The following is a 72,089-nucleotide window of genomic DNA, read 5'->3' on the forward strand; positions in this document are numbered from 1 at the left end:
TGTATGGGTTCTGGGTAGTCCTCGTTTATTGAGTCCTAGTAAGCTTTTCCTGTGCTTGGCTTTCCGTTACACTAAAGCCTTTTTACACCTCAGTGAAAACATATACCCATTTTAGCTCTTATTTACACTGCCAGAGCACTCTAAAGAGGCCTTAGAATAAACGAGACCCTTAATCTTTCAGGTTATTTCTGAAAAATTCTCCTTTTCTATTTTCACTTTCTTGTAAGGGACTAAAGCAGTGTTTCTCAAAGTGGACACAGGCCTGCTTTGGGAAAACTGCTAGCAGTCCTGCACCGCTTTGTTTATGGAAAGAATCTGTAGCCACAAATCTTACCTTCTCCCATGGGGTCTGATTCAGCGATTCTAGCCAAGGGGAGCCACGGGAAGCAGCATGGCCTGGGCCGCCACTTCTAGTGGCTCTCCTTGGCTGGAAATGGTAGATAAGAGCCAATGGGAACTGTTAGGTAAACAAAATGGCATGGGCCCACTAGTAGTTTTCCCAAAGAAGGCCTGTGGCCCACTTTGAGAAACACTGGACTAAGGTAAGAAAAGGAGAGACGAGGAGGTTGGGGTGAGGGGGAGTGGAATCTGACAACCATAAACTTATTTATCTTCAGAAACAAACATTTCATTTTAAACTGAAAGGAAACTTTTTGCTTTGAATTTTGTCAGTTTTTCATGGGAGATTTTGTATGCAGTTATCATTGTGAATGATGGCACGGGTTCATTAAGGCATTTACACATGTATTTCAATCCATCTCCATTCAGTAAAATCCCACTAAAAACAGTTGGACTTAAACATGCTCCTAACATTAAGAACATGTTCCAGTGCATTGATGAATAGGGATAGTGTGTTGAATTATGGTCAAAGACGAGTTTTGTGTAAAGCTTGGCTGAGCTGAATTTGGCCATTTTCTCCTTCCTTGTGACTCCTTCTTTTCCCCAAGAGGCCTTAGACTAACTGTACCTTTAAGGCAGACTTGTGGGCAGGGAGTAGGCCTTCAGCAACCTCTCTTTCTGAAGCTTTCTGAATCTAATACTTCCCCCCATGCTAAGTTCTTCAAGCAGCTGTCAGATGACCTTTCTCAGAGCAGATGCATTTATGTGCTTTGTAGGAAATAGATGGAAAGTGCTTGGAGCAAAAATAGAGAGATTTGAAAAGCTGCATGCCAGCCAGTCAGCTATGGCCACCAGCCAAACAGCTTTGATAGGGATGCATTCCAGATTCTAACATTAGGAACAAAGAGATGCCAACTGACCATTCTGAAAACTCTGGGGAACTAAAAGAAGCTTTACTTATGTCAGTTAAATGGAGTTGTATTATATGTGTAGTGTTGGCATCTTTTTGCAATTAGAACTACTTACTTTGCAAACTAACTTAAACTAAGTGACCACTGAACTCAAACCACTATCAAAATGGGGTGGTCCAGGTCCTGTTCTCTTTCATGTAGTGAATAAGAAACCAAAATGAGAGAGAATGCCAACTAAAACTGTACACTCAAAATCTTTGAAAAGCTACATTAACAGAGCACATTAATACAGGTGGGCAAATATGTATGGGTAAAATAGCTATTGTCATGTTCATTTGAGTGCTTAGTACACAGACCAAATATATTCCTTGTTGTTCTTATATGTTGATTCAGTAAAGCACTTAAGCACATACATAACTCCAGGCTTGTGAGCAGTCCTGCTGAAGTGAGTAAAAGTTTATATGATCCAGATAGTAAAAAGCAAAATATTGAAAAAAAGAAAAAAAAATTACTGTTCTCCCTTTTCATCCTAAGTTTTGAGTCAATATTCAGGGCTTCATTTGTGGCTGGTTTCTATTAGAATGAGAGACCTATAAATCTTCCTTTGTCACAGATCTGTTTATTTACAAACTCCTGTTTCAAGAAACACAGTGGGAATCAAACAGGAAGCCATCTTTTCTTATTGTTCCAAACCTCTTCCCAGACAGCACTCTGCCCCAAAACTATCTCTTCACTTTCTCAAAGGGCCACATACCCAATGCTTCTCTTTTTGTTTTTCCAGTTTGGTGACTCATGGACACAGTTCCACCCACCAACATTCAATCTGTGTGTTTGCAAGCAGTACCCAGGAAAAATGCCTCATAGATGAGCACCTACTTCTGCCTTACCATGCTGGTCTGTGATTTCAGAGGTGTCTTCTATTGTTTCAGCTGTCCCTAAACAACAGGGCATTTAACTGCTCCCTCAGGGTATGTCTACACTACAAAGTTAGTTCGAACTAACGGACATTAGTTCAAACTAACTTTAATAGGGCTACACTAGCGCTCCGTTAGTTCGAATTTAATTCGAACTAGCGGAGCACTTAGTTCGAACTAGGAAAACCTCATTTTACGAGGATTAAGCCTAGTTCGAACTAGCTAGTTCGAATTAAGGGGTGTGTAGCCCCTTAATTCGAACTAGTGGGAGGCTAGCCCTCCCCAGGTTTCCCTGGTGGCCACTCTGGCCAACACCAGGGACTCGTCTGCCCCCCTTCCGGCCCCGGACCTCTTAAAGGGGCACGGGCTGGCTACGGTGCCCGTGCCAGGTGCAAGCCTGCCAGCACCCAGCCAGCAGACCCTGCACCTGGCACGGATCGAGCCACCCACCTGATGCCCCCCAGCCCTCCCCCTCTTCCCGGGACCAGGCTGGCGGCTCCCGGGAGCCTGCCCGGGACCGCAAGAGGTGGGCACCCGCCTGGGCTAGTGCGGACATCGTGGACCTCGTCCACGACCTCCGTACTAGGCACAGGAAAGTGGCCATCTAGGGCAGGGGAGCTGCCAGCCTGGCCACCCAGGAGCAGGTGTGCATGAAAATCAAGGTGGTCCACTGAGACCCTCGACCCTGAGCCCTGAGCTTACAGTGGCCATCCTGGGTCAGACCAAAGGTCCATCTAGCCCAGTAGCCTGTCTGCCGACAGCAGCCAACCCTAGGGACCTGGAGGGGATGGACCGAAGACAGTGACCAAGCCATTTGTCTCGTGCCATCCCTCTCCAGCCTTCCACAAACCTTGGGCAGGGACACCACTCCTACCCCCTGGCTAATAGCACTCCATGGACCCAACCTCCATGACTTGATCTCACGTCCCTTTAAACTCTGTTCTAGTTCTAGCCTTCACAGCCTCCTGCAGCAAGGAGTTCCACAGGTTGACTCTTTGCTTTGTGAAAAACAACTTTCTGTTACTAGTTTGAAGCCTGCTACCCATTCCTTTCCTTTGATGTCCTCTAGTCCTTCTTTATGGGAACTAATGAAGAACTTTTCTGTATGCACCCTCTCCACCCAACTCCTGCTTTTAGAGACCTCTATCCTGTCCCCCCTCCGTCTCCTCTTTTCTAAGCTGAAAAGTCCCAGTCTCTTTAGCCTCTCTTCATATGGGACCTGTTCCCAACCCCTGATCATTTTAGTTGCCTTCCCCTCTCCCACCCTCTCTCTTCCCCTCTCCCACCTCCTTTCCCAGTCTCCCCCAGTTTTGTTCAATAAAGACAGATTCCATTTTTGAACACAATTGTCCTTTATTTTGTACATCAAGAAGAGGGGCTAGGGAAGGGTTAGTGGAAGGAGGTGAGGGAGGAATGGGGTACGTGCCCCCGATAGGGAGGACTGGGCTGGCTCTGCGGGCTTCTGGGGGTGGAAGCTCTCCTGCAGCCCCCCAATTACCCTCTCTCCTCAGATGGCAGCCTGCAGCAAGTGCAGCCGGGTTGGTGGCCGAGTGGTGTGATGTGCCCAGTGTGGGTACTCCGGGCAATCCAAGCCAGGACTGCTTTGCAAGCGGGACACCCCTGAGAACTGTCTGTCCGTGGTGGGGGTCGGGACCCTTTAAGCACAGCCCTCGTCTAGCCTGAGGCAGCAGCTCAGCTCCACGCTCTAGGTCCTCCTCTGATGCCCTGCTGGCACTGCTTCCGGCCAGCCTTAAGCCTGGTTCAGGGTCCACTTAATGTGGACATGTTAGTTGGAATTAGCAAAATGCTAATTCAAACTAGTTTTTTGGTCTGGATGCGTTAGTTCGAATTAGCTTAGTTCGAATTAACTAATTCGAACTAAGTTAGTTCGAATTAATGTTGTAGTGTAGACGTACCCTCATTTAGCCTGAATGGAAGGCAGGTAACCCACCTACCAGTCTGAGGAGGTTTGTGACTGTCCATAGATCAGACACATTCTCTGGGAGTCATCCAACCTTCAACATAACACTATATGTCAGTCAGAGTAATATGTTTATCTCTGTGATAAATAACTGTAAGCAGGGGCTGAACTACTGCTTACAATCAGCCAGCAGCAATGGGGGAGGGTATGCTCCTCAGATTGTTTAGCCTTGCAAGATAATTAACTGTTGATATGTAAATACAGCACATGCTAGGATGGGGAAGGAATCTGAGGTGTGGTTATGTAAATCCAATTCAGCTGGGGCTGATGGAGGATCGGTTGTTAGACTGGAATGTGGTATATTGTAACTAACTTGGGCTGTTGGAGGGTCACAAACCATGCTACCTCTAAATGTGGGAACCGTAAAATATGACACCAGTGCTTGCAAGAGAAACACCCTCATTGAAAGGGGTCTCAGATAAACAAGCCTCCTGTGGCAGTGCGTCGGGGTGTACCGGTAGTTCGGACTAGGAATCCTAGTCCGAACTACCTAGTTCGAGCCCCGTGTAGCCGCGCTGCACGGGGTTCGAACCAGCGGGGTTTTAAAAATGGCGGCTCCCCGCTTATGAAAATGAAGCCCGGGAAATTCAAATCCCGGGCTTCATTTGCAAGTGCGGTATGCCTACATTACCCTGCTAGTTCGAACTAGCGGGGTAGTGTAGACATACCCAGAAAGTTCTTCTTCACAAAGCAAATAGTCAACCTGTGGAACTCCTTGCTGCAGGAGGCTGTGAAGGCTAGAACTATAACAGAGTTTAAAGAGAAGTTAGATCAATTCATGGAGGTTGGGTCCAGGGATTGGTATTAGCCAGGGAGTAGAAATGGTGTCCCTGGCCTCTGGAGATGGACGGCACGAGACAAATGGCTTGGTCATTGTCTTCAATCCATCCCCTCCAGGGTACCTGGTGTGGGCCACTGTCAGCAGACAGGCTACTGGGCTAGATGGACCTTTGGTCTGACCCAGTACGGCCGTTCTTATATTTTTATGTTCTAAGCTCAGGGTCGGGGGTCTCACTGGACCACCTTGATTTTCATGCAAACCTGCTCCTGGGTGACCAGGCTGGCAGCTCTCCTGCCCTAGACGGCCATTTTCCTGTGCCTAGTGTGGAGGTCGTGGACATTGGAGGCTTACCCCCAAACCTGGATGAGGTCCCTGATCTCCGTACTAGACCATGCAGGCGTCCACCTCCTGCAGCCCCGGGCAGGCTCCTGGGAGCCGCCAGCCTGGTCCCGGGAAGAGGCAGAGGGCTGGGGGGGCAGCGTGTGTCTGGCTCATCCTGTGCCAGGTGCAGGGCCTTTAAGGGCTCCGGGGCCAGGAGGGGGGCAGAAGAGTTTCCCTGGTGGTGCCCAGAGTGGCCAGCAGGGCAAGCTGGGGAGGGCTAGCCTCCTACTAGTTCGAATTAAGTGGCTACATAGCCCTTAATTCGAACTACTTAATTCAAACTAGGCGTTAGTCCTCGTAGAATGAGGTTTACCTCATTCGAATTAAGCGCTCCGCTAGTTCAAATTAAGTTCGAACTAGCGGAGCGCTAGTGTAGTGCCTATCAAAGTTAATGCGAACTAATGTCTGTTAGTTCGAATTAACTTTGTAGTGTAGACATACCCTTACAGATTAACACAGCTCTGAGACTGATGTAAATCAAAGTAGCTCATTTGAACATACTTGAGCTGTGCCAGTTTATACCAAATCACGTCTGGCTTCAGGTCTCAGTCTTGAACATGCATGCACATTTACATACATACACACCCCTATGTATGTTATAAACAGACTGTACTCTGGCAAAAGAGGACACATTTTTGATAAATTGTGATAGCTGTGATTCTTTGACAACTCACAAAATAGAAAACAGACTTGAAAGTTGCCATCCTTAAGCAAAAGAAACAAACCAAAACCAAAAAACAACCTTCAAAAACAAGCTGCAGTGTGAACCTGATGAGCTGTAATTATTATACAAATTTGAAATCATCAGAGTGGGTCTGAATAGGGACTGGAAATTACTCTCTCCCAATAATTTTCCACTTTAGGTGTTCTGACTTTCTTACGCACATCAACTCTGATTGAATTAGCTCTGATGTAACTCCCATCTTTGTTTCCCTACTATCTGTTTCTTTTTCTTTCACTTCATGCATCTGCTGAAGTGAGTTGCAACCTGGAGTGGACCGAGGCCAGCTGCAGCAGCTGGCACCCTAGGCGGGGCAGTGCAATTGGTGCCCCTGTCTGCACGGTCATCAATGGCCTTGACGTCATCACGGGGTGCCCCGACGTCCCGTGACATCATCATCGGGCGCCCGGGCCAGTGGCGCCCTAGGCACCTGCCTAGCTCGCCTAGGCTCACGGGCCGCCCCGGTTGCAACTCACAAAAGCTTACACCATAATAAAATGTTAGTGTTTAAGGTGCCACCAGATGCCTTTTTGTTTATGGTGAGGAACATTGTTCACTTTTTAGGGAAACTTAGTTGTTTGAAATGGAGCTGTTTCTGTATCCCTTTGGCTATGTCTAGACTGCAAGCCTCTTTCGAAAGAGGCTCTTTCGAAAGATACTTTCGAAAGAGCCTCTTTCGAAAGAGAGCGTCTAGACTGCACGCGGAATTTCGAAAAAGCAAGCCGCTTTTTCGAAAGAAAGCACCCAGTGAGTCTGGATGCTCTCTTTCTAAAAAGCCTGTTTGCTTTTAAGAACGCCTTCTTTCGAAAGAGCACTTTCAAAAGAAGGCGTTCTTCCTCGTGGAATTAGGTTTACCACCGTCGAAAGAAAAGCCGCATTCTTTCGCTTTAATTTCGAAAGAACGCGGTTGCAATCTAGACGCAGGTGAAGTTTTTTTGGAAAAAGGCTACTTTTCCCGAAAAAACCCCTGAGTCTGGACACAGCCTTTATGATCTAGGAAGAGATTGTGAGCCAGATTCTCAGCTTCTGTAAATCAGCATACCTCTGTTAGTCAGTGGAATGGTGTCAATTTACATTAAGTGAAGTATTGGGCCTTTATTCCTCAATAAATAAAAAATAAACTAGCTGGTGTAACTTTAGGAATACCAACTCCTGAATACTTTCTTTGCTGAAGATCCCTGTAGATGACTGGAAGAACTGAAGTTTGCAAATTGAGAATGATGTATGTATTTATACTCCCTCCCTAGGTGTTGCAGATTCTGTATGCTATTGTATATAAATAGATGCTTGTAATCACTAAACAAGGCAACCACTCCAACCACATCAGTACCACCATGGCTCCTCTGTAATACACTAGCTTAACTTTTGTCTTATTACACAGACATTGTCCTTAGCCATTTTCACATGAGAGTATTATAGTCTAACATGCACAGCTGCTGATAATCTGCTCCCAAATTTAGAAATACAACGAGCCAAGAACCATAGTTAGATGCATGTTTTAAACTTGTTTATCCATGGACTAGAAGATGCTATGGACAATTTTGTATCTGATTGCTGATAAGGAATTGTGGCTTTGAAGTGCTGCTAACTGATGCAGGGCTCTAGGATAAAGCAAAAGGAGAGGCAGAAGACACAGAAAGCGCTATGTTGGTACCACCATGTTTGTTTGTTTGTTGTATTTATTTCTTCTGGAATATACCTTTGGGCAGTACAGAGAAAAAGGATGCAGAATCCGTGAGTTAAATCACAGCACTAGTAATCAGGAGATTAGGATTCTATTCTAGCATTTTAACAGACATCCTGTATGTCCTTCGACAACTCTTTTGGGTCAAACTTTTCAAAAGTAATCACTAGTTTTGGTTGCTTCAGTAACTGAAAGATCTTCAGTTGACATTGTGAACGCTCAGCATATCTGAATTTCTGCCTATATATTTCATGTAAGGTACTGAAAAAATCATGCACCAAAATCAGTGGACACTTGGAAAGTTTGGTCGTTCACTACCCATGCCTCAGTTTCCAATTTGTAAAATGAGGATAATGCATCTTTCAGGAGGAGTGTCATAAGAAGAAATCAGTTTTATGTTTCTATCTTAACAATACAGCTTTCACTTGTAAGTCAAGAAGGTGTTATAAAAGCTCCTACACAGAGAAGTGGTAGGTTTCAGTTAGCTTTCCACAGTTAAAAATTTAGATCTGATTCTCCTCTCACTTGCACTCGTGTAAAACTGGAACTGAAATTGGTAGGTTTATACTGACGTAAAATGGCTGAGGGAACTTATGAAAGCACTGGTGCAAAGTAGTGTCAAACTCTAAGGGGGTATGTCTACACTACCCTCCTAATTCGAAATAGGAGGGTAATGTAGGCATACCGCAATTGCAAATGAAGCCCGGGATTTGAATTTCCCGGGCTTCATTTGCATAAAGCCGGCCGGCGCCATTTTTAAATGCCGGCAGTTCGAACCCCGTGTCGCGCTGCTACACGTGGCACGGAGTAGCTAGTTCGGATTAGGCTTCCTAATCCGAACTAGCTGTACTCCTCATTCCACGAGGAGTACAGCTAGTTCGGATTAGAAGCCTAATCCGAACTAGCTACTCCGTGCCGCGTGTAGCCGCGCGGCACGGGGTTCGAACTGCCGCATTTAAAAATGGCGCCGGCCAGCTTTATGCAAATGAAGCCCGGGAAATTCAAATCCCGGGCTTCATTTGCAATTGCGGTATGCCTACATTACCCTCCTATTTCGAATTAGGAGGGTAGTGTAGACATACCCAGGGAGAATAAGATTGAAAGAATGAAAATTTGGTGAGCGAGGTTCAGAATATCTGCTAGTACTTTACAAGATATGCATTGAAAATCATTCATATTTGTACCAATGCACAATTTTTGCGCACACCCCAGTTTTCCTGAGTTAATCACACATTTGGTATATGAGTGCTTATGAGATTAATAATCTCTTTCTCCTCTTCAACAGTTGCAGTTCTTGTTTCTCATTTATGTATTTCCTTTCTCCAAGATACGTCAGTTGCTCACTTACAGCTGAATAATCAGCTAGAAACTTTCTTGGTAACAGAGAGTGTCTCATGATGGAATCAAAACTGCTGTGCCACAGTTATAAATGGATTCTTGCATGGGTCTGGAAGGTCACATAGACGTTCGAAAATACAGCAGTATTGGCAGAAGAAAAACTGCTATAATAGCTGATACCTAGACCCTGTGTTCAGTTCAGAGGGTTGTTTCCTTTATGGATTGGATTGGCCTGTGTGATATTTTGCATAGCTTTTTTATTTCATGTATATAATTTCCAATGCATGAACTACTGTTTCCCAGCATAATTTGTTGGGAAGAGGGAAAATTCCATTCTTGTAGCCATCTCTGATTTCTATTTTGATGCCTTTATCTTGTCCTCAGTTCACAGGTACCAGTGTATTTAAATTACTATATATATAGGATTTCCGTGGCAAATCCACAGGAAAATCAGCAAGTATCTCTACGTGTTTTTTTCCAGTCTCTCTCATGAGGTGCAAACATTTTTGGTGATCCATCAGGAATATGTGCTATTTTACACTTAAGAAAAGCAGTTTTCTTCCCAAAAGTTGTATTGTTCACTGTGAGTAGCTACATCTAAGTGATTATGCTGGTCAAAATATTAGATTGTTCATTTAATAAATCTTGAAATGCTTTTCATATATGTAATCTGACATTTCATATTTTCCTCAGCTTTTAGAATAGGACAAATATTTTGCAACTATGTACAAATCATTACATTTTTACTAAGATCTTAATGCATATCTTTCATCATTCTCATACCTTCACAAAAACTGTGCAAAAATATGTAGAACTTCTGGGCTTTCTTATAAAATAAAATAAAATAAAATAAAATAAAATAAAATAAAATAAAGCCTTATTTACAATGTGGATGCATAAATACCTGAATGGGGGCAATTACTAGCTTTTGCTTTCATAAGCTACATAGATGCAAGCAATTCCATAAGATTACATTTGAAAGTCTGTCCCTATGTGTAACACCTTCAGTGAGAGTTGATTCTTTGAACTAATTAATTGATTATACTGAATAAAATTACACTTATCCATTCTCTATAAGATTTCTCTCTTCTGCAGCATTCACTCTATATATGTATTTGTCCTTACTTTTTTTAACAAATAATTAAAATATAACCACAATTTTTAATAAAATGATTATTTAGTGAAAAATTAAGTTTTCACGATTAATAATAAAAGATTAGGAACTTCAACAGTTAAGTTTGTACAACAATGGTAACTTGATCACATTTTGAAGAAGCGTAGAATGCAAATATAGGTGGTACTACTAGCTCATCCTCTACTTAATTTTGCCTATAGCATCACTGTTTTTAAGGCCTGGGCTGAATTTAATTTAAATGTTAGATTGATCTAGCCACTTTGCTTGAGGCTGTGAAAAAATCCATGTCCTAGATGAGTGGAAGAATTTGTTTATTGCTTTAGTTACTACCGCTTGACGAGCATTTACATCATGGTGCTACACTGCTGAACCTAAAAGTTAGGTTGAATTACCTGTGTCACCCTTTTGATGTAATTAAGAAGGTCTAACCCAGGAGGTAGACACTGCTAGGTCAGTGCAATAATTCTTGAGGTGGGGTGGATCTAATACAGTGGTAGAAAAACCTCTTCTGTGTTATTGTAGCACTTGTAATACAGACAGACCCTAAGATATGACTTTGCAAAGTCACTTTAAAAGAAATACAGAATAAACTCTTCCTATACAGCCTCACTTTAGTCCCCTTGCTTTATGACACAGTCTTTAATGGCATTATATTTTCCCCATTGGATCCCTGTCTCATTCAGTAAAAAGAAAGGATGATGATCACTTACTGAGTAGTTGTCTGATAATATTTTTCTCCTCACTGTTTGATGTATTGTCTCATACCTTATTTATTGATTCTTAGGGGAGAATAGGAATCCAGGGGAACATGATTTGTGCTGGGGCACAAAGCAAAGAAGACATTATTTGTGGTTTTTTCTCAGAGACCAATTTCTGTAATACTTGACATTGTCAGTGGTTTCAGTAAGTAAGGTCTACAATTGAACAGTTTACAATAACTTTACTGAGCATTTTGCTTGAATAAGGAATGCAGCATTTTATCTCATTTCAGAAACTTAAAAAGACTTTTTGTTTGAGTTCCGTATATTTGAATTCTCACACAATTGTATACTAATGCATTCTGAGAGATGTCTTCCTCTAATCTGTTGCTAACAATTTTGGTTTTCTGTGTTTTTTGTAGTAATGAAAATTCTAGATCCTTGAGGATAAAAATTCTCTGAAGAATGTATAGGAAAACATACAAATGACTAACTTGACTAAGCAAACACTTGCCAACAAATCCAAAAATTCCTCAAAATATTAATGACAACTATTAGAATAATCAGTGCAACATTTTATTCTGTAAGGCTACATCTAGACTGCAGCGCTTTTCTGAGATACTGGAAGTATCCAAGTATGTTTGGAAAAGCAGACACAATCCTTGGATACCTCCAGTATCCAAGGAACTTTTGGAAAAGCAGATGCGCTCTTTCGCCATCCCTGCAAACCTCGTTCTACGAGGTATAAGGTATGTGTCAAAAGAGCAGGTTTTTCCAAAATTTGGCGCCATGAAGATGTGTGAAAAGCCTCTTTCGAAAAGAACATTGGAAAAAGATACACAATTTGCGTACCGCAAATTACGTATCTTTTTCCAATTTAACTCTGCAGTTTAGAAATAGCCTAAATGTTGTATACAGTTCTATATATTCTTGCCAATATGTAAGTGTGCTTAATATGACCACTAGATGTCACCATTGTTCTTTGTCACATACTGTACTACCTTAAAGCTTTACATACAAATACTGTAGAAAGAGAATTCAGAGTATTCCTGTTTTTTATATTATTTAATACTAAAAGAGGCACTGTTTAATTAAAAGTATTTCATAAAGTCATGTTTGCAGGATATTTTATATAAAAATGAGAATTAATATCTGATTGAGACAGTTATTACAATACACACTTATCCATGTACATGACAATTACTCACATATTTTTGTGCACTACTAGACAGGTGGTATAAGATTGCCAGAAGTGCTACTTTAAACTAGTGTCTTCTGGAAATTATAATTCAAATAAGCATTTCCAAAACCATAACATGATTACTGAAAATATTTGTTTCCTCAAGATGGAACCATGGTAAATCATAAAATCACTTGCTCCTGTCCTTAGCTAAGAGCATGACAATCTCTAGCATACATTGGATTCAGCAGGTGTAACAGATTTTACGTTATCAATACAGTGAACCACAATAGTTTTGATTTGGTTTTTTATTTTAATGCTTTGTTTATATGTTGTTAGTATAACTCATAGAAACCTCTGACAAACGCTCTATAATAACATACAGGTCAGTTATGTTCCCACATATGTAGTTAATGGCCAAACAAATAGCCTTCTGTCCCTTTATTTAATTAGAAGCGTGTATTCTTTTTCTGTAACAAAGTGAACAATATTTTAACTAGAAAAATGTGCAAGAATCTTATGATAAAATTAAATAGAAGGTGTTAATAAAATTAAGGATGAAACAAATTATTGCTCCTGAAATCTGTGGCTAGAAAGAAATGCTTCTACTTAAGTTTTGTTCATTATTGTCCATTACTTGTTTGCTATATTGCATTATTTGATACTACCTATCTATTAACAAACCCTGCATGTTAGAGGAACATTAAGGTTGGAGAGTCAAGAACTCCAGAGTAAGGAAGTGCCAGAAGTAATCTTGATTCAGTCCCTTGATGTGAATACATTATATTATTGTCTTTAATTACCAACACTATTTTTACAGGACCCTTGCCTAATCCAGTGCACAGAATGAATAGTGCTTAATTAATGAGAAGCTATTCAATATTTAGTTGTATTTTCACTGTTCAATGTGTGGTCCTAGGCATGCACTTCAAACTGTACTATAAAGACAGAATAATAATTTTTTTCATGGGCATTTCAGTGGTGTTCTCATGTAGTATGAGAGTGCTTCACAAACATTATGAATTGATCTTTGCAATACCTTTTGCCAGATAATGGGTGGCTATTCCTTTTCATGAATGGGAAAAAGGAGGTAGACAGAGATTAAGGCCAAAATTGTCATTAATCCAGTAATTTTGGATGCTCAGACTGAGACACTTGGGATTTGTTTTTTTTACAGCTGTTACCATTTTTCTTATGTTCAAAGCATAGCTCCCACTGACTTCAGTTGCAGCTCAGAGTGCTCAACACTTCCGTAAGTGAGAGCTTCAGTGTCTCTCACTGGGAAGTCAGAAAATGAGGAACATACCATTGGCGGACATCTGTGAAAAGTTTGGTTTAAATGACTTCTCTAGAAACAAATAGAAACTCTGTGGCAGAGGCAAGGATAAAATCCAGTTCTCCAGAGCACTTTTCAGCTGTGTTAACCATGACACCTTCATTTCTCTTGCTGCAATCTCCTGCCTCAATCTCTACACAAACCTTCCCACTTCTGCTGCAGATGGAGAGATCTGACTGACCACAGTCGTCTCCATCATCACACAACATGGATTCATCTCCATGCATCCTGTATACTGAACAAGGCAGGGCCCTGTGGGGAAAAAAGATATTACATGATCATGTAATGGAATATTGTACTATTATTCATATGTGGAAGAGGGTCAAAATAATGTTATACAGGAAAACTTAATTCTGGCATTTCCTTGCTTTTGAGAGCCTGACTTGGTAAATTTAATAATAGTGAAGCACTGGACAAACTTAAGTATAGATGTTCCACATTATAATGTCCTTCTAATGATATTGTGTGTATGCATACAATTTTCTCAGGTAAAGATGTGGGCAAGTCCCTGTGTACCCCCTCTCAGTCCAGTGCGGTGCTGCTACAGGTAGCTCCAACTGTCATTTTCCCCAACAGTGCAGCAATCAATTTTGGTTTAACAGCCCAAGCAAGGAGAAGTAAATGTCATGCCTGCCCTTTCAATAAAGGTCAGCTCAGGAAGCATAACTACTAACGGTTCTTCAGTCTAGGCACCATTACAACTGATCCATTTAGCCCAAGCTTATCTCCAGGCACCTGAGGGAGCAACTACCACTCACTACAGCCTGACTGATGTTTAGTTACCCCTCATTCTGCACTGCTCCCTGATTTGTGTCCCTAGAGTGGGGCTTTGGTGATTATCCTCAGCTTACAGTCCCCAGGTTCATCCCTTAAATGGGTAGTACCCTTTTCTCATGCACACTTTCACAACCTTTAAAAAAAAAAGCAAACTGAGAACAGAAATTCCATCATGTGGTCTCATATTGATGCTCACATGGGTCATCAGCAGATTTGTGATCATTAGACCCACTACACAGAGCTCTGCCACTTAAACAAACTGAGCTGTAACTGATGGCAGTAAGAAGTTGCCATCCTCTGTGTGTCAGCATTAGAAAGAGATGGGACATTTTACCAATGAGTTTCACAGATACTTGCTGAGAGCAAAGGAATGGTGAGACTCCATTCCAGGCTTTGGAGAGAAGTGTGCTCTATTGTTTTTGACCCCACAGCCTCTTAGTCCCACTTTTTCTCTCCTGTACTCCTTCTCTAATCTCATTCCTCTTTCTTTGTCTCATTCTCTTTACCCTTTCTTCCCCAGCAACCTCCCTCCACCTCAGATTTGCCTTCCTCCCTTTCACCTTCTTTTCTAGTCTCAGATTTGCTCACTGGCTTCTTGTCTGATGTTTATTCTCCTCCCCTAAAACCAGCTCCCATTTTCTTTCCCAGTCTCTCTGCCTGTCCAGCTTTGGCTTAGTTTAGGTGAGATTATCTAGAGGACTCTTCTGTCTTTAAAATCTATTAATTGATAAACCCTGCCTGCCTCAGCCCCTGGCTCCTCATCTTCCCCAAAGCAGCTTTCAATCCCAGTATCTGCCCCCCCCCCCCAATCCACCCCCTCCAATTGACAGCTTCAGTTCCACCTCTGACTCTTTGCCTAGTTTTCTCCCCCTGCCCTCCAATATGCATGATTGATCCAGTGTATTGTGCCCCTTGCATTCAAATGAGGCAGAAGCATCTTCTGTATGGCACAGCTGGAGTCAGCACAGTCTGATGCAGTCCAGAGCTGCAATTGCAATGGGAATTTGGGAAAATCAGCAACTAAAATCTCAGAAGTCTATTGGGCATATGTGCATATGTGAAGTGTGAATTCTTGACACAAAGGCCACTCCTTGCTAAATTTCATCTCTCTGTCCCAAAACAAAGGTTTACTTGAGCTTTTCAAATAAAAGGTTGCCAGGAGTTTTTAACATGGGCAAAGCAATGTATTTCCCTAAATTTGTTCTCAGGAATAGCTGAGCCATTTTGATTGAAAAAATAAATAAAATAAATAATAATCCTGTGTCACACATCCACCGTTAAAAAGGCCTAGCAGTTAGTCTGGTGAAATTTAAAATGTCCGACAACTAAGTCTTATAATGGGACGTGTTGGCCAACATTAAAAGGCAGTGCTATGACCTAGGTTGAGCTAAAACTTTATTGAGATTGATAGGTGTGAATCTTTCCTTCAGTTAACCTGGCTGTAAGCATAAATTCCCATCTAAGACAAAAGGTATTTGCCAATGTACCCACCTTTTGGCTGAGTACTGTATTGTTTTGGGTCTCAGGGTGGGTGGAAAAGATATCACAAAGAAATGGAGAACAAACAAGAATGGGGGAGAGGCAAGAAAGCTAAGCACAAACCGATTAACATGGCAAGATCCTGCAAAAAGGCATTGAGAGCTTTGAATCTGGTATTGGCTAAATAGGCTGGGGTGTTGTAAAATAAGAAACTGATTCTTGGTTTCTTTTACATTTGGAGAAGCAGGGCTTTATCCATTCCTTGTAAATAAACAAGATTGCATCAAAGAAAATACTAGACTTCATCAATTTCTACTTCCAACTTAAATATGTAAATTAGAGTAATCCCATTGAAATAAACAGGTTTACGTTGTCAGGAGAATCAAGATCACTCTATGGAATTTTTTCGTTTTGATATTGTGCATATTTTAACATATCTATGAGGTCCAGTGTATATATAGTTTAGTCACTGCAGGGACTGTCTACTTCAGAACAACAGACCCTTGTGCAATGTGCTAAGGAGTAGCTCTACTAGTAGCGGAAACTGACAAGCAGACCGTATGCATTGGGACAACTGACATTTGGGGTAGCCACAGTACTGGATTTGATATTTATTTCTCCCTCGAAATACAATAATTAGTAAATAGTATAATAATAAAAGTAGATAAAAATATGCAATCAGTATATAAAACACAACCTTGTTCTGTAATTTTGTGACCTAAAAATGTAGTTACATGCTTCCAAAATTTGCTATGAAATATTTTAGCTGTGAACTAAAATCATTTAGAGTTAGATTGTGGCTTTCAAGCTACATCTCTGCATTGGTGCTGTGAGGAATCAGTGTCCTGAGAAGCACAGTCTCTCTAGGGATGCTCTGCAAGCCTGGGGGACTGAGCAGTCATCTCCAATTATGTTGTTCCCACTCATTGAAGCAGTTCTGTTCTGCAGGCCAGTGAGAACTGGACAGTGAATTCATATTGCCAGCCCAGTGACAAGTCCATATTTCACTGTGCTTTCCCATCCACTGGGGCTAATGCTACTGGCTAATACTACCCACTCCCAAATCCTCCTTTCCAGCTTAGGAGAAATGTAATGCTAACCCAGAGCAGTCCTTCCCCTCTCTGAAGGAAGGTGGTACAATTAGGTCTGGCCTCTGTAGGGCGTGTTAAAAACCAGGGGACTGTTCTTTGCAACCTGTCTCCCTTTGCATACTCCCTCAGGGCTGGGAACAATGTTGTAGCTAACTTCTAAAACATGTTTTTTAAAATGCAGTTTTTATGGTCTGGGTTAACTCAGAAGTAGAACCCTTTTGGTTCCCACTATCACATTGAGCAGGCTTTGGCTTGCTTAACCAGAAAAGGAACCCGCTGTTTAACAACAACTTTTTGTTTGTTTGTTTGTTTCTCTTTGTAAAAAGATGTCTAAAACTACTGGCTTCATTGTTGCTAATTGTACTGAAATTGAGAGCAACTGGCAGCGGATCAGCGAGAACTCTTACAGATTTCAAAAGGCAAAGGAGAAGTATTAGTATGAGTGCTGTTTCCCCAACAGCTAATGGAGAGAAGTTAGCATCCAAAAGGTTCCCAATGTCCGTAATGTGTTAACCAGGAAATAGACAAAATCCACAACTATTCATTGCCATTTCACACACATACAAATTTGAAAGAGAAGGAAGAAGTACGCTAAACATAGATGTCTTAATCTGTTAATAGACTATATGAATTACAAGTTGAGTCAAGTTCAGAGTGTAACACCTGCTCATGCTTTTGAATGTTATATAGTAAGGAAAGTGATGTTCTTTGGATTAGAGACCATGGATTAAGTCTTTCCAAAGGACTCTGTAAGAGTCAGGGAATTCATTCTTGAACTTTATGGCCCAATATGATTATTGTGGCCAAAGAGGACAACCAAAACAATTAGGACAGGTATACAGCTACAGTATAGTCTAATCACAGCTAGCCTAGTGATTACCTAGAGTTTGTTTTTTCATATCATGGAACACTTCTTAAGACAGAGACCCTTTCCACAAATACTCTCCCCACTTCCAAATCCCAACCCTGTACCTCTCCTACTGCCACTATTCTACTGGGTGAAGAAGAAAAAGTTATATACTTATTCCCACAATAAAAGAACCAGGCGTCACCAAATTAAATTAATAGGCAGCAGGTTTAAAACAAACAAAAGGAAGTTTATCTTCATTCAGAGCATAGTCAGCCTGTGGAACTCCTTACCAGAGGAAGGCTAGAACTTTAACAGGGTTCAAAAAAGAGCTAGATAGATTCACGGAGGTTAGGTCCATCAATGGCTATTAGCCAGGATGGGTAGGAATGGTGTCCCTAGCCTCTGTGGCTATGTCTACACTACATGTTTTCTCAGCAAAAAATATACTAATGAAGGACTCATTTGCATGAGTCACAATCACATTTGCATATTTTCTGCAGATCCATTTTTGCACTAGGGTTCTTACACAAAAACAAGCAGTGTAGACATTTTCTTTTTGCACAAAAAAACCTTTTTCCGCAAGATCCGAATACCTCCTTTTTTGGGGCATAAGGATCTTGCAGAAAAAGGGGTTTTTGCACAAAAAGAAAACATCCACACTGCTTGTTTTTGCGTAAAAACCCTAGTGCAAAAATGGATCGGCAGAAAATATGCAAATGAGAGCATAGCATATTGCATATTTTTTGCCGAGATAACTTGTAGTGTAGAAGTAGCCTGTTTGTCTGGAGGTTGGTAACGGGAGGGATCACGTGATGATTACCTGTTGTGATCCCTCCCTCTGGGGCCTCTGGTATTGGCCATTGTCGGCAGACAGGATACTGGGCTAGATGGACCTTTGGTCTGACCCAGGATGGCCGTTCTTATGTTCTTATATAGATGCAGTAATAAGCAGTCAAAATGAAAATGAACTTAGCTTAAGGTGATCTAGCTATTTGGTATCTGTCCATATCCCTTCATTTTTTCCTCTCTGGTTGAAGAACTTGAGATTTATTATTGCGAAGTGTCCCCTTATTTTGGGCCTGAGGGCAATTTCTCCAGGTTTGATACTCCTATATTTTGTACAATGTGAAGTGATCATAGGTCAGAGAGGGACTCAAGATTTATTTAAAGTTTAGTTGGCCATAAAAGCCAGAAACCCTAAAATGGGCCATGACTGGGCAACATATAGCAAGAAGTATCATTCCTCGAAGACATGTCTCCATGGACTACATGCAAAGGACTACTGAACTAACTATCTTTCACAATGCCCATCAACATATATATTACACTAGAAGGTTTACCTGGTACTTAACTTTGCTTGGGTACTTAACTCAAGTAATGTTTGTTTTTCTTCATTTAAATCATTGTTGTGGGATGGGACTTGGAGGGTCAGGGAATTAGTAAGCAAAATCTGTTCACCCACTTTTGAGTTAAGAGAATTAAAATAATTAACTTTTTTACTTTAAAAAGATACGAAGACTGGTTTATATGCACAAAAAAGATTCCAAGCTGGAATCTTTCCAAATGCTGATTTTAGTGAAGAATAAGTATCCAGGCCTATGTGTAAAACAAACATTAAAAAACAAGCTATTACAAGTGAAAAATTAATTCTCTACATACAGATTTCCACTGAGTTTATATTTATGGCACCAATTATGTAAATATGGAATAATAGATATTGGACTCAACTGAGTTGCTATTTCAACGAAAGGGAGTTTTGCCTTTGGACTGGACAATTTATCAATTCTGTATACATAAAATTTGGTATGTGCTGCTATTTCAATGTAGAGATTTATTTATGTAAATTGACAACATTCACTTCCCTAGGATGTATGCACAGACAAGTCAATTTTAAAATACATTCAGCTATAGATATTATAGCTATAGATTTGTATAACTGTATACAGATGATTTATGCACTTCCATATAAGACAGCAGTGAATTTACTATAGAATTGGTAACAGTTTGCAGTAGTGATTTAAGGTTCACAGAATATTTTTCCTCAGTTCAACAGAAAGACTTTGAGAACCTATTATCCATAATGCAACTGATATGGTGCACTGTATAGTTAGAGTTATAGCAGGTTAGTCTGTGTCATTTATATACATGGTTAAAGTGTTAGATGTGTGTGGCAAATTAGTATTCAAGTAACCCAAACAATTTGTAAAAAGAGGTTCATGAACTGAGTCAGCTTAATCTACTCTGACTACATATTTCAGCTTTCAAAAATTGGAACCCCATTCAGCACACGAAGGTTTGATGGGTGTTAATAGGGGTATTCAAGATAGTTTAAGAAGAGCAAGACAATTAAAAAAGAACAAAAAAAGTTGAGTGCAAAAATCATTTCCAGGAGTAGTGGGAGAGCAGAAATATATTATTTAAGAAAGAAATACAGCCAATGTAATACTGCCTTCCCACATCTTCTGGCTAGGTGCTATGTGCATATAAATGTTTCACGTTAAGCTTTAAGATCAAGGGAAAGTCTGTGGGGAACCTTGTTTCCTGGAGATATACTTGCTAGAGCAGCTCCCTAGTACTGACTACACATTTTTATTTGGTTATTAAGAATGAAAGGGTACATCATTTTCTGGAACACTAGTTCTTTGCTTGCCCTTAACTGTGTCCATAGATATGAAGCGTGCGTTGTCAGGAGTGAGTTTGCATAGATGTTTTGTCATAAACCAACTTAGCTATTATCCTCTCTATTTTGTTCATGTTAAATACAAAGTTTCACCTTTCTTCCATAGCGAACAAAAGATATAGTTGCATCAGCTGAGAATGTCTGTCTGCTTTTTATAACCAAGTGCATTTGTTGGGTCTCTGTCCTGTGTACCACAAAGTGCCCTCACCACCCATTGAGTACAAGGAGAGTTGAGAGGATTTTCCTTGCACAAAAATAGAAGCTATTTTTCAAAATTTGGCATAATTAACCCATGTTTTCAATATTTCATATGGAAAGCACAGCAGAAGGATTAGTTTAATTGATATATAATTATTTAATTTGTAATTACTTTGTAATTAATTTGTAACTACTGTAATTTGTTATTTAGTTACATTTTATATTTATAGTAAAACATCATCAATATAAAGTTTTATATTTATTTCTCAGGTACATAACAGATGGCTCTTTGGACCACTGCAGTAATAAATTCTTAAAAGCACTATTTTCTACTTTCTATTGTTAATATATAGAAATAAAAAAATCCATCTAATTTTTAACTTTTGCTGTGAAAATTAACTCTTGTTGCCCTTTCCTTAAAATATTTAAATATCTATTAAGTAGTTTAAGAAGAGAAATTTTTAGAATACATCATCTAGATTACAAATACATTGCCCGAGGATATGGATTTGTTACTTGTATACCAACTGTAACACATCCATATAAGATAGCAAACATGTATATACACCCAATATTTATATAGTGATATGTATAACAAAGCGGCTGCAATTGGTTAGAATAAGAACAAAATAATACAAAGAATGAGTATAAATGAAACCCAGTAACTTTGCAGGGAGAAAAGTGGACACTCCTTCCCCAAGAAGAGTGTGAAGACCTGTGTATGGACCTGTCACTTCCCTTTTGCCTGCTTGCTTCCATGTCTCATTGGATAGCACTCAAATACTGGAACTCTTCACTGAAACAGTTGTGGCAGCTACTGATTCATCATCATGCCTGGAAGGAGATGCCATCGAGCTATTTGGGGAAAGAGAGTTGATGGCATTCTTTATCATCTGGAGGGTTTATGCTTCTGCATTTTTTTCAACATGGCACTCATGTCAAATGCAAAGTTAACAAGGTCTGATCCATATTCTATATTCTACAGATGTCACTGCTGAATTTAGTTCCTGCTGACTCTGGAGAAGAGCAATTACTGTGATGCTTGATTCCAGACACACACTTGATATCTTCAAGTAACAGGTATGGACAGAGAAATAAACTTTATTCCCTCTCCACTCAGATGATGTGCAGTATCTTGGCTTTTCTGTCCTCTGAAATATTTGAATTAATTTTCACCCAAAGATCCTTTATTAATATTGAGATTTTAAAAAATGAAAGAAAGATATTAAATTGCAAGCAATAGTAGATACAACTACCAGAGCTGAATGAATATTTCAAAATATCTTGCATTAATTTACGTTCAAAATTTTACATGAATTTACTTCAGCCTTGTTTCCTTTTTTCTTGTGTTTGCTTTCCACAAACATATTTTTAACCAAGTTTCACCCTTAGTCTTGTAGCTAAGGTAAGTCAAATTTCCAGCAGTGAAAGGTTAGTTCAGTAGTCCACTGCACCACGTAAACCCAATTGTAGGAAATTTCCATTCAAAGCATAAGATACGCCATTAACCACAGTAGTTTATAGTGATGACAATATAAATGGACTAAACTCTGATGATTCAATTGGTGCTGTTTTACAGCATGTGGAACTGTTTCCAAGACTTCTAAAGAAACTTGTTTATGGCAGATTAATGTGTCTGTTTAAACTTACGCTGATGATTAGTCTAGATTTTCTTACATTGCCTTTAGTAGTGTACAATTCAAGTAAATAAAAATACTTTACCTGTAAATGTTTAAAGCAAACTAACAAAGTTGTTTAAAATAAAAATGTAAAAGATCCTTTTTGATTGCTAACTTCTAATGCTGGGAAATCTAAGCCCCTCTCATCTACAGCATTCTAGCCATAACATACTTTACTAGAAGTGTTCCATTTTCCCATCAAGTTTTATTTATGACACACTCATTGAAAAGAAAATGGGCTCCACTAGGAAGTCATATAGGATGAAAACAGAATTAAAGAAGTCTAAGTAGGAACAGAGAACAACATAATTTAAATCCAGTTAGCTTAAAAGACAAATACAGATAAAAGCACAGTAAACAGGAGGCTAATATCTCTGGCACAGGAAGGAGTCAGACAAGGTACTTGGCCGATTGCCCTAGCAGCTATTAACTTCAGCTCAGGAGTTCTGTGCAGTTGTGGATATGTACAGGAGTCTGAGTCTAACTGCTAAAAAAAGAAGACAGTACAATTGATGAAAGGTACTGAAAACAGCCTAGGACTATGACTCTTAAGAGCTTCAAAATCTTAATCCTTTACAAATTATTTTTAAAATTGAATATTGGTTATTTTTATGGCCCTGATTTAGCAAGCCATTTAAACTCAAACTTAAAGCTAAGTGTGGATTTAAGGACTTTGCTAAATTGGGGGCTATATAAAAACATTATTTTAATCTTAAAATATCATATGAAAGATATGGTGCACTGTAAGTGTTGTGTTTCCAAAATATTTTTAAGTAATCTCCATTGCCCTAAACCTCTTTCTTTTTAAGGTCTTGTGATAATTACATAGGGGTCACATAGGAGTCACTAGCATTAGCAGAGCAGGCAATAATAAACTTATTTAAGACAAGAAAGGAGGCTACAACCAAAATATGAAATCAGTATAGAAGTTATAAGCATACAGTATAAAAACTCTTCTGCATTACTAAATTCACTGTTTGTCCAAATGTGTTATTGATACGTATTTATTGAACACTATAGGCAAGCACTGTAGAACGATAAAGGAAATGTCCTGAGCAGTAAGCCAGTGCCAAACCACAAAAAAAGGGTCATATCTTTCACAGTCCTGTCAATGGGGGAAAGGAGGGGTAAGAAAGGGGGCAACTGCCCCAGGACCCTGGCCTCCACTGCTACTGCAACAGTGGTGACAGTTGGAGCCCTGGGTCCTTTCATTTGCCGCTGGAGCCCTGCACTGCCCTCTCCTAGTGACTCCGAGGGCTGACAGGAGTGAGGGGATGTAGTCTGGACAGTGCTGAGGGCTGGCTGCCCCTAGCCCTTCCCCTTGTGCCCAAGGCTCCACCCCTTCCAAGAGCACAGAGCTGGAACCCCTCCTATCTTGCCCAGGTGCCCGACAAATCTGTTGGCTCCCCTGGTCTTTCATAACACTAGAATCAAGGCCCATGATGAAATAAAATGCTCAAATACACAGAGAAGAAAGGAAAAGTAAAGGTGTTGCTTGCAAAGAATTCTCCTGCATCAAGTAACTATCATCCAGGCAATGTCCACTCGGGAGAGATCCCAACATTTCTTAGAAGAGAAATAAAATGCTAGGGTTAATTATAGTAATCCATTATACAAACATCATTTCTCTTCACACCAGTTAATACTATTAACTTATTAGTGCTTACTACACACCTGAGGTAACTGAATATTGATATGGTCTAAGATTTCCATTTTGTGATTAGGAAGTTGAGGCAGAGGCATACCACAGAGGCAGTGATGGGGAGACGATTAGCTTCTGGATCTTCAATCAATACACAAAACAGGGACAGATGGCATGAATCTGTGTAGCAGCAATGATTTCACTAGAGCAGTGAAGATTTACACTACCTGATTATTCGTTGCCAGGTTTTTCTGTCACAAGAGTAGCTGGGGATGGGGAGACTGTAAACTGCTCTGAAATTTCAAAGGGGTGGATATGATGAGGAGCTGCCAGGCCTTCATGGGATACCATGACCAGAAGACTCTTGAATCATCTGGAATAAGGATTGATAATTACTCACCCATGTATCATATTTGGAGCCTGCGTTTCTCAGGGATGATAGGGTTCACCTCTTTGACCAGGCAGTGGATATATCTGGTTGATGTTAGGAAGAGACCTATTAACTATCTGGGTCTCTGGCTCAGATTAGAGGGGAAATAGCCAACCTAATGGCTGGCACCTTTTTGTAACAGAAGTCCAGTGCATGTACTCTTCCCATAGATGATCCAGTTCCTTGATAAACTGGAATTAGTGGTCTTAGGGGAAGGAATCTCCCCACAAAGCTGGGAAATGGAGTTAGAACTCCCATTAAGTGCTACTTTTCTTTATAAATACAAATGTATCTAGCAGGAATGGATGAATATTGTTCTGCTGCAGGAAGGCTGTCTTCTCTCAAAATTAGAGAGACCAGGTGGATGAGGACCTTGTCTGGAACAAATTCTGTTGATGAGAAAGACAAACTTTTGAGCTTACACAGATCTCTTCAGAAGAAGTAGTTGGTCCAATGAAAGATATTACCTCATCCATCTTCTCTCTTTAATATTCTGGTACCATCATGTCTACAATCCTATGTTCTTTCAAGATGACTGCCATCTCCTATTCTCGAGGGCACTAAAGCCACAACCACTTCAAGAAGAGGTGCTCTCTCAAATGTCTACCACATCCAATTGGTCCTAGTAGGAGTGTTATTACAGTTAATATGGTGGCTCCTGACAGGAGAGGGAGTTATATAATTTGGGCCAATTGAAAATGTAATATCAAAATTGTTTTTGAACAGAAAATTGGGTTTTCAATTAAACAAACTTTACTGTAGAAAAGTCTGTCCTGCAGAGTATTTTGAGTTTTCTACAAAAACACTTGGACTAAAAAACACTTTTTACATTTTTTAAAATGTTTCAAATCAAAATGTTCTGATGAAAATTTCAACAAAGTGAAATTTTTGAATTTTCTGTTGGGAAAAATCCTATTTTGCTACTAGCTCTATAAATATTCCTTATTTGGGGGATAAGTACATCATCCTTGTCATCTTTTTATACTTAAATTATTGACATATTTTCTTATCCTTAACTCCAACTTAACATAATTTGGATCTTGAAATCTATACAGTAAATTGTTTCTGGGAATGTCAACAAGTAAAGCAGGAGAAATATTAAGTATCTTAACGGTACATGAATAGACAGTAAAAAGTCATTGTGTGCATTTTAAACATCAAAATATCTACCTTGCTCCCTGCTGGATACATTTAAATATTAAAAGATTTGTTGGACCTGATTCCTCAATCTCTGTTCACACAAAATGCAAATTGATGCCAATAGAAGTTTTGCTTATGGTCTTCAAGACTGTGTTTGAAGATGAATCCCCTTCCATAGTCATATAAAAATATGTGTACATAGCAATTGGTAGAATAAACTACTGTAATTTAACACTTGTCCTAGCTTTGTTTTTCTTTTTTTCTTAACTCCACCTGTATTTTCCATCTCAAACTTTACATTTTTCTTTGTCTCATTTTAAAATGTACCATCAGGCAGTCTTTCTCTCTTCCTCTTTTTTTTTTTTTTAAATCTGTATTTTCCCTTCGGGTCACTTTCCCCTTTCTTGATTCTACCTTCTCTTAATTTTATTTTCCTGTCCATATTTCCTCTGACACTAGTTTAACCTGAAGTTTATTCTTTATGGTCCCTGTGAAAGGTCTCGATAATTTAGACCTCTAGTTACCGGCCCCGTCGGGCTTCACAGGGCTACACCCTTGGCCGCTGCTGTGAATGCTGCTCCAATTGGCTGGGCAGTAGGAAGTAAAGGAGGGGAAGGGGGACTCAGGCCTACCCTCTCTCCGAGTCCCGATCCAAGGCCCTGAGGTCAAGGGGAAGTCATGGCTCCCCCTGCAACCTGACTGATGGAGTGTTGCCCCTTAACTCCCCAGTCCGCGGGCTTACCTCCCTAGCACTGGCCTGGGCTGCTTCCTTCCCCTCTTGGCTCACCAGGCCCCATGTCTGCTGAGCTTTCTCTCTCAGCATTCCAGACATGCCACGCCCCTTCGTCTGCTGTTTCTTGCACTCTGGACCTTTCCTGTCCTAGTCCCTCTTCAGCTCCTTCTCCCTTTCTCTGTCTATTCTCCTCTCCTCCCGCCTCTTTGTTACCTCTTTGTGTCTCCTCTAGTCTGCATTTTATCCCCCTGGCCTCTGCCCCAGTCCACCCTTTGGCATCTCCGCTGTTGTCACCCCACCCATGGCCCGCGGGGGATGTACCGCGCCACCCGGCAATGCCTCCCTGGCCGGCCCCTAGCATGTCGGCTCTGCCAGCTGGGGCTGCGTGCGATAGCCTGGCAACACTGGGCGGGCCGGCCTCTTGTGCAGCGTCACTGGCACATGTGCCAGGCCTTGCCGCCCAGGGCTCCCCAGCCCCGTTTGGTGGGACCAGTGTTGAGCCATTCGGCTGCCCTGCCTCAGCCGTGTGGTGCGACAGTGTCTGCCCCTTATCATCTGCCACTTGTCTCCTGTGAGGGGGAAAGGGCTGCAAGTGTGGGGTTCTGCTGCCCCGTCACAGTTCCCCATATTTCATCTTTTCTTTTCCTCCTAATTATATCCCTCCCAGTTTTTTTCTAATATTCTCAATTTTCTTTCTGCTTCTTCCCCTCCTAATATCTTTGTTCCTTTCTCATTTCTTCTGTAATTTACACCTCACTTCCCAACCTTTGCTCCTTTTTTGGAGCTATGTAGGCACAAAGAAATTCTACTTCCCTTTTCAGGTGCATGGAAACCTGAAGCAGGGGACCCATTTCCCTTTTCTAGGTCTTCTTTGGTGGTCCTTACAAGAGCCACTTTTCCCTACAACATGAGGATTAATCCAGTGGTTTCCAAGACAAAAGGCCCAAAGAGGAGGGGATGTTTGTGGTAACACAAAGCTTCTGCCTGCTGTGGGAAGATGAAGTGGATTAACACCAATAAAAATGTGTAAGTTAGGGAACACTTATAGAAACCACCACCTTCCTCTCCAGCACAGTTTCAAGATGCCCTGCCTTGGTGCAAAGAATGATAATTTACCTAAACATGTTTTAAATGTGTACTGATACTATATGGTAATCCTCAGTTGTTAATTAAATGAACAGTTTGATAAAAATTTACATAGGAATATTAGATGCAAACTTTAATTCCTTGAAAAGTAACAAAAGAAAAGGACCAGTTTTTAAAATAAAACAGACATTTCTGGAAGTTACAGTAAGACTCATGGAGAGTGTCTGGTTTTTTTTCTCCCCCTCTCGCCTGTTAAATCGAAGACTTTGGTCATTAGCACTATGAGTCACAGAAACATGTTATGATCTAAGCTGGCATTTATAACAAAATACAGCTTCTAGCTTTGGACGCCTCTCCTACAGGTCACTTGTCCTAGTGATGGAGAGAGCAGTTGCTCCCAAGAGAAAGAAAAGCCGCCCATTAAGTGAGCTCACACCCTGGAAAAGGCTACCAATTTCAGAGTTTCTATCCATACAACATCTTCAGTTCTGCCCTCTACATAGGGTCAATGTTATAACAGCCAAGAGAGAGAAGCTTTGGCAGTGAGTGAGTGCCTGGAGAAGCAGTGCAACTTACTCTGTCAAAGATAAATGTAACTTGTAGACAGGCTGGCTCATTTTGGAGCTTGTTTTTGAAAATACCTATATGATGATTTGTTTTGTGGATCATCGATTTAAGTGTCAGGCAGATAAAAAGCATCATTTCTATGATATCTTTATCATCACGTTGACAAGGATTGCTTTCAAGTTAAAGACCAATAAAAATACCAACTTTTGACATTCCCAGAATAGCCACATCATTTTTTTCTTTTTCTTTCTTTTTGTTTTGTTGTCAGTGAAAGGATAGTATACATAAAGGATGGTATCAAGCTTGTTAGGAGAATGGTGTCACTCTTTTCTTTTTGTAAATTGTCTTATGTGATGTGTAAAGCATAATACAAGTTAATTAGGAAATATCTAAAAGGGAGAAACCTTTGAATACCTCAGTATCAGCACTCATATGGACTACAAGGCCAAATTCATTCTTGATATTTTATCAGTGACATTACAGAGGTACAGTGGAGAAGACTCTCCATCACAAAAACTAACGTGTAATTTTTAACCGTGTACAACAAAAATGACAGTGTGAATTGTTCATTCAGGCTAAAAATAAGCAGCGAATATATATATATATATATATATATATATATATATATATATATATATATATATATATATATATATATATATATATATTCTGAAGACTTCATTTCTACAGCCAAACAAAAATCTATTGGCCAGTCACGTTGAAGCACAAACATTCTATTTTAACCTGTTTTCCTATTTCCTCTCTTTTTTTTTGCTTTCTGCTAGCTTACTAATTTGATAGATATTCAACCACAGATATCTGAGTTAAAATACTACATCTAATTATATTGTCCACTTCTATAGGACATTGCAACTGGAGATTTCAAAATATGTTCTAAATATTAACTGAAATAATCATTGCCTGAGGAGATAAATATTATTAATAATTTCTTTTTCTTTTTTTTTTACAAGAGGGTAAATTGAGGAACAGGCTGATACAGAATGCCTGCATCAGAATCATGTATAGAACTTGCATTTCCTGATGCACACACCTATGCTTTAATAGCTAGACCATCTTTATTGGTAGTAGTTATTACTATTATTATTAGGTATTAGCAATTTGTTATTAAAATAGTAATTAGTTATTACTATAATTAAAGGATGCATTTTAACATTTTAAATCTGTTAATATGACTTCCCAGTTTCTTATACAAAAAGCATTCCAATTTGCTATATCTTCTTCACTGTGGTCTATTAAGACTGGGGCAGATAGAGAATATGTTGATGATGGTCACATACTGCAAAATCCTCAGGATAGATCAGCTATATTTGTAAAACAACTGTGGGGTTAATAAGTAGTAAGTGAATTGAAGGAAAGGGACAAAGGAGTAGAAGTAGAGAGAAAAAAAGGCTATGATAAGATAACCAAGCAGGAAAGATAAAGGTTACAAAAAAGAGAATGAGAGGGTTTTTTTTTAAGTTGGAAATCTACAAGCACAGGACTGAATTGTGTAGTGTAACAATGACTAACAACGGAGTATTGTTTGGTACATTTCATAAAAAGCCCTCCTCTAAATCACTGTAGTGTTCCCACTAGTTTGGAATGGAGGTAAGAAATTTATTGTTAGAATACATGCAGACACTGCTGTCATATCATGTATTTACAACACACAATGATGAAAGAATATACATTTTCCTTAGATTTCAGTGCCATGACATTGTATAAAGTATGGATAAAATATTTAGTATTGACAGTACATAGTAGCTTTTATTCAAGGATCTTAACACCCTTTACAAATGTTAATTAGTTAGGAGCAATAACATCTCTGCAAAATACAAATACATGTTAAAACCCGAAGGAACTATTCTAATTATCTAGTGTGACCTCCTGTATAACACAGCCCATAGTTTCACCCAGGGATTACCCCATCTGGTCCAACAACTTGTGTTGGAAGTGCAGCGCATCTTTTAGAAAGGAATATACTGATGCACAGTAAGTAAATGGAAGAGTCGGGTGTCTTAGGATTTGTGAATCCCAGCACTTACTATGTACACATTGTTAGATGCCAAATTCCATATTTTTGGTGGCTTTACAATTTGGATCAGATACATTCATTTCTGATCACATAACACATTTGTTTCTGAATGTGAATTGTCACACAATTTACAGAAATCATGAGAATATTTAAGGAGCCACAGCCATTTGACTATAAGTTTGCATAACACCAAAAAGAAAAATGTTTCTTTGGAGAAAGACAGCCAGGGAATTGAAGAAATAAGAGCCACTGCCATCTACGCACTGATGAATTCTCATGTTCTGTTTATACAAAGTGACCTAGAATCACAGCGTCGCCAAAGTGAACATTCTTTCCCTAGTTAGGTTGTTTGTCTTATTTGTAAATTGAAGGATATACTTTTCTGACTGCTATGCTGGTTTGCCTTAATAATTTAAGGATTCTTTTTTATTGATCCTACTATTGTAAAGGTCAGGGGAGCCTGAGTGTAGTGCTCCAGAAGTTGGATAAATAAATTATTATTATTACTGAATAAATATAATGTAAAGTCACAAGAGGTCAAATAATCAAAGCAAGATCGGAGTATGAGATGTCACATAAGGCCCTAATGCTGTAGTCCTAACTCAGGTAAAGCTCTCATAAATACCAATAGGATTTTTGCATAGGTGCTCCAGGATTAGACCCCAATTTACACAAATCTGTCTAATATATAAAATATACATATATGTGACCATGTATCCATAATTACAAATTAGCAAACATTTTAAATTTCAGCAAGACTATGACACAACCTATAATTTAAGTTCCCTTTAATCTTGCTAAATAGTTATTAAACATGTAGAGCAGGGGTTGGGAACCTTTTTTGGGTCGGAGTAGCTGACCCACAGAAAAATCAGTCAGGGGCTACACATAAGTGAGAAGCAAACTGAAAAGCCCCAACTGAGAAAGAGAAAGACACTCCCCACATTCCCCTCTCACACCAGAGCTGGGAGGGGGGAAGAGGGAGTGGGAGGAGAATGCAAACTAGTAGATTTTATGTGCTCCAGCCCTGTGGGCAGGTGGGTAGCTGGAGTGCTAGTGCAGGCTTCCTAATGCTGAGGTTCAGTGGCTGGATCCAGATGAGCAGGGGGCTACATCTGGACCCTGGGTCTGAGGTTCCCCACCCCTGATGTAGAAGGATAAAAATTAGAGCAAAGTCAAGACAGACAGAAATAAGGGGCTAGTCAAAGTGTAAATTAACCAATGAGTGTTTGGAGGGAAACTCTTCATACAGTGAAGAATAAAATATTTATATACAGGAGAGCACAAAGCATGCAGTGATACTATGCAGAATTTTATTCCAAAGTCAGCTCGTTTGTTCGTGTGTGTGTGTGTGTGTGTAGAATCCTCTTTCAAAGCTTTGGTGCTATAGAACAACTGCCAGTGTTTAGTCACCTTCTGCACTAATGGCTCTGACTTCTGGGGATTATATTGATTTTTCACATTTTAGCATCTGAAGGCCCAGAGTATGCCCTGTTGCCTCAGAGTGTGTGGTGGCACCAGCAGCAGGGGATGTCAAGGCAAACACTTTTAGGACAGCAGTAGCAGTGATGGAAATACCACAAAAAGGTTCCATGGAACTGCAAAAGTTCTGATTCTTACTTTAACAATCTAAGATAACTTTCTTGTGGATTTAATACAACAGTAAAAGGCACATCTCCATGACTGCCTAAGATCCTGCTCTCTCACTTATGTTCTTTAGGGAAAAAGTATTAACTTCTTACTAGTGCTCCAAATCAGGTTTCCTTTTACCTCTAGGTTTGTTGCTCAACTCTTCTACTGCTGAATTAATTCATATAAGTTCAGTGGATCATATTTAAAAGTCTAGAATGGGCCTCCAGACCAACCCCTAGCAATCTGTATGGATAGATTTCATTGTCCTGTCCCATCACCAAATGTCTAAATTGGGAGACAATACTGCTTACTCCTAATTGAAAGCCATGTAGCTTGAGAATTTCCCTTGAATCAGAGCCAAGCTACTTATTGTCAATGCCAGTATACACCAAGATTTTCCCATCAAATTACTATGATAATTTAAGGGCTTACTTTAGGGGAGAAGGAGGGTGGATGAAGAGAGAACTTAGCTTGTGAAGAGTTGGCATATTTCTATATGGCTGTGTCTAGACTGCATCCCTTTTCCGTAAAAGGGATGCAAATTAGAGACATCGCAATTGCAAATGAAGTGGGGATTTAAATCCCCCCCGCTTCATTTGCATAAACATGGCTGCCGCTTTTTTCCGGCTCGGGGCTTTGCCGGAAAAAAGCGCCAGTCTAGACGGGGATCTTTCGGAAAATAAAGCCTTTTCCAAAAGATCCCTTATTCCTTATTTTAAGAAGAATAAGGGATCTTTTGGAAAAGGCTTTATTTTCCGAAAGATCCCTGTCTAGACTGGCGCTTTTTTCCGGCAAAGCCCCGAGCCGGAAAAAAGCGGCAGCCATGTTTATGCAAATGAAGCAGGGGGGATTTAAATCCCCGCTTCATTTGCAATTGCGATGTCTCTAATTTGCATCCCTTTTACAGAAAAGGGATGCAGTCTAGACACAGCCTATGTGTATCATATCATATATATAAGGGTGATCAATGAGAAATTACTATTGTCCCAGTGTCCTGAGAGGGAAGATGAAATGGTACTCTCCCTTTAGAAATGGGATACCTGGTCCCAGTCCCCACCTTCCAATCCTGCTAGGCCCCCTTATATGTGGAGTGAACTGCTAACCAGATGACCTCACATAAAATGAGGCCATGACTGGTTGTGGGAGTATGAATCCCTTCCATTCTCTTCATGCAGTCATAGAAGAGCACGCTAGTCCCACTTTCGATTCAGAGTGGTACAGGCCAGGGATGATTCCTTCTGTACAGTGCAAAGCTTGCTAAACTGCCAGTATAATATTAATGACAATTGCTTGTAATTTATTATAAATTACAGTTGATTAATAAAATGCCAAGCGATCACAAATAACATTTACCAAATTATTAACAAGCATTTTCAGAGCTTACTTTTAGTGAGGTCGAATTTTACAGATAATTCATACCCGAAGAAGCATCTCACAAGGCAGACCTCAAATGCTGGGATTGCAGAAATGACAAATTTGGCCTTCTGGAGGGCCTGCTGATGGAACTGTGGACATTAGCATTGAGTACCTTTGACTTTTTCCACGTGTGTGTGTGTGTCCTAATCTCCCCCTGGATGGGCTCATTCAATAATCAAAGTTGTCTTAGTCCTCGATTATCTATCCGATAAAGCAGCAACACTGTTACAACCTTTACATTTCAAAAGCTATTAGTCTGCAGTGTGGAATAAGCACCTAAAAAATAATTTTAAAGGAACTTTTTTTTTCAACTAAATAACTGCAAGAGCCATCTAAACCTACCTCAGGAAACAATTCTTCATTCTTGCCTCTCAATTAGCACTTGTAGATTTGCTTTATGAACTCCTGAGAAATATTAAGTTTACGCTAGAAACATTAACACTTATAATTACAGCAGTGCACAGGGTTCTGCTTTTGTAATACATCTGATTTTAAAAGTAACTGAGAAATATGCAAACACTAATTCACATTCAAATTAGTTTCTGAAGTTTTATAGACCTCAGTCTCCATTATTGCTTTTTAACAGGAACTTGATACATTTTTAAAGAAACATACGGTAAGCGCACTTCCTATAATAGAGTTTAGACACTAGACAATATATAAATATATAACCTGGCAGCTCATGTTCATTGATACCTAAATTGTGATTCACTAGGTATATCCTTCTTCCATTCTGGGGCTCTCAGAAGACATTCCCTTTCATTGCTTGTTGTTCTGATTAAATCAATTTACTCTCAAGGTTTATAATGTTTTACCAAGATACATTTCCTCTGTCCACTATGGCCTATATAATGAATAGTGATGCTAGGATGTTACTTTATGAATAACATGAGTTGTCAAAAGGTTTATATTCTGCTGCATTACATATTTTCTATTGCTAAATGCATTTAGGGCCCTATGGATTCTAGTCTTTGAGTATGATCAGTGAAAAAAAGGTCCAGCTAGAAAAGTGTAAGGAATATGTAGGAGATTGACACAGAAATAAGACAGGAAAGGAAGATGAACACAGTTAAAATAATCGCGGCTTCATTTAAATTTAAATGGCTGCCCTGCTCTGCCGATCAGCTGTTTGTCGGCAGATCGGGGCAGTCTGGACGCACCGCGTTGACAAAGAAGCCTTTCTTGATCGGCACAGGTATGCCTCGTGAAACCAGGTTTACCTGTGCCGATCAAGAAAGGCTTCTTTGTCGACGCGGCGTGTCCAGACTGCCCCGATCTGCCGACAAACAGCTGATCGGCAGAGCGGGGCAGCCATTTAAATTTAAATGAAGCCGCGATTATTTTAATCGTGGCTTCATTTTCCTCTGCCGATCTGTCTAATCTACATGCCTCCGTCGACGGAGGCATGTAGTCTAGACACACCCTTAGATTGCAGGGTTGTTGTGTGTTGTCTTTTGTTGTTCATTTTTTTTATCTTATCCTTATTAGTCAGGGAAGCTGATTAAATACATGATTCAGAAAAAAATATAAACCTGCCTCATATGTTTCAGCTTCTATGCAAAAATGATCACTTATAATCCTCTCTTGATCTGATGTGATATGTAAATATGGCATGAGTTGTAGATACCTATTCCTTAACCAAACTGGATACTAACATATAACGTCAGTCATAAGTTTTCAAAAATATTGTAATAACTCAGTCAACAAATATGAAATAAGTTCCTTCTGAAATAATTAAAAGGATAATCAATGGCAAATCAACAATTTTATATAAATGATTGTACACACTTTACTAAACTGAAGACAAGATTATGATGTAATACTGACATCCACATCCAAGGTTATTAGGAGCTGGTGACTTAGTGAAAAGCTCACTAATAAATAAATAAACCTCTAACTAAACTTCTACTGCTTTCTAAAATAGTTCTCTTTTAAAAACAAGAGTAGAGTTTTGAGTATTGGAAAATAAATTCTCCTTACAGTACCTAATTCCTTATTTTCTGAAACTACTTGGTAAAAAAAACCCAAGTTATTTTTCTGGTCCATGCCTAAAATGCTCATCTAAAACATGTAATTTAAATTCAATTCCCTGGATATTTAGTTCCTCCTTTTTCTTCACCACTCATTTAAAAATATTACAATTAAGAAATATTTGCCTGCACTTACAGACAGCCCCAAATTAGGGATGTTAAGGATTAGTCAACTAGTCACCTATCCGATAAGCAAATGCTTATTAGATAGTCAGATGACTAGTTAATTCCTTCCCCCTTGCTGCCTCTATCAGATAGAGGCAGCAAAGCGGGGGGCAGAGAGGGTACTTCAAAGGGGCAGCACTACACAGCTGAGCCCAGGCTCAGCTGTGCAGAGCTGCCCCTTTGAAACACCGAAGCTCTTGTACATTTCAAAGGAGCAATGCTGAAGTGCCTATCAATTAGTTGAGCAGTCGATGGAAATCCCATCGACTACTCAACTAGTAAATTAACTGTTACTTAACATCCTTACTCCAATAGAATGTACATATATTGCATATATATTACCAACTTGTCCCTTTCAAGGGTTTGGCTTTGTGAGTAGTTGGCATAATATGAATAAACAAGCCTCAGAATAAACTTAACCATTCATAGGTTTCTCCTCATACCCTAAAGGTAGTAGAATTATCCAGGTGGTGGTCGCTCCAGACTTCCACCAGGAAATGATGACCAATGATCTTCCTGAAGACATTTGCAGTGACCAGGCACTTCTCTGTGCTGTGGTCCTACTCACCCAGGGTGGGGTTAAATAAAGTTCCTGCCCCAAATTAAGAACTTGTGAGAAACCAATGTGCCAAAGAAAGAAGATGCCAGACGATAGAACTGTACCCATTTCAGGCCTGGTTGTGAGGCAGAGATGTAAACAAGCACAGACCTGAAAGTGCAATATGTGACTATGCACAACCTCAGCAGCCCTCAGCACCTTTGTTTATAGGTCCTAGGAGACCAGGACGACTACCCTTCCTGCGATCTTGCTGACATGGATGAAATACACTGTCCCCACATTCCAGCCACCAGCTGCTTTCAGTGGCTGGATCAGTGTGAGTCACATGCAGAAAGATCAGAGTCCTCTCGCTGTCCTGCCAAGGAAAGAGAGTACCTGGCACCTGTAGAGAGGCACCTTAGAATCCCTGATGTTCAGAGATGTGATGATGGTAGATCTCACCAAAGGTGATGAACAGCCTCATGGTTAGGACTGTCCTTACCCGTATGCAGAATATGGCCACCCAAAAATATGGAGCATCATTGTGTTTAAATGTCCATCCACCTGTTCTTCCTATCCCTGGTCTGCAGCCCTGCTGCCTCTGGAGAGTATTTAGTTAACTTAAAACTGAAAAGGCCTAGATCTATCAGCAGAACATTGAACCTGTGAAAGAGCCATTCAAGTGATAATGAAACCGTTTAACAGGCATTTGCCAGCCCCAGGTATACGCTGTCATTTTCTGAATTTACAGTCTATAATGCCGTAGTTTAAAAATTGCTTTAAAACTATTTCATTAGTGTGTTGATGAGGATTAAAAATGGTCACCCCTCCCCCACCCTGAGCTCACTAAATATATAGTGGTAAATAGTAGTTGGGATAAAATACAACATGGTTTCACATAAAGGTGGATCATGCCAGAGCAGCCTCATCTCCTTCATTGAGAAGATAACCTATTTTCTAGACAAAGGAAATGCAGACCTAACCTACCTAGATTTCAGTAAAGCATTTGGTACAGTTGCACATGGAAAAAAATATTAGTTAGATTGGAGAGAATTGGGATTAGTAAGAGAATCCAAAAGGTAACTAAGGAACAGATTAAATGGAATTTCCCAAGGATCAGACTTGGAACCAACCTTAATTAATTTTTTCATTAATTATTTTGCATAAAAACAGGGAGAGGACTAATAAAATTTGCTGATAACACAAAGTTGAGAGTTATTGCCAATGTGGAGGAGACATAAAATATCATCCGATGTAATTTGAAGTTGGATGACCTTGAAAACTGGAATGATCAAAATGGGATGAAATTTAATAGTGTAAGGGGCAACCAAAATTAGTGGACAACAATTTTGACTTTGATTTCTCTGTTTTTCATTTCCCCGTCTGTAACAGAAGGATGACCATAACCAACAGTCTCATAGGAGATTATGAAGATACATTCATTAATATTTGTGAAGCAATCAGCTATTATAGTGAAAGCACCATAGAAATGCCCATTAGGAAGTTAATAATTCTGTATTGAGAACAATACTTGCATGGTGTATAATAAACACATGGAACTGTTGTCCTCTAGCTTTAATCTAATCTATATGGGGTTAGCTCTCTGAATCCATATTCTCCGTTCTGTCTTGCAGCAGTTCCTTAGCAGCTCTGCAGCTAATAATTTGATACAAGATCCATTCATCTAGTTTTGGTCTTTTAACTCTTCTCTTCTGAGTTTAGCACCCTGTTTCTAAGATAATTCTTTTAATTTTCTCTTCACATGCCCAAAACACACAAACTTGGATTTCCTCAGCTTTTCTATAATTTGTATCACATTCACACTTCTCCTAATTTGTTCATTTCAAACATGATCCAGATTTGTAACTCCATGCATTCCTCTTACATTTCCATTCTCACTGTTTTCAAGATCTTCTGCTTTTTTTTAAACTCTATAGCTGGCATTTGGAGCCATACCAACATTTCTGTCTTGTCAATTTTATTTTTCAGTATGATAGATATTTTTCTATTGCAGATCAGTCCACTTATTTTTCTCCATTTAGTCCATGCCTGTTCTGTTCTGCTCATAAGCTCATTACTGAGTTCACCATTATCCTAAGCAGTCAAACCTACCTAGGACTTGAATTTCTGTATTTGGTATTCTGACCCTCTAGACTTAGTCTCTTTGAGAATGTCTAGATAGCATCCCTCTGTCGGCAGAGGGATGAAGATTAGGCAGGTCGACATTGCAAATGAGGCAGGGATTTAAATATCCATGCCTAATTTGCATAAAAATGGCTGCCTTTTTTGCCGACTCAGCAATTTGTCGGCAAAAAGTGGCAGTCTAGAGGGGGATCTGTCGAGAAAGAAAGCCTTTTTCGACAGATCCCTTATGCCCCCTGCAAGGAGGTTTACAGGATCTGTCGAAAAAGGCTTTCTCTAGACTGCTTCTTTTTGCCAACAAAGTGCTGAGTCAGCAAAAACGGTGGCCATTTTTATGCAAATTAGGCATGGGATATTTAAATCGTCGCTTCATTTACAATGTCAAGCTGCCTAATCTGCATCCCTCTGCTGACAGAGGGATGCAGTCTAGACATACCCTTTGTCTTTCCATCTGATATAATCAAATCTAGATATATACTCTTTTTTATTACTGCTGATTTTCATGCCATTTCTTTCAAGTACACCTGTCCATTTCTCTAAATCATCTTCTACTACCTCTTTGCTTTCCTCCATGAGCATTCTGTCATGTGCAAAAATCATGCACAAGGGTCACTTTGTGAATGTTATCTGTAAGTGCAGGAAGCTGCACAGTAAATGAGGAGAGCAAAAAGAATATTTAATAAATCCCCATTCATTAAATGATACAGGGATTCTATGGAAAAAAATAGATTGTGATTATATAATTAAAGACACTCTACATTCAACGGGACTGAATTATGATTGCATGGTCACTTTTAACTCTTATTTCCCAGCTCCTAAGAAATTGTCTTCACAACCTTAATATTTTTGTAAAGTAGTATTTTATGTAATATAAATAATATTTATTATGCTTATATTTAAAGGTGCAATATTTTTATTTAAGCTTTGAATTATTATTACTTATTATTATAGTCCATTCAACTAATTATAAATAACCCCATCTCACAGGGGAAGGTGTGTCTGAGGACTATTAAAAACTAATTTCCCCTTATGATTATGGAAACACTTTTGCTAAATAGCTGTGTCCTGACCCACACTGAAAACCCACAGTGTTCAATAGCTTTCACGATCTCCTATGATTTCCCTGTGATGGGGGGAGGGGTGTCTATTGATTGCATAAATAGGATACAGCATTAAACATCTGTGAACACTGGGTCAAGACCATCTTAAGGCCTCTTTTTTAAAACCACCTCAAAGGCACAATCTGTGACCCTTCATTTATCATGGAATATCTCCCTGTTTCAGCATGTATGTTCCGCAGTAGCGCTCTTTACTAGTGGAAAAAATACAGTTAGCTTTAGAGAAACCATGCAAGATATACATCTTGCCTAAGGAAAGGAAAATAGACACAAAAAGTGAGAGTGGTGAACATTATAGGAACCATAAGGACTGCCAGATCTATTATAATATAGAATCCCTGGCCTGTAGCCCCTCAAATCTGCATGGATATCACTATAGTTCCACATGGAGTCAAGGACTCTATGTATATCTCCTTGCTGAATTAGAACCTTGGTCTACTTAATATGAATATACAGATTCTGCTTTCACATTTGGTGGGTATTAAGTTCAGACAACAGTCTAATGTGGAGGTGGAATTTATATATAGTTGGGAAAAGTCCCTTTTATAGCTGCCCACATCTAAAACTCCCGGCTGCCCAAATGAAAACAGCCTTTTCCAAATGCTGCTTGGTTTATATGCACCCATGGGATCACTAGCAGGTAGAATGCATCACTTCTGAAATTCACACCTCACATGCTTGTATTAAGTACAGTAACTAATTTGCTTTGTTAAATTAAATTAAATTAAAATTAAATTAAATTAATAAAGCACATTATTTACTATACCTAACACAGACATGTGAAATTAGCTGTAAAGAAACCAATTCCACCACCAGGACAACCAATCACAAAATTGTTATTGCCATGGCTGGGAGTGGTATCAGAATCTTGAGTAACTTTGATTGACACTTAGTTGTCTTTTCTGTTGTACCAATAGGTATGATCCAACTAAATGTGTTAAAAGAGAGGGGGGGTGAAGTGGAGGAAAAGTCAAGTGAAGTGGATTCCTCATGGAGATTTGCTGTCAGTCATTCCATTGAAAAGGGGAGGGAAGAACAGGGAAGGAAAAAAGTGGGGCTGGATTTGTCCCCCATAACTCCTGGGAAACAGGCAGCTAGGCCAGCTCCCCAGATATGCAGATCAGTACAGATCTTGGGGGATTAGCCTTTAATGTGCCCCTGCCAGATGCTTTCTCTCTGGAATTGTGACTTCACAAAACTGCACTGACAGAGGTTCCAAAATTGATGATCGCTTCAGGGACCTCACAACCTGGGACTGTATTATCTCCTCCCTCCCCCCGCCCCGCTTCAATCTCTGTATCATAGGGGAGTACATTCTCCCTCAGTCTGATCTGGTGCTTGTTTGAACTTCTCTAGTCCAGCACTCTCGGGACCTGACCAGTGCCAAATCAGAGAATTTGCCAAACCACAAGAGGTTGTCTAGCAGCATTACCAACACTTCCACTCCTTACTTGGCAACTGAAGACATTTAGGGGTAAATTAGAGCTGAATAACAGCACAGAAAATTGAGCCAGGACTGGAGGGCTACAAACAAACTTTATGGGATTGTGGAACACTTGGCCACACCCATGATATGTGGACATCCAGCTAACTGGCCACCCACTAATTTTCTGGCCACCCACTAATTTGTTTACATCACCAGACCTGAGATGAGGGAGAGAGAGGACAAGTTGCTATAGATGCACTTTGATGCCCCACAATAAATAAAGGTTTGATGCACACCTGGAAAGTCACTTCTGAATATGTGTCCTAAGGACACAATTGTACATGAAGCCACTTTCAGACATTGCTTTGATAAAGTTCCACTTGCTTTGGAGAAATTTTACTTGAATAAAGATTGAGTAAAACTTGAATGAAGACTGAGGATTTGACCCTAGATAATTATTACTGTAATTATTTTAAGAAAATTACTAAAATTCTGTCACATTAAAAATAAATAATTTATTTAAAATTTTTAATTTTTATTTTACACTGCAATATTCAAATCAGCTAATTGAAATTCTAGGAAAAAACATTAAAATTAATAGGCTACAGTATTTTGATAAGCAAAGGTTTCCTGTGATTCATGTAGTTTTGAGCAGTGATAGGCTTCAGCTATCTTTATATCTATTGGGTTTATTGCTAAAACAATATTTTAAAAAGATGGAGTCCTTTAGCAGCTCTTTTTTGAGAAGGTGGGTAAGGTTAGGTGTCGGTGATAGAAGATAGTTTCTTCTGAATCTTTTGTCTTCATTGTAGCTTTTGCAGTGGACTGCACATCTGATGTAGAGAGTGGATTATAGTGAACTTAAACAGTAAAGCATGTGTAGTAAATGATATTTCAAGATATTGCCCCCAATATAAAGGCATTTGCACTGATGAATGTTCATGAATATTTCTTTTAGGTATCAAGCCCACAGTCCAGGACCCCATAGAGTTCATGTGACATTATGTGTGTTTGGTTTTTATTTTTCTGTATTTTCTGTTTTTAGATATTGTAGATCAAATAATCAACATATCCCCAAACCTATCAGTTCTTTGAATTCTTCTGGAGGACTCCCTGCTGTGCCCTCTGAATTTTTAAACTTTTCAGCGTCTCATGTGACAGTAAATTTTTTTCCCATGGACATAAGATGTATATAAAACTGTCAGTGTTTTCCAATCCTGTCATTCAGAATGACTTGAAAGTTCCTATTTTAACTTATTTTTATAGGACTAAGTGATCAGGTACAAGTCAACAGTGCTTGTGAACCCCGCCTCTTGCACTAAAAGAATAACTAAAAACAGCTATTTCAGCAGTTAGTCTTAAATGTATTTGTTCAGAGCTGTGTTTTTACCCTCCGGCTTAAGTCACCGACACTATATGTTTTCTTTTACAGTATTGCTCTATGTGCTCCCTCTAGTGATACTACCATGTATAAACATTATTTCTTGGTGTGGGAGAAATGGAATTTCCCAGATGGCTCACAAACCATTTAATGAAGCATGTAGCACAAACATTTCATTACAACATATTGTGTACTTTTACCTTTAATAACTACATTTCTCATCCAAGAAGTCTCTCTAGCTTTCAGAAATGAATTATACAAGTATTATTTCCCTCAGAATACATTTTTTCCATGACAAGAATAGTACTTCCCTCAACTATTGTATTTATTAGCAACCTATTGCCCTCTGACACTGGTGTCATTTTCATCGACCTTGATAAAGTGTGTATCATTTAAAACCTCTTTAAAAATTATTAAAATAGTTTTATTTTATTGGATTCTTTTTTCTTAACTGCACATGAAACAAGAGAACAAGAAATATTGTAAAAGATTAGGAAGTCATCTATATTTGAGGGAAAGCAGAAAAAGCAGAACTGCCTCAGGGTGAAATCGCTTCACCAAGAGCAAAGGAGTAATCGGGCTATATCCCAGTGAAGTGTGGATGGGTGGGGAAGAGAAATTCCCCAATCCAGGGCAAAGGCATGGAACAATAGTATTGCCCCATGGCCACTGCTCCTAATATTCTATCCTAGCCTATTCACTATATAGTTCATTAAATAATGTGTCTACACATCTGTCACGTGTTGCTTGTTCTCTAATCCTCTGACATTATTCCGAAATAACATAGTGCACATATACACTACAAGCCTTTATTTCAAAATAATGTTGAGCTGGAGGACTTCTTACTCTGACCCATGGAACCCCTGACTTCTTACTCTGACCCATTTCAAGAGGAATAAGGCATGTCAAAGGAAGAGTGTTCTTCCTTTGACTTCCTGCTGTGTAGACAGAGCCAAAAGCCGAGTTAAGCTGTTCAGTTTAAGCTACACAATTGACGAAGCTGAACTTGTGTAGCTTCATTTGACTTTAGCCCTGTTGTGTAGCGGTACCCTGAGTGAACCCACAATAGTACTAGGTATAATAAAAAAGAACACTGAAGTTACGCATTTGCAAAACAGAAGACGTGCTGGCTGCCTTAATACTGCAAATAAATCCATCAGTGGTCTTGAAGTGCAAAGAAGAGCATTCATTTGAATAGATATCTGTTGATAGTAAGTCTTCTGTGCCTGATTAATATTAAAAACATAAAATATCTCAAATAGCAAAAGGTAGAGAGTGTCCGTGTGGTCAGTTACACCTTTTTACCTATTTTAATTGCTGGCTTTTGAGCATCTCAGATGTCCATCCTCTCCCCAGCAAGAGCAGAAGATTCCTCCCCCACCTCCCGACCCCAAACAGCCATGATGCAATTGAAATTTGTACAACATTGTTAATGAATTAGTGGCCAGGGTGCAGTTGCTGATGGATGAGTGCCCAAATCACGAAAAGCTTCTATTACAACTGGCATATAGCAGAACCATGTTTGCAGTCTCAGCATAGATCCAGAACTCCCTTCTCATTTCAAGGGAGGCCCTTTCAGAACAAGATTAGAGTGTATTAACAGGGTGTGGTGGGAAAGCATGTACTTCCATGCTGGTTCTGGAGTTGTTCAGTAGGTAAATACAGGCTGTCAGACTTCAAGGCTGTCAGTCTAGCAGAGTGCATGAGCTCTGAATTCACTTTAAAAATGTGGATTGTGAAAAGTGTCATCTTTTATACAACCAAAATCAGAGGACCCTGATAAATCATGGTTGAAATAATGTCCTGCCTTTTCCACAGTAGGTCTAATATTTACTTATAATAAATGGGATAAAATATTCTTTTTTTAAACAATGTCTTTATTTCCCATGTTATAATTCGGTCCTTGGGGCATTGCACAGTTGTGCTGCATGTACTGCTCTTGGCAGATATTTGAAAAGGAAACCTCTACTGTATGCACAGTAGCAGCTTCATCTGTGCCTCAGGCTCACTTGCAGTGCTTACACTAACAAAACTGACTTGACTATTGTTCCATTCATTAGGCCCATATCTTGCCCCACTGCGGACAATGAGAATTTCCCAGTGACTTCGGTGGATACCAGCTCAAGTCCTTATCCATTAGTTCAAGGCTCACCTGGCAAGATCGTTCTCCGGTCTCCACGCACCTAAACATTTACCACTGAAATCAATGAAAAGACTCCCATTGACTTTAATAAGAATTGAATTGTGCCCCAAGTATAGTAGACAAATGTGATCCAGTTATTTTAAGATGAGACACATCAGACTCACGGTGGGAACAATGGAGAGTGTTACGAATTGGGGACTGTATCTGCCCTAGCTCCAACCAGCATAGCAAGTTTTCACCCTTCCCAGGCCTAAGCCTAAAATCAAGGAGATAGTAAACCATCCCAGGCCTAGAAAAAGATGTGGAGAAGGAAGTTGAATGGGTTGTCAGCAGCAATTGGGAAAGACTCTGACACAGAGACAGACAGAAACTGCAGTAAGCAGACTGATTCCCAACCCAGAAATGGTGGCAACTTGTCTGAAGGGATCTTACAAAAGCTTTCAAGAAAGGATTATGTTGTAGGTAAGACACATGTGTATAGGCTTTTATTGTTTTATCCTTTTGCTCTGCATGTTGTGTACCTTTGGGTAAATAAATAATGCTCTGTTTTGAAGAAGCTTCTTTTTGAGTCACTTTAATCATCTCTCTGATCACAGGCTCCTGGAAGAAAAGGACTTACAAGTGCCAAATGCATTTGGGCATGTGGGGTTAATACTGCTCAGAAACAGGGAACTGAATTCTAGAGACCCAGTTTAACTGATGTAAGACTGGGTAGTTCCACTCAGAGTGGTGTATAGATAGCAAAACCAATCACCAGAGGGCTGTACTTGTGTGAGGCTAAAGGGAGTCTAAATGCATCTTGCCCTCTAACCAGAACATGTAAATTCCAGGATGGTTTTTTTAAAAATGTATTTCTCGCTTTCCTTTTCTATCACTTTGTTATTTTGGACCCTACATTTGTTTCTATTTGAACAGGGCAGCATTTTGTTATTTGTCTATGTATTCTGGCTTTTAGTCACTTACTGCCTGAGTGCTTTGGTGATAAAGGGGATGGTCACTGCTGTGCAAACCTATTTATGAATTATTTTATTTTCTACCTTATTCATGAATTGAATCCAGGGGGAGGTTGGTGCAAGTTTAAATTGTTGGGACTAGGAAGCCACTGCTGCCATGAACTTTATGGCAATATAACTGCAAATTTCCTTTATAGTCTAAATTCTTTAAAAAAAATGCAAAAGAAGAGTGCAATAGTGGGGATAATCTTAGGAGTTACATCAGTCAAGCAGTGCTCCAAAGCAAGGGAACAGCTCAAATACAATTTTAGCACCTCTGGCTTTCAGAACTCAGTTGGATGTAATGTCTACATCAAGGAACTGACAGAATGAAGCTAACTGGTGTGAAAAAACCACTCCTTCTGAAGAAGCTTCTAAATAGTAGTTGTCTAAATCTATTGATAAGCATGGATGCATTATTAATGAAGCCTGAAGCCTGCCTGGTGCTGCTCAGATGGTTCAAGCATTTAGTAGGAAATATTTCTGTGAAGTGCTACACAGAATAATGACAGTGTCTGTCTTAAATCGAACAAATGACTGTAGCAAGCTCTGGGGAGGCTCAGAGCAAGCAGATGCTTTCCAAGTGAAAGGCAGTGGGGTACCACCTGCTGTAGGCAGGCAGACAGTAGCAGACCACTGAATATGAGTAGTTAATAATTCAAGACAACAGGAACCCCTAGCTCTTCGAACACGGCACTGCCCCTTCATCATGTGCTTTTCATCACCCTAATGAGGTACTTGAAGAATTAGACGCTAAAATGTCTTCTGGATATTCCCCAAAGACTAGGGCTCAAGCTGCCATTATAGTGAATAAGAAGTTGTCTGTAGTATAAGAAAAGAAGAGGGTTTTTTTAAAGGCTTTAAATAAATACTACTGTATGTTACACGTTGCATAATGTGTCATTAAGCTGCAATTTATAAATTCATTAGGGATAGCACTTTTTATCTCTTGCAAGGTATTTCTATAAAAGACAGATAGAAAACCCATTTGGTAGATTGTCAATAAATATGTAGCAAATCTGACCACTAACAAGTGAAAGAGTTTAGGAAACTGACATGATATTCTGAAAAGATTCTGACCTAATGAACTGTTAAAAAAAATCTTAAAAAGGATATTGTTTTGCCTGATCAGTGTTTGTATAAATCCCATCTCACCTCTCATCGATGAACTATATTTTAATTAGGTAAATATATAACTGAAAATTATATTCATTCAAAATTTAGCAAAAAATAAAATTCCCTCTTGGGTTACTATAAATAACAGCAGTTCCCTTTAAAAAAAAACATTGCAGTTTTCTGATGAACTATAGGATCTGATATGTATCAGTATACATCCTGATGATTGTTTATGTCACTTCTCTTTCATCATGCAGTCTCAGAGGAAGATTCTTATTCATTCACTTTTTTATTCATTATTTTTATTTTTACCTACAATAAAATTGCTGTTTCTATTTTGGGTAATATTGGGTAATATTTTATTTTAAAATGCCTCCTGATTACATTGTTATTTATCTACAAATGAGCTGAACTAACACTATAAATTAACAAAGTCAGAATCTTGCTTTTTTGCAAACTTCATAGGACCAAATTTGGCTACCATTATTCGTACTGACTAGTACTTTCCCTTCCTCCCGATCTCCCAGATATAGTCCTTTTATTTTCAGGTGTTTTCAAATATGGCCTTAGGTCGGGAGGTGGAGGAGAAGCAAACTGAAGACCCTGGGGCTATGTCTACACTGGCCCCCATTCCGAAATAGCCATGCTAATTTTAAACTTTGGAATAGGGAAATCCGCGGGAGATTTAAATATCCCCCGCGGGATTTAAATAAACATGTCTGCCGCTTTTTTTTCGGCTTGGGGAAAAGCCGGAAAAAAGCATCTAGGCTGGCACGATCCTTCAGAATAAAGCCCTTTTCCGGAGGATCTCTTATTCCTACCTGAAAGTACCTACCTGAAAGCTACCTGAAAGTAGGAATAAGAGATCCTCCGGAAAAGGGCTTTATTCCGGAGGATCGCGCCAGTCTAGATGCTTTTTTCCGGCTTTCCCCCCAAGCCGGAAAAAAAGCGGTGGACATGTTTATTTAAATCCCGTGGGGGATATTTAAATCTCCCACGGATTTCCCTATTCCAAAGTTTAAAATTAGCATGGCTATTTCGGAATGGGGCCAGTGTAGATGTAGCCTAAGTGTTTTCCCCTCTTGCCTTATATTCAATTTCCATAAGAAAGGAATCCTTTGTTTGATTCCCCCGCCTCCCAGTGGAACAGTTCAGCAGTCCAAGATGCGGGTTAGTATCTTGAAGTCCATGAGTCAATAGCAGTGTGGAACATTCGCAGGAAGGCCAAGTCTTTTCACAGTCTATTGTCCTCACTATTGGCCATCAGCCCTATCTGGCTTTTTCCATTGTTATATCTGAAGTGTTATCAAGGGACATCGCCCAAAGTAGCATAGTTGGAATACAGATACACTGTCAATATTTCTAACTTCAGATATAAAAACGATACATGCATACAAATAGAATAATCATATTCAGTAAATCATAATCTTTCCAATGATCTCTTACATGAGTTACTGTGCATTAAGTACATCTCAGTTATGTCCTATTCCGATTATAACCATATTTTCATAAAGAATATAGAATGGAATGTCACACTGACCTTGAGTGTAAATTTGTGGTGAATAAATTGAAATATGCATTTGCGCAGGGCTTGACAAATAATACAATCTACTTGCGCGTGGCGAGTAGATTGTAGCCCGGAAGAGCCGGGTTCGGGCAATCTGCGCATGCGCAGAATGATCTGCACATGCGCAGATCACCGGATAGCGCGGCTGGAGAGCGGGACTGGCTGTGGTTCGGCGAGCCCTGTGCATTGGTACCAATGACATGTAATATCCATTCCAAAAAGGAGTGATACTCTCATGTAACAATAGTAAGAACTCATAGATAGAATCATTTGCTTCTAACACTGAACATGAACATGGGATTTTATTAGAATAAGAAAAATTGCATTATGATTAAAGGTAGTTTCTGTATGTGTCTGTGTGTCTGTCTCTGCTTCACTATAGAACGTCTGCTTAGAACCTTTTCTGCCCTCGCTTACCTCATTCCTGCTAGTGATATAAAGAAAAGCAGAATATCTACATATTTCTTCCCTAGTCCCTCTTCTTTCACATGTATAAGCCATATTTAACAAGAATTCATATTTAACAACAAATTATTATCCAAATGAGCAACTGACTATTCATCCAGATATGGACATCTTCTAGTCTTATGGAGGGTTTTAAATTATGACATTTCCATGCTGTTCATTAAGCTAAGCATTCATTCTTTACTCATGTTGTAAGCACCACTGTGACTAGTCACATGTATCACTGGGATTGGAACCACCCACCAGTTTCTTATGCACAAAGTACCTTCATCAGTTTCACTCATGTCATACCTCAGGGTTCAGCCATACCTAGTTACACCACTGATAGCTAACATGCTTCCTCTTCCAGGTTTATCTGGACTAGCGCACCTGATTTAAGCTTATGTAAGCTTTTGGGCTTCATTCCAACAATTAATGAAAGCCCAGGAATGCTTAAGATTTGGAGCCCATGAGCCTCCTATCCTTTAAGCTGAACAGTGTTGTTCTGACCTGCCAATCCTTAAGCAGCTGAGCTGGGTTTATTTACTGGACAGGCATGACTACACTTGCACCCTCTTTCGAGAGAGGGATGCAAATGAAGACATTTGAAATAGCAAATGAAGCCAGGATTTAAATATCCCGTGCTTCATTTGCATAATCGCATTATGGCGCTATTTCGAAATACAAAACACAGTATAGATGCAGTTATTTTGGGAGAACACCCTTCTTCCAAAACAACCCTTATTCCTCATAAAATGAGGTTTGACAGTTAATTTGGAAGAAGGTTGTTCTCCCGAAATAACCGCATCTACACCGCGTTTTGTATTTCGAAATAGCACTATTTTGAAATAGCGCCATAATGTGATTATGCAAATGAAGCATGGGATATTTAAATCCCAGCTTCAGTTGTAATTTTGAATGTCTTCATTTGCATCCCTTTCTTGAAAGAGGGTGCAAGTGTAGACATACCCATATAGAAGGTGCCCAATAACTCAAAGCTAATAAAGGGGTTCTTTCTGTTTTAGAATTCTCTTACCAATGTGTACTGCTGTCTCTGCTAGTCTATTCCCTTGTGTGTAGTGGATGCTGAAAGTAATATGCTTGAAATCATGCTGTAACTAAAAAACTTGGAATTTAAATCTGAAAACTGTGGCCCATTGCCAGCTGCTATTTCCTCCAGAATACTAAAACAAAAAATTTTTCCTTTTTACTTTTCTATGGTCAGAGGGCTTGTGGGTCTAGCAGCAATTAAAATTACTGCAAATTGAGGAAAATAGTCAGTGGGTACCTTGTATGTCCTTTCACAAAGATATGTCATACTATGCTATGAGAGTTTCTTTGGATTGAATCTTTCTGTTTATGCTTCTAGATCCTGCCCTCTCTTTCCCACATGCAGGGACCAGAAGTGACTGGTAACTACTGATCATTGGGTGGGGTGGGGAGGGAGAGATGCAATGCTGTGGTGAGGGGGAGGGGTCCTCCCTACAGCAGTGATAGTCAGTTTCCTAGTGACTGCCAAGACACCCTCTGGGAAACCACGGTGCCCCCTGACCATTGCACACTGTGTGATCACTCACATCACCCATTCTTAAAGCTGGCCTTGCCAAGGTTGGCCTTGGGGAAAATGGCACCCTGGGCAAACTTCAATTTTGAGGCCTTCCCCACCACACCTTTCCTGGCCATCCCATCCATCACTCCTCACCCTTGGTGCCTCCCTCAAACTCACTACCCTCTCCATCACTTTTGCTCCCCCTTCTTTCCCTCCCCTGCCCCGCTCCCTGCAGTTTTCCAACCCCCCGACCTCTGCTATGTCTCTGGACTACCAAGCCCAACTTGCCTACTGTATCCCCACACTGAGGCAGGCTAGTGCAGACACATAGTTAAGCAAGTAACTGCAGCAGGAATGTGACTCATGGAGATTCCCCAAACCCTCCCAGGCAAAGGGCTGTGCTGCCAGCCCTGTTTCACTTCCCTGTTCTGAGGGCCACCAGTGGGCCTCAGCAGGATCGCTTGCAGCTGGTGCTTTTCCCAGTCATGTCCCTTCAGCTGTGCTCAGCCTGTCTCCCTCTGTGTCAGAAATCTGCAGGGGAAGGGGAAGATGTGACCCTGTGTGCCACTTCCCACCTAGGCAGGGATCAGAGAGACAGCTGAGGCTGCAATAATCCCCACAGAGCAGTCTTTGTGGAGAAGCCAGAAGATAAAAAGGCTGGGAGAGCTCAGTCAGTCTGCCCCACAAAAATAAGTTGCTTGAGGGAGATAGAATTTGTGGCAAGGTTTCACTGTCCCCACTCCACTCAATAAAATGATTTTAAGTGAGGGGATGTCTTTAGTCCCACTGAGCCTGTCATCTCTGCCTGGCCGCTGTGTGTTAGAGCTGTCAAGCAACTCAGAAAGCAGTGACCATCTGGTCCAAGCTGTTTTCTTAATCGTTGCTTAGTCAGAGAGACCTGCACCCTCCCCCAGACTGGGACACAGGTGACAAGAACATTTCTGCCATTGCCTCCACTGCAGTATATATAATTACCATTGCCATATCACTCTCTATCCACTTTCTCACTTGTGTATCACAGAATTCCTGTGTGCCATGACTGGTCCAGTATATCAATTTTTGATTACCTAGCCAAATTATTTTGGATGATAAACCACAATCCCTATACTGTTTCCTCATAGCTGTTGTATCTATTATTTGGTGAGAGAGTATGCAGGGTAGATTATATGTGATTAACAGATTCATTCCTCTAGTGGGTGGATTTCCTGTGTGGGATACCACAGTGAGAATGTCACTGCGCTTGTAATTACTCCTTTCTGTACCTGATCACAACATGACCCTAATGTTACAAGACACATATTCAAATGTTGGTAATGAAGTGATACATACAATGGATGCACCAGGTAGTGATGTATTCATATTACACACCTGTGTGTATAAAACATGTAAGGCAGTCCTAGACATTTACACTTATAGTTATCAGCTTTGATTATGTGCAAATTTTACATATAGGCTGTAGGGGCTGACAAAACAAGGCACACATCAAGGTGAGTTTTGAATGGAAGATTAGCCTTATAAGATTTAAGCCTATAGACAATAATCTTGTGGTAAGTTTATACACAAAGCCTGTGGATTTTGTGGCAGGACTTTCTGGAGTCTGTGGCAATTGGGTTCAGCAGACTAGGCATTGTCTGGCAGCTCCACATAAATTCAAAAAATTGGGGCATTTATTGAAGTAAATATATAATGAATACTACGGTCAGTGTATTTTACACTGTTTGGGTCAGGGACTGATTCTTGTTATATGTTTGTACAGTGTGTAGTGCAAGGAGCCCCTAGTTTAACTGAGCCACTAAGTGTTCCTATACACAAACCATAATAGTGATTACACAGTAGCTTGAGCATTATTTATTTTCATATTAAATTATTTATTGTAAATTGGCCACACTTTAGTCTTCGTTGTACTCTGCATTTTTGCATTGCCACCATTGTCACCATAGGCATCACTGTACAGGGAGGGAGAATGGGAAGATGTGGAAGCTGCAATGGGGGCATGACTTGTGGGCCCTTTGAAAATAAGCAGTTGGACATCTGAGACCATGGGACAAGCACACTACCTGGAAGTCTCTATTCAAATGATTAGCAGTAAATAACTGAAAAGATAATAAGTTATCAGAGTTACCTCTCCATTGAGATGAATGATGCAGTACGGTGACAGTTGGGCCTACCAATTTACATGAATTGTAAAAAGTATGTAAAAGTTAATAACATGTTACGATAAACTATAATAGCAAATGTTGATGAGAAAAGGTATGAAAGAGAGATAGAATAACTGAGTATATCTAAACAAAAAGACCAAATTGATATGTGTCGGGGGGCTGCTGCCCCTTCGGAGGGTGCCGCCCAAGTCCGGGGCATAGTTTAGACTGCTTGGGTCTAGTCTCACAGTACACTGCCCCGTATTAGGGGAAATGCGACCCACTGGCCTAGTCTTAAAGTATGCAGACTCGGAGGCCTAGTCCTTCAGCTGAGCTCCCACTCACCGGGGTTCAGGGCAGGAGGGGTAGAGGGGCCCGGGCCCTTCCTTTCCACTGGTCCCTGACCTAGAGCCCTATCAGTGGCAGGCAGCTCCCACCACTGGCTCGGAGGGGGTTCCTCCCCGCAACGCACCGAGCCCTCAGGGACTTTTCCAGCTCCCTGCCCTGGGTCACTTCCTACCCCCAGCCCCCGGCCCGTAGTGGTCCCACCTGTTGGTGCGAGTCCGGTGGCGATAGTGGCACTTCCCCAGTTGGCGTCAGGGTTTGCAGTGGTCGGTACAGTGCCTGGGGGGCTGGCCAGTGGCTCTGTCATTGGAGTTGAGCCTGGCTTGGGCCTGGCAGCGGCGCGTTCAGTGGGCCTGGTGACTCCCTCTCTTGCGGTCTAGTCTGCAACTCTGGAGGTTGGGTGCTAGCTCCGGCTGCAACGGCAGTCTGCCCCTTCTGAGCAGGCCTGCAGCCCTTTATACCTTGGCTCCCCTGGGAGCATGCCCAGTAGGGCTGCGTGGGTGGGGCCCTCTCCGCCCCCTGCACCAGGTGGTTTCCCTGTGCTTGAGTGCGGGGTGGGGGTGTCCTGTCACAGTATGATTCAAAGAGTATGTTGAAATTACGCTTGTTAAAAACAGGAGAAGTGAAGAGAGGAGACAATGGGCCAAAATTGGTATGTTTGATATTAGGGCTAATTGGCCAACAAAATAATGAGAGGTTGGGCTATTCCACCTGTCACTCCCCTTTTTGGGAACTTACAAGAAAGAGATTTTATGGGGAAGATTCAGAAGAAGAAAAAAACAACACTCAAAAGAACAGCTACTGAAGCCAACTTCATCATCTTGGCTACCACCCCTTTTTTTCCTCGGCCCCAAGGACTTCATCATCCTAACCTTGAGAAATGTCCTAACCAAACAAGGCCAGAAAGAGGCAACCTGATGACTTCACCAAATTATAGGCTCCAGCCAAGTCCTGAACACCTGCTTGGATGGAAGGACTTAACAGCCGCAGCAGCAGCAATAACAGCTCAAGCTCATCTCAACTAAATTCCTTGTTTCTAAAAAAGACAGGTAATACCATCTGATGTACCCACTAAGGTTCTGTCGACACTTAAAACACTACAGAGGCATAGCTGCACCACTGTAGCACTACAGCAGAGATGGTCAATAAAATGGCGGTGGTTTACCAGGGTTAGCTCCTGGTGGGCCACCATCTCTATGTTTACTGCATCCCTGCAGGTACCGGTGATTGCAGCTTCTGTTGGCTATAGATTGGTAATCCTGGCCAAGGAAGAAGCAGGAAGCTATGTGAACTGGGACACTACTTCCTGCAGCTCTTATTGGCCAGGAACAGCAATCTCCATACCTGTGGAGGCATAGGGAAATATAGTGTTGGTGGCCCACCAGGGACTAACCATCTGGCCTACAGGTCAGTACATGACCACCCCTCTGCTACAGTGTAGATGCAACATATGCAGATGTGAAGGGTTTCTCCTGTTGGTATAGGTAATTCACCTCCACAAGAGGGAGCAGTTAGGTTGACAGAAGGATTCTTCTACACAGGGATTTAGATTGGTTTAACTACACCACCCAGAGCTATGGATTTTTCACACCCCTGACTGCTATAGTGAAATCAACCTAATTTTCTGGAATAGACCAAGCATGAGAGACTGTCAGACAATGACAACAAGGAGTCCAGTGGAACTTTAAAGACTAACAAATTTATTAGGGTATTAGAGCAGAAACTTTTGTGAACTACAGCTCACTTCCTCAAATGCTGAGGAGAAAAAGAAAACAAGACAAGGGTTTTTTTCCCTTCCCAAACTCTCTTCAGCTAAATAGAAAAGACACAAGAGATGTTAAAATAAAAGCTTTATTTAATACTTTACATTTCAATTGTTTTCCTTCTTTTGCATATCTTGAATTTAAAAGTTTAAATATTTTTTTAAAGGTATATACCATGGTACTAAGTAGGCTGAAGTCCCTATTCCTAATCCTGGATTTAAAACAGTTTAAAACAGTTTAGTATTAGACCGAGATTGTATTATGTTAACAACTTTAGTGTGTTTAGTACATCTATATTAATATCACAGTACAAACCTCTCAGAGTTATCATTTCAGGTTGTCTGCATTCTCAGGAAGTCAACACTGATGTCACTGGGAGTTTTGCTATTCACTTCAGAGGGGCCAGGATTTCACTCTTGGCATTTGTACCAATAAACCTTTTTTTCCTCACAGTTTATGAAGTACTAATAAGGAATATGTGTTAAAAATATAATCACCTCTCTTACTGGTTCAGGGTATAGGAAACAGGATTATTCAATTATACTAGTTCTAATAGGACACAAATTGGACTCAAGGCAATAGTAACTGAAAGTCACTTTCTTTTGAAAGTCTACAAAGTAATGTAAGTAATTTAGTAAATTGGAGGTTTTGACTGAGTTCCCAGTGGACAAGTGTTTTTACCATAAATAGCATGTTTGGTGGAGGTATCATCTCAAAGACCAAAATGAAAATAAACACTAGAACAGAATTGAGGAATATGGCAGAGAGTTATATGACTGCTGCCTCTATTATATGTGTCTGTGAGATTAAAAGCATCTGACTCGAAAGACAATTTCACTTATGTTCTCTTTAAAAAGTTCACTAATTTATTTTAGCAGTTACTTTTGTCTATATACAAAATTAAAGGGGTAAGAGCATATTATGGACCAACTTCATGTGAATTTTTTACACAGGCACAAATTGGTTTCCAATATTGAATATCCCTTTGCTATGAGCACAACTGAACATCAGTGGGCAGACATAAAATCTATATTTGCACATACAAATCTGATAACTAGGTGCCTAGCTGACCAAATTACACATGCAAAGTAGCTGATTACATACATAAAATAGCACACAACCATCTTTGCAGGCTAATGATTTAAAATGAAGTGAATTCTAAGACCAGGGCTAAATTTTTGATTCACTATCCTATTCTTAAACTAACATTATTTTTTTAATTTACATGAGCATGAAACAACATTTTGTATGATATTATCGACAGTGGTGATCTGGTCTGATTTCCTAAATCCCATAATAGAATAGGTAGATAATCTACTTTTCAGAAGATGTTACTCCACGCTGTCAAGAGACTCAACATCAACTGAGCCTATGACATTCTCAAGGAGTGATATGCATTCACTTTGTATTCTGTAGTACACTTCTCTAGCAGAAAAAGGAGAAAACTACAGAATTCCACACCAACACTGCCAAGCAGACAGAATTTAAGGAGGAGAACATAATAGAGTTATTCAGGAGTGCCTTTGATCAAGGGAAATTTAAGCTTTTGAAATATCTTACAAGTGGCTAGCCTGGAATGAAATTTTTAAAGGCTGCAAGGATCTTAGAGCCTTCAAAGGTGTGCCTTCTGTCAAAAATCTTGATGTTTGCTCTCCTATCCTAGGATTTGCTAATAGGAGAAAGTTCTTCTTCATACATGAAAATTAGCATCTCAGTCTAACAGAAATATTGGTCAGTAAAGTTAGTTGGAAATGCCAAACATTTTTTTGTTTTATTGAACTCTGGAATATAGCCCAAAAGGCCTGCTTAGGAGCCATAAGTCTATATTGTGAATGTGTCATAGATGCTACAAGAATCTGGGGGTAGACACAGTGAAGGATGAGGGCTGTTCCCACCATTTGGTTTCTATCCAAAAGCAGAATAAAGAGTTAAATAGCCAATGGTAACCGAAGAATAATTAAGGGGAATTAGTATTTCCTTAAAAGTTTATATTGTATTTTGTTTTAACCTGACAGAACAACAAAAGAGTTATGTTGCAGTTGACTTTGCCACAGTAATGACAACATTCAAGGAATCTCCTGCTCATCAAAACTTCTGTTCACCCTGTATGCCTAGAGCAGGGGTGAGAAACCTCAGGCCCGGGAAACTCAGCATTGGGGAGCCCTCACTGGTGCTCCAGTACCTCCCCCCCCACCTCCTCTTGGGACTGGAGCACACAAAATCTACTAGCCGGGGGCAGAGCTGGACTAAGGGGTGGGTGAACTGGGCAGCTGCCCGGGGTGCCAACTGATGGGGGCTCCTGATGGCAGCTGTAAGGGGCATGCGGCAACCCTTATAGCTGCCATCAGGAGCCGTGTGTGCAGCTCCCGCCATGCTGGCCCCCCCCATACCTGCGGCATCGGCCAGCAGCACCCTTTCCCCCACAGTTGTGGGGCCCTGCATGGCCAGGTGCTGCCCGCCAGCAGCAGTGGCCGGGCCGGTCTGGGCAGCGCATGTGCCGTGCGCCCCGGGGGCAGGCCCCGGGCTGCGTGCCAACAGTTGGGCCTGGCAGCGCATGCAGCGTGCACCCCAGGGGCAAGCCCGAACATGTGCCATGCGCCCCGTGGGTGAGCCCGTGCTCTTGGGGGATGGAGGGGGGCCAGCTCACACCCCAGGGGTGGACCTGTGCATGCGCTGTGCACCCGGGGGCGGCACCGCGTGCCCTGACCCAGGGCACCAAAATATCTCTGTCCGGCCCTCGCCTGAGGCCCCCTAGGCTCTGGTATGCAATGGGAATATGGGGAGTGTCTTTCTCCTTCTCAGTCAGGGGCCATGTCAGTGAGGGTTTTGTTGTTATTGTTTCTTGCTTCTTATTTGTGTGCGGCCCCCAATTGATTTTTCTGTGGAGCATCGGCCCCCAACACAAAAACGGTTCCCCAAACCTGGTCTACAGGGATGTTCTGTTATAAAACACTGTGCAAGTGTTACGTAATCTAATTTTTTAGTTGTTGTGGAAGCACTGAATTTATCCATCATTACGGCTTTAACTGGTTCATGGTAAAGCCCAGTTTTCATAGATTAAAAACCCAGAAGGTAATGCTGTGATAAGCTAGGCTGACCTCCTTGCTCCACTGTGTTGGGCAGGTGCCTTAAACTTTCTTACATTCTCAAGCCAAGAGTCTGATTACAGGCCTTCTCTATACTGGCTGCAACAAGTAGGGTCCAGGTAGCAGGCTGTGCCCCCACTGCAGTATGTAAATGCATGTGACTAGAGGCTTTCCTTTGCTTGAATCTTTTTCCCAGGAGTGGGGAGTCCCTACCACAGGAGGGAGTCAGGGCCAGGTTCCAGCAACTCCTTGCCACGACAGCCTTTCCCTGCTGCCTGAGCTTTTCCTTGCAGTGGGGAAATACTCCAGCAGTTGGGAGCCAACAGGATGTTCCATTGCTAAAAATGGCAGTGTAGATATGGGAGGCACTGCTCACGTGCACAGATAGCCATGCAGAATATATATCCTAAGGTTCTGGCATGTCTTTAATCTTCTAAGGCTTAGCACTGCTTTGCTATTTACACTGCTATTTATACCCACACTAGACAGGCGTGCACAGCTGTTCTTTACGTGGAGTTATTTAAATTTATGTTGGTGTAATTTAAATCAGAGTCTGTCTGTGGAAATATTAAGATCTGTTTCACTGAGTTGTGGGGAGAATTTATTAGATAATGTTTATACAGTTGTTTTATATATATGGGATGCTTATAGTTGCTAAGAATTACACTATTAGCACAAGGTCTAACACACATTATCTGAACCTAAAAATAAAATAATTCCTGGGAGCTCCAGGAATGCTCCTTTTCTTTTACTCTACATTTCTTTTTATTTTGCATGGGGGAAGAATTTTTGAGGTTTTGATGTTCTTAGTAGAATAGATATAATCTTATATAGTAATTTAACATCTGATGTGGAGTACTAAAGTGCAACTTCCTAAGGAACATGATAAAGCAGTGGAATAAAAAAACAGAGAAATGGCCTCTTTCCCAAGGAACACCTTTTTCAGACTACCAGTTCCTTATTAAGGTTCTTTGGAGCAGTCCTTGACTTTTATGGGAGCTTTTCTCCAGCATGCTTTGTCTGAGATCTGGCCCTTTAAATTTGGCAGAGCCAAGTAGCCACTCTCCTGAAGTGGCCATTTTTTAATTGAGTGTTACATGGTGTATCTCTCTGTTTTCTAGCTGGTGAGTACTCAAAACTCCTCTTCTGCTTTCTCTCATATTTGCTTTGCTATTTCTGAGAAGATGGCACACTCTCACAAAAGCTATGAATTATGTACTAGTTTCAAATTGTTTGGACTAACTAAAACTGTATATGGCTAAAATGTCCACCTGATTGTCCCACCACAAGCTGTAAGTAACTCCAGTTGACTTTAATAGGAGGCCAGGAGAACAGAGCTTAATAATTAAGGATAATGCTGATAAAATTACACAGAGAGGCAAATGAGCTCTCCATTAACTTATGCTTTTAGGCACACTTGGCTTTCAGTGTTATGTTAAATCATCAGTGTGTCTGGATCCCTCTTTACTCAAACAAGCAAAAAAAGTATCTGGGTTTACTTGCCTCATTTCTGATTATATTTCTCTCAAAATGTTATTGTCTCTCGGGGGAGGGAGGGTCTCTGTTGATGATCTAGGTAATCTTGAAGAGGGTAAGAATTGAATGCAAAAACCCACATATGATGTCTTGTCTTGCCTACAGGTGACTTTTATTTTGTGATCTACTTTAACCTGGTAGCAGTATTTCTCCATTCTGATAGCAATTAATGGAACCTTACGGGGAACTGTTGCCTCGGTGGGGCAGGTAGCTCATTAGACTTGAACTTGGAGAAATAGCCATGCCTGGAGCATTTATGTCAAGTTATTGTTGATTCCACTCTACACACGCACTTTTTTGGTAAAAAGCTAATCTTTGGAGCTGGTGACTTTGTGACTCTTTTACATTGAGCATGGAGTTTATTGGACTTGATTGTGGACTCTGTCAGTTGACTCCCTATTCTTGTGTTGGAATTGTATTAGGAAATACTGTCATCCAATGGCAAAATTACTTTCAATGTTTTTAAATAATTGGGAAATATCTGTTCTAATATTCTGCCCTTTCTGAATTTAAGAACATAAGAACATAAAAATGGCCAAACTGGGTCAGACCAAAGCTCCATCTACCCCAGTAGCCTGTCTTCCGACAGTGGCCAATGCCAGAGGTGAACAAAACAGGTAATCATCAAGTGATCCCTCCCCTGTCATCCATTTCCAGCCTCTGACAAACAGAGGCTAGGGACACCATTCCCATTTATCCTGGCTAATAACCATTGATGGACTCGACCTCCATGAATCTACCTAGTTCTTTTTTGAACCCTGTTAAAGTCCCGGTCTTCATAATATCCTCTGGCAAGGAATTACAAAGTTGACTGTGCACTGTGTGAAGAAACCAGTGCAGGAGGGGTTAGTTGCAAATTACAGAGTAATAAACAGAGAGGTTGCTGGATCTTCATCTCCCAACCCCCAAAGACCAAAAGAAAACCCACCTCTTACAGCACAAGAGCATATTTACCATTTTTTTCAGAATGCCAAAAAAAGAATATTTGCAATTGAGAGAAAATCAAATTGTAATGCATTAGACCAGACTCATAGTGAATTTCTTTTGTATAGATGTTTGGAAAAGAGAGTTGTATCTCTGAGAACTGACTAAATTCATATCCTAATTAAACTATTCTTTTTAATAATCTTTTTTGATCATCCTCCCTTCCTTTAATGATGGTAGGTAGTGAACAAGTGTCTGTTTTTAAATAAAGCTCTGAGGAAAAATGTAAGTGGCCAGTGAGAATACATCCATGGATATTTCCTATAGATTTATGTTCGGTTAGAGTATTTTTACTAAGAAACAAGGGACTCTTGCTCTCTTCTTCTCTTTATAAAAAAAGAACTGTGCATTTTTAAGTATCTCTTAAATAAGTTTGCAATTTTGGCATCTTGAGGTGCCAGAGCAGTGAAATGAGCCATAAATGAGAGACATCAAAAGTAACTTCGAAAGAATTTTTTTAATATTAAAGCGATGAATCACAGGCCAAATTAACAAGTAAAGGAATCCGCCTATAATGAAATCTTTTTTCCAACATAACACTTCATTATAAAGGGAGTTTTTTCTATAATAGTAGCAAGTGTAATTACATTTTTATATATAATTAGGACATTATTATCATTTCACCATATCAAAGTTCATTATAAGACATCTCCAATGCATTTTTCATAGAGCAAAAATAAAAAGAGAACAGGGGTCCTTCAATTAGACTAGTATAAGGACATCCACAGAGACTGAAGGAAGCTGATCAAACAGCTTAGCCCAAAAGGGACCAGGTAGAATGCTCATCACTTTTATGGCACATAGAAGTTGCATTTTTATATATCTTGCCTGGTTATTAATTATAGTTTCCTTCTACTCTATTCTTTAGAAGATAGTCCTGTTTTAAAGCTGCACTCCACCAGAACTGAACTTCGGAAGACCTTAAATCATTGTCTTCCAAAAGTTTGGTTTTATGAATAATTGGAGTTATTTTATTGTTCAATATTATCATTATACACAACACAGATCTATATTAGTCACTAGGATGTCATGCAGATGGAGTCCACAGATATGACCCATCTTGTACATTAAGCAAAATAAGGTTCTTCTGTGATATGACACTTTTTTCTCTTTCAAACCTTCTTCTCAAGACCCATTCCTTTCCTGAGTACTACTATAATTACACAACTTCTAGGTAGATGGGTGATGAGACATAATTGACATAGACTTTATTCTTTATTTTTTAACATGGAAATAAAACTGTATGTGGTTTGCTTATATTCCTCTCTCCTATCTGTTGCTGGAAAAATCTTTGCTCGTGTCCTGAATTGTCTGATTTCATCTGTCTCAGAAGTCATAGAATCATAGAGATGGAAGAGACCTTAAAAGGCCATCAAGTCCAGCCCCCTGCCCAAGGCAGGACCAATCCAAATTAAATCAATCCAGCCAGGGCTTTGTCAAGCTGGGACTTAAACACTTCTAGGGATGGAGATGCCACTACTTCCCTAGGTAACCCATTCCAGTGCTTCACCACCCTCCTAGTGAAAAAGTTGTTCCTAATATCCAACCAGCATCTCTCCCACCACAACTTGAGACCATTGCTCCTTGTTCTGCCATCCATCACTACTGTGAACAGCCTTTCTCCATCCTCTTTGGAACCTCCCTTCAGGAAGTTGAAGGCTGCTATCAAATTCCCCCACACTCTTCTCTTCTGCAGACTAAATAGACCTGACTCCCTCAGCCTCTCCTTGTAGGTCATATGCTCCAGCCCCCTAATCATTTTGGTTGCCCTCCGCTGGACCCCCTCTAATGCATCCACATCCTTCCTGTAATTGGGGGCCCAGAACTGGACACACTATTCCAGATGTGGCCTCACCAGAGCCGAATAAAGGGGAATAATCACATCTCTGGATTGACTGGCAATGCTCCTCTTAATGCTACCTAGTATGCCATTAGCCTTCTTGGCTACAAGGTCACACTGTTGACTCATGTCCATCTTCTCATCCACTGTAACCCTCAGGTCCTTTTCTACAGAACTGCTACTTAGCCAGTTGGTCCCCAGCCTGTAACAATGCTTGGGATTCTTCCGTCCCAAGTGCAGGACTCTGTACTTGTCCTTGTTGAACCTCATCAGATTTCTTTTGGCCCAATCCTCCAATCTGTCTAAGTCACTCTGGACTCTATCCTTTCCCTCAAGCGTGTCTACCTCTCCCCCATCTTAGTGTCATCTGCAAACTTGCTGAGGGTGCAATCCATCCCCTCATCTAAGTAAATAAAGATGTTGAACAAAACTGGTCCCAGAACTGAATCTTGGGGCATTCCGCTAAAAACCGACCACCATCCTGACATCGAGCCGTTGATCACTACCTGCTGGGCATGACCTTTCAGCCAGCTTTCTATCCATCTTACCGTCAATTTATCCAATCCACATTCCCTTAACTTGCTGGCAAGAATGTTGTGGGAGACCGTATCAAAAGCCTTGCTAAAGTCAAGGTATATCACATCCACTGACTTTCCCATACCCACAGAGCCAGTTACCTCATCATAGAAGCTAATCAGATTGATCGGGCACAACTTGCCCTTCATGAATCCATGCTGACTATTCCTGATCACCTTCCCCTCTTCCAAGTGCTTCAGAATGGATTATTTGAGGATCCCCTCCATAATTTTTCCAGGAACTGAGGTAAGACTGATGAGTCTATAGTTCCTGGGATTGTCCTTCTTCCCTTTCTTAAAGATGGGCACTACATTTGCCTTTTTTCAATAATCCGGGATCTTTCCTGATCGCCACGACTTTTCAAAGATAATGGCCAAAGGCTCCTCAATGACATTTGCCAACTCCCTCAGTACCCTCGGATGCATTAAGTCCAGACCCATGGATTTATGCACGTTTAGCTTTTCTAAATAGTTCCTAACCTGTTCTTTCCTCACTAAGCACTGTCTACCTTCATCCCATATTGTGTCACTTAGCGCATTAGTCTGGGAACTGACCTAGTGTATGAAGACAGAGGCAAAGAAAGCATTAAGTACTTCAGCTTTTCCCATATCATCTGTCACTGGGTTACTCATCCAGGAGGGGCCCCACACTCTCTCTGATCACCTTCTTCTTGCTAATATGCCCATAGAAACCTTTCTTGTTAGCCTTCAGATCCATTGCAAGTCGCAATTCCAATTGCGCTTTCGCCTTCCTGATAACTCCCCTGCATTCTCAAGCTATACATTTATACCCTCCTTAGTCATCTGTCCAAGTTTCTACTTTTTGTAAGCTCTCTTTTTGTGCTTAAGTTCACCAAGGAGTTCCCCGGTGAGCAAATCTGGTCTCCTACCTCATTTGCTTCTCTTGCTACGCATTGGAATGGTTTCTTTCTGTGTCTTCAATAAGGCTTCTTTAAATACCGCCAGCTCTCCTGGGCTCCTTTCCCTTTCATGTTAGCATCCCAGGGGATTCTGCCTATGAGGTCTCTGAGGGAGTTGAAGTCTGCTTTTCTGAAGCTCAAGGTGTGTATTTTACTACTCTCTTTTCTTCCTTTGGTCAGGATCCTGAAATCTACCATCTCATGATCACTGCTTCCCAGGTTGTCACCCATCTCTACTTCCCCTATTAGCTCCTCCCTGTTTGTGAGCAGCAGGTCAAGCTGTGCACAGCCTCTGGTCGGATCCTGCAGCACTTGTCCCAAGAAGTTATCCCCAACATTCTCCAAAAACTTTCTGGATTGTCTGTGTACTGTCGTATTGGTCTGCCAACAGATGTCAGGGTGATTAAAGTCCCCCATGAGAACCAGGGCCTGCGCTCTGGAAACTTCTCTCAGTTGTCCGAAGAAAGCCTTATCTACCTCATCCACCTTATTTGGTGGCCTGTAGCAGACATCAACCACAACATCACTGCTGTTGCTTGTACCTCTAAACTTGACCTGTAGATTCTCAACAGGCTTTTCTCCCTCTATATACTGGAGTTCTGAGCAATCATAGTGCTCTCTTACATACAGTGCAACGCCTCCTCCTTTTCTTCCCCGCCTGTTCTTCCTAAACAGTTTATACCTTTTCATGACAGTGCCCCAGTCATGCGAGTCATTCCACCAAGTCTCTGTTATCCCTGTCAAATAATAGTTCTTAGACTGGGCCAGAGCCTCTAATTCTTCCTGTTTGTTACCCAGGCTTCTCGCATTGGTGTACAAACACCTTAGATAATCAGTTGATCGCCCTACCCTCTGCGCCTTAGATAACCAGTTGATCGCCTTACCCTACCACACTGAGTCTCAAGTCAATTTACTATGTTTTGTTTGATGCATTTTTGTTGTATTTGCCTGATACTGAAAATCATTGTTTTATGGTGCTACAAATAGGTCTGAAGCCACACTGAGTCTCAAGTCAATTTACTTGAGACTCAGTGTGGCTTCAGACCTATTTGTAGCACCATAAAAAAATGATTTTCAGTATCAGGCAAATACAACAAAAAGGCATCAAACAAAACATAGATCTGTTTAGTGTCTTCATCGATCACACAAAAGCTTTTGATACAGTCAATAGAGAAGGATTAAGGATGATCCTCAGCAAACTTGGCTGCCCACTAAAATTGGTAAAAAAAACTTAATCATTTGTTTATTTCATGAGGGGATGCAAGGTCAAGTATTTTTAAATGAGACTTCACTGACTCCTTTCTCATTTCAAATGGAGTCAAACAGGCTGTTTTCTTACCCCATGCTGTTCAACCTCTTCTTCACTCAAGTTTTCAACCATACCACAAATGGGCTCAACAGGGGTATATACATCAATACAGACATAATGGTTCACTCTTTAATCTTACAACGCTTTAAGCAAAAACAGAAGTCATAGAACTACTACTCAGAGAAGCGCTCTATGGATGATTGTGTCCTCCTACATACATAGAGGGACATCTCCAGTGCACTGTAAGCCATTTGGCTGATGGCTCATAGTTATTTGGCCTTATAATCAGACTGTCATCTTCACACTCCATGGCATGTCCCCTGGCATGTCCATTAGTGAAATCCAACTAAAGCAAATTGACCATTTTACCTATTTCAACAGCAAAGAGATCACAAACATGATACAAAAAGTCATTAGGAAATCTACATAACAAAGTCCTGAAATCTCATATCATAACTCTCTCGACAAAAATAAAACTTGAGTGCAAATATTGCTCAGATGAGTATGACTAACGCATCACAGTCACCATTTCATAACTGTTTAGAATAGCTGCAGAAGGCAGGTTGCAGAAAAGAAATGCATACCAGAAAAGGGGCTACTGCGGCATGCTCACACAAAGTTTCAATACATTTCAAATAATAATACAAGACCACATGAGGATACGGGTCGAGGCTGTGTACTGATTTAGAAAATGATAATATTGCAATAATTTATAATTCAGCTGTGCCTACTGTCTAGTGAAATACAAAATGACAGTTACTGAGTGTGTTATTCAGGAGGTTAGAAAACCATGTTTTTTAAATGGTTTAAATGTCTTGTTCTGACTTCCTTTATTTCAGGTTTTAAATCAATTCAAAACATGGATTAGCATTATGGATGTGAAAAGCCTGAAAATCCACTGGCAGATATTCCATTAGTTACAGTGAGTGTTTGCATGCCCTGCTTCACTCTCACCTGCAAGTGACTCCCTCAACAGTTACATAGCTGATATAGCCATGTTAGTCCGGTCTTGCTGGAAAAAAAAGACAGGACTATGCAGCACTTTAAAGACTAACAAGATGCTTTATTAGGTGATCAGCACAGTGGCTTGCTTATTCTTCTTTCAGAGAAAGAGTATAATATATACAAACCTGACTGTTAAATCACATTTTTTTACTACTTTCTTTTCTCTTGCAGCACTTCCTATTAATTATGTGCTTTATCATTTTTGTTCCTCTCTCTTGTTTTTCTCTCCTTTTGTTCTCTTTCAGTGTTTTTTGGGAACTAACCATTCTGTGGATGCCATATCTTTCCCTATCCTCTACCTTGAACATCTTTCTTTCCATACCACACTTGTGCCAATCTTTGCTTTCTCTTCCTGCCTTGACAAGATTAGGGGTCATAATAGTTAAAAGTTTGTGTTTGGATTCTGTTCATTTATCAATGAAAGCTAAATTGGGCTGGATACATGCGTGCATAAAATATATCTGAGGGTATATCTACACTGCCACCCTAGTTCGAACTAGGGTGGCTAATGTATCATTCGAACTTGTAAATGAAGCCTGGGATTTAAATATCCCGGGCTTCATTTGCATGTTCCCGGGTGCTGCCATTTTTAAATGCCCGGTAGTTCGAACTACCTGCCCGCGGTTACACAAGGCACGAGCTAGACAGTTCGAATTAAAGCTCCTAATTCGAACTACCGTTACTCCTTCTGCAATGAGGAATAACGGTAGTTCGAATTAGGAGCTTTAGTTCGAACTACCTAGCTCATGCCGCGTGTAGCCGCGGGCAGGTAGTTCGAACTACCGGGCATTTAAAAATGGCGGTGCCCGGGAACATGCAAATGAAGCCCAGGATATTTAAATCCCAGGCTTCATTTGCAAGTTCGAATGACTACATTAGCCACCTAGTTCGAACTAGGGTGGCTAGTGTAGACATACCCCTAGAGTGACAAATGGCTACTAAGCTAAGCCATGTTTACTGCGGGCCAGTATGTTAACACAAACTCTAAGCTGAGTCTTGCTTTCCAATTTCTTGATGGTACTAAAAGACATACAACTTATTACGAGGGGTATCCCATTCACATCATATGTAGATACCTTTTCTGCACTATTGAAGTCAAATGGAGATAGCTGGAGACTTCCATGGGAGCTGCAGCAGGCTTGTATTCTGCAGCTCTTACTCACATGTGTAGTATTACTGGCTACATCCAGACTACGTGAGTTAATCGGTTATATTGTGGTAGCACCTACAGGCCCCAGCCAGGTCAGGTTCCATAATACTATGCACTAGACCAAGAGATAGTAAATAATAATCCCCGCCTCATAGTATTTATAATCTAAGCCTTTGAGGCTGCAACAGATTCCACACAGGTGGATCTCCCAGTCCATGTGGACCCCGCCAAGTGGATGGGCTTCGCATGAACAGAAGGCTCTGTCCATCTGTATGCAGTAGTGGGATCAGGACTTATAAGATGAGCAATAACAAGTGGATGAAACAGCCAAGAAGGTAAGATAGGAAGAATGGGCTAACAAATAATTAGTTGATTTATCACAGATTAGTTGTGAACAATATGTAGACAGACATTAGCAATAATAACTCATTGCCAGCCTAAACATCAGACTGCAGTTTTCTGTAAACTTTATGACAGAGGTTAGGTTTAGGGAGGGACTTTATGGCCGCTACTGTGGTGGCTTGAACTTTAAAGTTGTGTTGTGTTATTTATTCTGACATATGGTCCATGTAGTATCTCTGTTGAGCTTTTATATTCATATTGCCATCTGAAAAACATGAAGAACTCCCTCCCTTATTATTCAAGTCATCAGGGATGAATCTGAAAGCAGTTCCTGCTTGCAGTGCCACATGAGTGAGGTTCAGCTGATTTAGAAAATAAAAACCAGTCAAATATACACACTGTACTTACAGGAGGACTTCTTTTAACCACTCCAAATGTATCACTTAACTGTTTGAGTACAAGTCTGGTGAAACAACCCCTTTTAACCTATCAAAGAGCTAATCACACACTCAGCGTCTGAAACCATACATATTCATATTTAGTTAATTATAAGTAGCTTGATTATTTGGTGAGGGGGAAAATAGTGACATGGAGAACTCCCAAGTCACACAAACTCCTGCTGTCCCTTCTAGCCATGATAACCCTTTATCTTATACAGCTGCTATCATTATTTTTTAAATAAAAAATTAATTTTAGAGAGGAAAAAAAGTGTATGAAAAAATGATTTAACAAAGGGTAAAAGTGTTTGAAACCAAGCAGAAAAAGGGGAGTGTGGTAATTGCTGTGAGATTTTATTTTTTCTGTTACTACTGTGCAGTGGGAAGGGGATCACCCAGCTATTGTTGCTTACAGGCATATCATTTCAGAAAGAGACTTGTACAGTTTTATCTTTTTGGCTTTTCTACAGTGATGGTGATAGAGATGGGCGGTTGCACCCATGTAGTTGCTTTGGTACTGGTTTAACAGGGCAAATCATTAGTGAAGATATGCTGCACTAGTGTAAATCATGGCTTCCACTGGTGCAAATTTCCCTGGTTCAAGCCATTTTTGCACTAGGCCATTCTGTTTGCACTATGGCTTTGCACAGGTGCAGCTAAATTGGGTTGGCTACATGAGTGCATAAAATATAGCATAGACAAATGGCTACTATGATAAGCCTTGTTTACTGTGGGCTAGTACAGTATGTTAACCCAGAAATGTGTATGTAAATAGGTCTGAACTCCTTTTTCTTGGCTTGTGCACAGGGTACCTGAGAGCAGAATGTGATTTAAAAAATGAACATATAAGCTTTGCTGCTGTTGAAATGTGTATTGCGTTCTTCCTCTCTTTCCTCTGTCTTTTCATGCAAACAGAGGACTTTTATTGTAGGTTTGTTATACCAGTGAAAATACTGGAATTAGTTTCATGCTAATGGTTATAAATAACCTCAACCAGAGAATGCACCTCACCTTCTCCCTCCCCCTCTTATTTTTCACAGCGCCTTGGGAAATTCTGTCAATTTAGCCTGGCTAAGACAATTTAGGCTACGTCTAGACTGGCCCCTTCTCCGGAAGAGGCATGCAAAGCAGGCAAGTAAGAATAGGGAAATCCGTGGGGGATTTAAATATCCCCCACGGGATTTAAATAAACATGGCCGCCGTTTTTTTTCCGGCTTGGGGAAAAGCCGGAAAAGAGCGTCTAGACTGGCGCGATCCTCCGGAATAAAGCCCTTTTCCGGAGGATCTCTTATTCCTACTTGCAAGGAATAGGACCTGATTGGTGAGAGATGTTGCATAATACTTTGGGATTCGTATTTAAAATGTAGATGTTTTCAAATGCAAGTGTTATCCCTCTAGAGCAAAGAGTGCCATTTTTTTAAAATTATATGGCCAGATGAATTCCAAATAGGTGTAATAGATAGGACTGAAAGTAGTGGTGATCAATAGAACAAGGAACAATGGTCTCAAGTTGTGGTGGGAGAGATCCAGGTTGGATATTAGGAAAAACTATTTTACTAGGAGGGTGGTGAAGCACTGGAATGGGTTACCTAGGGAAGTAGTGGAGTCTCCATCCCTGGAGATTTTTAAGTCTCGGCTTGTCAAAGTCCTGGCTGGGTTGATTTAGTTAGGATTGGTCCTGTCAAGGGCAGGGGGCTGGACTTGATGACCTTCTAAGGTCTCTTCCAGCTTTATGGTTCTATGATTCTATAACAGTATTGGTGTCTTTTAATAGGGACCGTCTGTTTTTCTAATGCCAGATGATACCTCTAGCCTGGTACCAGTGCCTAATATTTTTTACGACATGGGGCCAGATCAAAATAAGCTGGTTCCCTAAGCACACTGTGACACCCCATCCTCCATAGTTCCACTTATGTATCTCTTCCCTGTGGCCTCAACCCCATACCATGGCCATACTCCTCACATATTCTTGAAATAGTGGTGGCAACAGGAGGGCAGGGGAATCACTGAGAGCAGCAGCAGCAAGAGAGGCTTCTCCCCCTCTAGAACAGCATCAGGAGCCTCTGCTGCTGAAGCATTTTTCCCTTCAGTTTTGAGATGAACGGAATGGTTTATGTCTCCCAGAAATATTGTTGTAGGCTTTTGGCAAATGCAGGCAATTATAGCATTCATTGCACTTGAGTCACAACCATATGAGCTAAAAATAATGCTGAGATTTTGGTGTAGTCACGTGACTACAGTTTTTTGGACCAAAGCACAGGTCTAGAGAATCATGTGATGGTTAGGTTGCTGGGGTGTTTTGGGAGTACAGCCTCTCTAATGTTAGCTAGAATCTTGGTCTGACTTTCATCCCTATTTTTGGGACTAGCTCACTATCTAGGTAGTAAATGACACCGAACTGTCATGTCTCCTTGTTCTACCAGCCCGCATCTGACACTGTTAAGTGAACTTAATATGAAACCCCCTTATTCTACTATCAAGTTACTTGCTGAAATTGTTTGTCATCAGAAAGCATGTTTTGTTTTCATTGTAACCGTGTCTGTCTTTTCTATTCTAATCACTTAAATATCTGTTCTTTGTTAATAATCGTAGTCTTCTGATAAAACTGTAATATCTCAGTACTAGAAGGGGAGCTGTGATAGTTTGTAACTTAAAAAAAAGTGTAGTCCTGTGGGGTCGGTCTCTCTGTGTGTGTGTGTGTGTGTGTGTGTGTGTGTATATATATATATATATATATATATATATATATATATATATATATATATATATATATATCATTAACTTTTGTGGGCCAAAGCCACTTCCTCAGATGATCAGAGGGGTAGCTGTGTTAGTCTGGATCTGCAAAAGCGACAAGGAGTCCTGTGGCACCTTATAGATGCATCTGACGAAGTGGGTCTTTGCCCACGAAAGCTTATGCTCCAATACATCTGTTAGTCTATAAGAGTATGTCTACACTTGCACCCTAGTTCAAACTAGGGATGCAAACACAGGCATTCAAAATAGTCAGTGAAGCGGGGATTTAAATTTCCCGCGCTTCATTAGCATGATCTCGCCGGCACGTTACTCCGAATGCCAGCTGTTTCAAAAGTGAAAGTACGTGCCAGGACGCGTTAGTTCAAACCAAACTCCTTGATTCGAACTAACGTTACTCCTCAAAAAATGACTAACATTACTCCTCAAAAATAGCAGAATACAGAGCACTGACAACTAAAAAATAAGTCAGGCAGTTCCTAGGGTTAGTCGGGTACTACCACAGATTCATACCCGGATTCGCAACTATAGCCGCCCCCCCTTACGGACTTGACAAAGGGGGCACAACCCCAGAGGGTAAGGTGGTCGGAAGTGTATGAGGGGGCATTTCAGGCATTAAAGACATGCTTAATGAGAACGCCAGTGTTGGCACAACCTGATTTCTCAAAAGATTTTTATCATGCAGATGACCCCTCCAGCGGCTCGCTCACGGTAGCTGGGGATCTTGCCTCCTCCGTGGCCTTCGTGATTCCCTGCCCCTCCTTTTGGGGCTCCTGGCTCTCTGGTCCGTCCTTTCTTTCCCTTTCACCTGCTGGCCTTTTTCAAAAGCGGTGCCGCCGCGCCAGTATGCTGGCGCCTGCGCTCTCCTCCCTGCTGGGGCGGGCGCTACCACGCAGGCGCCCACGGCGGCTGCTGAACACTCCGGGCACGGTCGGACACTTCCTACGGCATCCATACAGAGTGCCATGATAGTGAGGGGTGCAGGACTCGCCTCACTGGGCTCTGCCACCCCGTGACACACACCCCTCCGTAAGTTCTCAGCCGTCTCCCCACCTGTGTCATTGTCCATCTCCCCCAGTCTCAACAGGAAGTCGGCATTTCTGTGTTTCTCCCCGGGTTGGTGTACCACTTCAAATTTGTAAGGCTGCAATGCCAGATACAATTACATAACCCGCGCGTTTGTGTCCTTCATCGATTGCAGCCACTTCAGAGGGGCGTGGTCAGTCACCAGTTTAAACGAATTTCCTAGTAAATAATACCGTAGCGACTCTACTGCCCATTTCACGGCCAGGGCCTCCTTCTTCACTGTTGCGTATGATTGTTCCCTAGGGAATAATTTCCTACTTAGATACAATATGGGATGTTCTTCTCACTCTACATCCTGCACCAGGATGGCCCCCAGTCCAACTGCCGAGGCGTCTATCTGCACGATATTTTCTGTCCAGCTGGTGGGAGGATGCCTCCTCCTCCGAGGCATCTGTCTGCACAATATTTAAATCCCCGCTTCATTGACTATTTCGAATGCCTGCATTTGCATCCCTTGTTCGAACTAGGGTGAAAGTGTAGACATACCCTAAGGTGCCACAGGACTCCTTGTTGCTTCCTCAGATGAGTTCATCTGAGGAAGTGGATTTTGTCCACCAAAGTTCATGATACTATATATATTTTTGTTTGTCTCTAAGGTGCCACAGGAGTACTTGTTATCTCAGTATTATGTAGCAAATGGAAGGGTAAAACCCTCAGCCAAACAAACAGGCCGGTATGATTGAATTCTGCCTCTGGAGGCAAAAGAACTTGATAACTTCAGGGAGGGTCCAAAGAGAGGGACAGGGCACTGCAGGAGAGATGGTTTTGATGAGATTCAGGACTGTTAGTGTCACCCTGCAAGGAGAGACCAAGCTGGTGGAAGCCAGGGTTAGGCCATTGTACTGTGAGCAAGCTGCTGATGTCAGGCTTCTAAGCCAAATCTGCATTGAACAGTAGTGCCCAGAGTATGGGGTAGGTAGTGACAGAACTCCTTACTGGTCCAGGTGAGTCATAATACAGTATATTTAACAATATTCTGCTGGGGCATATGTAGAAGTGACAGGGGTATCTTTTTTATGGCTCCTTCCTTAAATTTACAGTAATTACAAATAACGTAAGTATCACCCAGAGGGTCAGGAGGAGGATTCCACTTGCTGAGCATTCTGCATGCAGAAAATAAAAGGCTATTCATCCTCCAAAATGTTTATAGTCAAATAGGGACAAGAGACAATAGGTGGGCCTAGAATGTAATGGGGAGGGGGAGGCAAGGGAAGACAATGTTGACAATAATATGGACAAACAATTGTCTACATTTGCAAAGAATGAGTCACTGTGAGAGCTGCAATCTCATGTGGCAGAAACCTAATGCTGAGGACACGATGCTGTAATCATGGTGGCTAAAACTAAACCAGATACTGTCTGAATGGAGGTCAG

Source organism: Pelodiscus sinensis, chromosome 4, assembly GCF_052426305.1.
Source record: "Pelodiscus sinensis isolate ZL-2025 chromosome 4, ASM5242630v1, whole genome shotgun sequence".
NCBI classification, from domain to species: Eukaryota; Metazoa; Chordata; order Testudines; family Trionychidae; genus Pelodiscus; species Pelodiscus sinensis.